This window comes from Lactuca saligna, chromosome 7 (assembly GCF_052625555.1).
Source record: "Lactuca saligna cultivar CGN05327 chromosome 7, ASM5262555v1, whole genome shotgun sequence".
NCBI classification, from domain to species: domain Eukaryota; kingdom Viridiplantae; phylum Streptophyta; class Magnoliopsida; order Asterales; family Asteraceae; genus Lactuca; species Lactuca saligna.
In genome coordinates this window covers 35,587,242-35,659,330 of record NC_136423.1, presented here as the reverse complement: position 1 = coordinate 35,659,330, position 72,089 = coordinate 35,587,242, and the positions used below count along the sequence as shown (strand labels likewise).

General features: G+C 38.5%; 2 long non-coding RNA genes across 2 annotated transcripts; both read left to right on the top strand.

The window, feature by feature from the left end:
* Positions 1 to 34,565: 34,565 nt before the first annotated feature.
* LOC145006013 (uncharacterized) lies at positions 34,566 to 35,691 on the top strand. Its single transcript, XR_013662751.1, has 2 exons — positions 34,566 to 35,050; positions 35,184 to 35,691. It is a non-coding gene; the product is annotated as an uncharacterized LOC145006013 (long non-coding RNA).
* Positions 35,692 to 55,877: 20,186 nt separating this feature from the next.
* Positions 55,878 to 56,566, top strand: LOC145006113 (uncharacterized). Its single transcript, XR_013662796.1, has 2 exons — positions 55,878 to 56,052; positions 56,232 to 56,566. It is a non-coding gene; the product is annotated as an uncharacterized LOC145006113 (long non-coding RNA).
* Positions 56,567 to 72,089: the final 15,523 nt, after the last annotated feature.

Sequence of the window (72,089 nt, the reverse complement as noted above, 5' to 3'; positions counted from 1 at the left end):
GTGGACAGTTATGTCCCTTATTTTCAACTTTTAGACCACCACAGCATGCTTCTGCTACACCTTCAGTTGAGAATGAAACATATTTCACACCACCATCAGCCTTGGATCCACAGATTGTTAAGAAGTTCATATAGTTCTTAGCTACCAATCCAACTGCCATGTCAGCTTCCATGTCTCATTCAGGTCTATCTTCATCCAATACATCAAGGATTCCTTCATCCTTGTGGATATTGTATTCTGGTGCATCTCATCACATGTCACCACATTTTTCATCTTTTGCTTCATTATCTTCTCGTACACCTGTCTCTGTTATGTCTGCTAGTGCTACACCCATGTCAGTAGAGGATGTTAGTTCTATTTCTACTCCTTATATATCTTTAATAGATGTGTATTATATTCCTACACTTACTTTGAATCTTGCATCGGTCAGTCAGTTGTGTAAATCTGATTGTTGGGTCTTCTTTTCTGATTCATTATGCTGTGTACAGGATATTCGGTCTCGGAGGGTGATTGGGATAGGCCGTAAACTTGGGGAGCTTTATGTCTTGGAGCAGCTACATGTTGCTGATGTTGCTGCATCTAGTGTTGATTTGTTGTCTTTTCATTTAAACCCTTCATTGTCTCCTTTTTATCTTTGGCATTCTCGTTAGGGACATGTGTCAGAATATCGTTTATAATTTTTGGTTTCCACTGGTGTGTTAGGCTCTTTGAAATTTGATGATATTTCTGATTGTTGTGGTTGTAAACTGGGAAAAATTTCTACTTACCATTTAATAAAAGTGTCACTCGTTCTCTTCCTCCCTTTGATATTGTGCATTCTAATTGTAGGATCCCTCTCCGATCACCTCTAAATCAGGATCTAGCTATTATGTTTCATTCATTGATGATTACACTCATTATACGTGGGTTTATTTTATGAAGGGCAGGTCTGACTTTTTCACCATATATAGTGAATTCATAGCTCTTGTCAAGACTCAACACTCTGCTGTATAAAAGAGGCATCTAATGGCACTATACATCAATCATCTTGTATAGACACTCCTCTTACACATTGGATTTTGCCTCTTTTATTGCTAATATACATCGTCTCTCTGAGCCAACATCCTACAAAGAGGTCGTTTTTGATCCCCTTTGGCAGACCGCTATGGCTGAGGAACTTGTAGCTCTTTATCAGACTCGTACATGGGATCTGGTTCCGCTTACACCCGGAAAACACACGATTGGTTTTCGTTGGGTTTATAAAATCAAAACAAATTCTGATGGATCCGTTGAGCATTATAAAGCCAGACTTGTTGTGAAAGGGTACGCACAAAAGTATGGTATGGATTATGAGGAAATGTTTTCTCATGTTGCAAAAATGACGATTGTTCGCACCTTAACTGCAGTTTCTTCCATTCGCCAATGGAAGATTTATCAGATGGATGTCAATAATGCTTTCTTGAATGGTGATCTTCATGAGGAAGTATACATGTCTCCTCCCCCTGGTATTGGTCACCAACCAGGTGAAGTTTGTCGACTTCGGAAGGCTCTATATGGCCTCAAACAAGCCCCTCGTGCTTGGTTTGAGAAATTTTCTACGGTGATTACTTCTTTTTGTTTTCAACCAAGTAACCATGACTCGACTCTATTTATTCGATGTACGAATGCAGGTCATATTATTCTTTCCTTATACGTCGATGACATGATTATTACTGGTGATGATCATGATGGTATAGAGTCTTTAAAGCGTGATTTGGCTCACCGTTTTTTCTATGAAAGACTTGGGATTGCTTTGTTATTTCTTGAGGATTGAATTTGCTCAATCTACAAAGGGTTATCTTTTATCTCAAATGAAGTATATTTAAGATTTGTTTGAACGTGCACAACTCACAGATAATCGAATAGTTGATACGCCTATAGAAAGTAATGCAAAGTACTATCCAACTGATGGTGTCCCATTATTAGGTCCAAGCCTTTATCGTACCATTGTTGGGAGTTTGGTTTACCTGACTTTCAGTAGACTGGATATTGCTCATGCAGTTCATGTGGTTAGCCAGTTTGTCACTGCTCCTACTACTGTTCATTGGGGAGTTGTTCTTCGTATTTTGAGACATGTATGTGGTACTCAGTTCCGCACTCTTATGTTTCCATCTTCATCATCTCTTGAGTTGCGTGCCTATAGTGATGCAAATTAGGATAGTGATATTTCTGATCTTAAGTCCACAACTGGGTATTGTGTTTTTCTTGGAGATTCATTGATATCATGGAAAAGCAAGAAACAAGATGTTGTTTCTCGATCTTCTACAGAATCTGAGTATCGAGCCATGGCTATCGCCACTTGTGAGATTGTTTGGTTGAGATGGATTCTTGCAGATATGGGCATTCACATCTCTCAGCCTACCCCTTTGTATTGTGATAACGAGAGTGCGATAATGATTACCAATAATTCAATGTTTCATGAGTGCACAAATCCCATTGAGATTGGCTTTCATTTAACACGTCATCATCTCCAAAAGGGCACTATCTCTCTTCCTTATGTTTCCTCCTATTTGCATGTTGCTGATATTCTTACGAAGCTATTGACTGCTCCTCGATTCCATTTTCTGTTTGACAAACTCTCAAAACTTATTGTTGTTGCATTGTGAGTTTGAGGGGGGATGTTAGCCTAATAAGATTTTGGGCTTTATTTTGTATTGGGTTTTATGATTGGGCCTTTTGCTAGGAAACCCTAATTAGCTTGTCTATATATTATGTCTTTCCCTTTCATTGTATTTGTACTTATCTTTGATAATAATACGAAACCCTAGCCATTATAGGTCGTTCACTTGTTAGTTTACAAATAGAATAGTTAAATACATGTGTGTTCTTTGTACATTTTGCATGACACCAAAAATGTATAATCTAAATATAAGACGAGTCTTGAACATGATCCGTCTTCTCAAAACCTGCTAGTGTACCTGTCTACTGGTTTCCTGAGAATACAAGTTATTTTGAAAGAGAGTATCAACATTTAAGTTGGTGAGTTCATAAGTATTTTAGTGTCAAGTGTTTGCATTTGTATCAGAAAATGTTTGTATATAAATCATAAAGTTCTTTGTATTTTTCTAGTAAAAATGTGTGTGTACTTCCCAGAAAATCCTATATTTTATGCTTTAAATGAAATGTAGTCTTCTTCCTAAGACCAAATTGTTTGTATCTTGTGTTCTCTTTGAAAATAGTGTAAAATGTATGTTTGTAATTGAAATAGTATAAACTGTACTGTTTTCCATAATTATAAACTATCTTTACTAGAAAAATAGTATGTATTACTCATATGAATGAATGTAATGGAAAATGAAGATGTATAGGAGTTTTGTATAAAATACACTACTAGTGCATTAACTACCCTTAAAACCAAACTGGTTAATTAAGGTTAAAATGTGATAAGGTTGTAACCATACTTGATAGACTAGTATAAGACACGACGTTCTTCAGACGCCGAAAATGATATGACATTTGTCACCCGTAGACCCGCAGGTCCTACTATAGTTAGCAGCAAGGTGTGGGATGGTCAATCCCGTATAGATCTATACACAAACTCATAATCTCCCTCCAGGAGACTTTGGTTACAAAACATGACATAGCAAGTATATTGCTATGCCATAAAATAGTATCTCACATTTTAGTTATCTTGTTCTTGTTATATTGTGTACTTTCTTGTTCTTTGTTATAGTATGTAAGTTCCTTCTCGTTCTTGTAGATGAATAGTATACTTTGTATTGAATAGTAATAGTAGGTATGTATTGACTCATGTACGTTTCTCTGTTCTAGAAAATAGTATGTATTGATCCTCTAAACTATACCTATTATAGTTTACTAGTATGTTTGTTTGAACTGTTATCGAAAAGACTCAATTGTCTAATGTGTACTGAGTTTAGTATTTCCTTTGAAACTGAGATTTAATTATTCAAGTATATATTTAGCAAGTATAACTATGATTTAGCTGATAGTCGGACTAGTGATCCTACCCTAAGCCCACAACCAAACAAGGAACAGGAGTTATGGTATTTAGAAATAGTCTTAAATCCGTTAAAGCATACTTATACATAAATATCTAAATGCATACGATTTTGATATAAACATAATCTAAAATAGTTTTAAAGAGTTTTCTAAAATGATTTTGAATGTATTTAAAGATGGGAATCCTTTTGTTTTTCACATGTAGATATTAACACAATAACATGATGTTCAACTTGTATTCCCCCCTAAAAGCATTAGAACATTTAAAATGTTGATTGTAGGGGTATGAACTCATCTTATGTTGGTGATTTAAATTGAGGGTTTGATATAGGATGGTTTTTTCCACTAGTTAGCTCCCGAGACAAAATAAGTCCTAAATAGCAATTTAAGCAACATAATGGCATAAAATTAGTTAGTATAACCTCTAAGGTATCAAGGAAACAACCTAGGATGCAATAATTACTTACAAGAGAAGTGTTATAAGCCAAGATAGGAGGCTCCAAGGAGTTTACGGCCAGAAGAAGGGTTCACCGCCCAAGAACACTTGATGTTCTTGACTTCACGGCCCAACTGGGTGTTCACGGCCCGAATCTTGATAAAATGTTCAACACTTTGATGATCCTAGCAATGTTCTAAGAAGATTCAAAGGTTTGAAGGATGATAGTTGAGAGAGAAAGGTGTTTGCAGTTGAAGATCCTTGAGAGAAAAAGAGAGTGTTTTCGGCCAGAAGTGAAGAAGTGAAGTAAAAATCAGTCAAACTCCTATATATATAGGGAGGAGTTTACGGCTTGAAGATGTTCACTGCCAAAGATGGTTCACGACTCCGATTGGTTTGTAGCTGCGAAGGTTTTTTCGGTCCATGCGAAGGTTTGCGGCCCGAAGGAAAGGAAGAAGAAAAGATGCGAGGGTTCTGACTTCTCATGAATTCCTCCTTAAACACCCAACACCTTTGAATACAAGGTCTAAACACCTAAAACTCATAGATCTTACTATGATAAAATAAGTGTAAGGAATAAGTTTGACCTTTATTTGACAGGTTTGACTTTTACAAGAAATAGAAATTTCGGGTTGTCACAATAATAGTGTGTAAGAAAAGAATTGTGTAAATAATTGTGTTTGTGTAGCTGGCAATTTATTTTAGTCATTTGACTATTACCCATGTTTTTTTCATTATTATTATTATTATTATTATTATTATTATTATTATTATTATTATTAGTAGTAGTAGTAGTAGTAGTAGTAGTAGTAGTAGTTTACCAAAGTATAATATTCCATTAAGCTTTAAAAATAGATCTTGTTTCACGTGTGTAATTCTCAACGTCGGAATTATTTTTCTGATAGTGCCTATCGGTAGTTTTTAATTCTAAGATTCTAAAATCCTGAACGGATAAATTTTTCGAGTTGTAGAACTCCGGGAATTTGTGTTTAAAGTTCCGCGATTAATAAATCAGAAAATGTCTGATTTTTCGACTTCTATAAAGATTTTTACAAAAATATTTTAAATATGAAATTAAATATTAAGCTATAGCATGAGTCCAAAAATGTTTTCAGAATCTCCATTTGAGGTGTGCAAGTCCCTTAACAGATAGAAACGGATTTAGCGATTTTAAGAATCAGTAGTATTATACTGGTCTTGGATTCTTAAAACGGACGTATCTTTTGCATACGAACTCCGTTTTGGACATTCTTTATATTTTCAAAATTAGGGAAACACGTAATATGAGACTACAGTGTTTTTTTTTCTCACAACGGCTTAATATGAAATTTCAGTTTTCAGATGCATTCCTAAGGTTGTCGTTTGACGTGTTTGTTCCGTTTGTAAATTCATTTGAAAGTAAGGCACCATATGGTATCTTATAATAGTTGAAATAACTAATTTATTTTACATTCAATGCTCTAAAACTCTATGAATAAAATTACAAATAGATTTACTGTGAACTTGACCGTTCATAGTCTTTGACCTAAATTTTGGGATGTCACATTACCTACTCGTTACGGGAATTTCGTCCCGAGATTATTATGTTCTAGAATACTTTGTTCCACTATCATTTCATTCCATTATCGTTTCGTTCCATTAGTGTAGGGAGCATCACTGAAAAATTGCAAATACTTTTGTTTCGTTTGATCATCATGTTTCCAAGTAAACTCCGATTCTTTACGAGAGTTCCATCGGGCATTTACTATAGTTATTCGGCTTTGTTAAGGCTTTTGATTTCTTGATCCATGATCTCCACCAGCTCCTTCACGAAGTGAATTTTACTGTTGACCTGGATCTCATCAAGTGGAAAGACAAGGTTCTTATTAGAGATACGCTTTTGAAATTATATATGTAACGCCCGGGTTTTCAGGGCTAAGCATTTTTGTCAATGTAATAGTCTAGGTCAACTATTGTAACTCTTTTTGAAGTAATAAATATGAAATATTTGAGTATTATGTGAATTATGTGTGTTTATGTGTTTATTATTTAATTATAAATGTATAATTAATAAAGAATAAAAATGAGCGTCAAAATTAAAGTGTGAGATAATCCCGATATCTCTACATAAAGTTGTAGAATATGTCTCAAGGTTTCCGTGCATATAAAGAATGCCGAAATCCGAGCTATAAAGAAGAAGTTATGGCCCGCCGAAGTTTTACGACAAAACCGGCACGACACCGGGAAACGTAAATAGTGAATTTACGATAGAAGACTTTTTAGCCTTAGCAATCTAAACAAAAGTCGTAGAATATGTTAAACTAAGAACATCGATAAAAAGAACGCCCAAATCTGACTTCGTATGAAGAAGTTATGATTTTTCTAAGATTCGGCTTAGCAGTGCACGGCCTGAAACTCGAATTTTAGTTCGAGCGGTTTTTGGCTTACGCAACATAAATGAGAGTTGAAGATCTCATTAATAGGAAATCAACGGTAAAAAGACAGACAAAAACAGAGTCCGTATGTAGAAGTTATTAATTTTACGCAGACGTTTAACAGTATAATCTCCTTGTACTGTTAAATTTAAGATCGGTCGAGAATTAGCTGACGGTGTCAAAATGAAAGTTGTAGATCTTATTATTACCTACGCGTGGATATAAAGAACGTCAAAAACGGAGGTCGTATGTGAAAGTTACGGATTTTAGAAGTCGGAAGTGTGCTGTGCGAAAATGGGTGATGTGGCACAATCTTGGCCATTGCTTTCTCCCCAAGGCTTGCCACCAGATGGTGACATGTGGCACCAAGTTCAGCCACATTTCACCCTATAAATACCACCTCTCCCACCCTCATTTTCTTCACACCTTTCCCATTCTTTCTTCTCTTTACTCTCTCTCTCTCTCTAGAACCTCTCTCTAGCCCCGAAATCCCCCGAAAAGCCTAGGGAACCTCCCTAGCACGAGGCGGAAGCCCCGGAGTGCTCGAAGGCTCTGAGAAGAAGAGCTTTTCGGCTCGGGAACGCTGCTCCAAGCAAAGCCCGGTTTTCTATAAAACCCGCTGTAAGTGAGCTACGCCTACGCTATTTTTAATATAACTTTTATTTAATTATAGTAACGTTATTAGGAACTTATAATAAATACTTGGGCTATTATTATGGGTTATATAAGTATTTTTTTTGACGCTTATATAATAATAATAATAGCTAGACTATTAATTAGTCTCGACGAATAATAAACTAAACTCTAGTGGTAATAATACTAGGTTTCGTCGAAGAAAAATTCTTTTTAAGAAGCGAAGCGCTGTCTGAGTTCGGAATCACCACCTTTTCCGGTGAGTGCATAGTTACCTTCAACTTACACATAGATATGAAGTATTTTATATAAATTACGTGCTATGTGTGCATATTATCTGAATACTTGCTATCTATGCTAGATGAACGTTGTTATACATGTTTTCAATGATTTAAACTGTATATGTATTTTATATCTACGAAAATGTTGGGGTAAAACATGGGTAGATGTAATAGGTGATGTGTGATAAAATGATGAGAGGCCTCGATGTTGTTGTTGTTGATCCAGTCATCTAGCGGAGTATAGATGACGACCACGGACTCTTCTAGACAGTCCAGTGGAACACTAGCAGGCTCGCAACCTGTAGGTGTTGTGAACGATGTGTTCACCGGTGTACTCCATCCCCCACATGGTTGCCTATTAGGACATTTATTGCTGAGGAATCCCCTTAGCAGTAGTGTCCGTCCCGATGATGATCCTTAGGCTAGGTCCCTTATGATAGGTGTTTAGGGACGTAAAGTGAGGATAACGGGAACGGGTAATCGGGTTATTGTTGATTGATGAAATTAATAAACTTATTGTGGGTTGAAAACCCTATGTGCTCACCAGGCTCCCAAGCCTGACCCACTCAGTTTTATGCATTACAGGTAGTGGCGCATGAGCATAGGTGTGATGTTTTGGACGAGGGATTACGGATATAGGCCTGTAGATATGAAATAATGTAGTAAGGCTTATATTGTACTGTTTATACTTTTGATCTGTACGAACATGACATCCCGAGTCTTTTAATGAAATACATTTCTATGGAAATGCTTTTGATAAATCTTTATCATATTATTGTTTTGGGACAAATTCCGCAAACCTTTTATTAAAAGATAACTCTGATTTTGAAATAAAGTATAAACAAAACCGGTCTTTTCTGGCCGTGATTTTGGGGATGTCACAGTTGGTATCAGAGCATTAGTTTAAGCGAACTAGGAATTTGTAGGATTTCTAGACTTAAACTTAGAATGCTAAGCGATGATTGTGAGGTGTGAGCACTAGCTTATTTTAGGAATTGTGCCTAAAATGCTTTTATGTGCTAAATGTTTTATGCATGATATGCTGTTATTTTGTTCGGGATCTATGGTCTTTTGCCGACCGGATCTGGAACCTTATGTGTTTAGGATTCTAAACGTACGACTACGATATTAGAACTAGCATGTAAACGTTTCGGAGTGATAAGGACGATTTAAAACGTCTCTCCTAAATAAAGATCTAAATCCACCTTATTCGGTATATAGATCAAGATGGTAAGGACCCGTAGCGGAAACGTAAACGCAAATGGGAACGGACACCAACCCCCCGTGATCGAGCAAATACCAGTTGTGGAAGCCGCCGCCGGACCAATAACGATGGCCGGAGTGCAAGCGATGATCCAGGCAATGTTGGATTGTCAAATGGAGGAAACCAGGCGTTTGCTCCAGCAAAATCGAGAGGAAGCGACTATTCAGCTCGAACAGCCCGAGTTGAACGAAGGGAAGACTGAAGAAGGAAACTACAGTGGGACTATTGGTCAAGCCAACCCACCGATAGTTAGGCAAAACCACCAGGATGGAGGAAATGATGGACGTGGATGCAAATACAAGGATTTCATGGCATCCAAGCCACCGAGTCTATCCGGAAGCCCGACGCCGGTGGAAGTCATGAACTGGATCTCTGAGATGGAGACAATGTTTGAGAGTTGCGAGTGTAGCAATAGGCAGAAGACTGCTCTTGCAGTTCCTCTATTGAAATCTGGAGTACTAAGCTGGTGGAAGCTATTAGCTGATTCAATGCCCAAAGGTGAAGCAAGCAAAATGTCGTGGGAGGATTTTCTGGTACAGTTGAAGATACAATACTGCTCTGAGCAGGATCTTCTGGAGATCAGCAACGAATTCCAGAATCTGAAGAAGGGAAGAATGAGCGTTACTGAATACGCTGCAAGCTTTACTGAGAAAATGAAGCTTGTTCCTCACCTCGTCCCAACTGAACTCTCCAAGGTTAACAAATTTGCCCTCGGATTACCAGCGGACTTCGGCCCAATGGTCAAGCAAACTACCACTTTGAAAGCTGCCATCTGGGCTGCTAAGAATGTGGAGACCCAGATACGAGAAAAGGGTCTGGAGAGAGCGGAAGTGGGACAGAAACGGAAATTTGACGGATCCTCGAGGTCCGGTAAGAAAGGTAGATTCTCGAAGTCTAGTTCGAGAGGAGGAGGATCAGAAGCAAAGTGGTGTGACAAGTGCAAGAAGAAGCACTCTGGGAAGTGTGATGGAGGGGTCACTTGTTACAAATGCGGAAAGCCTGGGCACTATGCCAACGAATGCACTCTTAACCAGAAGGCCTGTTATGGGTGTAATGAAGAAGGGCACATTTTGAAGGACTGCCCGAAGAAGAAGGAGGCAGGAAGACCCAACATACCACCAAAGCCGAAGGCGAGAGCCTTCCAGATGACGCTCGAGGCTGCAAAGGAGGCAGCAGATGTCGCTTCAGGTACCTTTCTTGTAAATGGTTTGCCTGCAAATATACTGTTTGATTCCGGAGCCAACTACTCCTTTGTGTCGCATAAATTTAGTGCGAAATTAGCATTACCTGTAGAAAAACTTGATAACGCCCTAATTGTAGAAGTTGCCAGTGGCAAATTCGTACCTGTTAGTAATCGTATTAGGAACATCGTCATTGACCTAAACGGAAACGAATTCCAGGAGGAACTATTACCCATAGAGTTAAACGGTTTCGACATCGTTTTGGGTATGGATTGGCTTAGCGCCAACGATGCCGAGATATTATGCCGAAAGAAGATAGTTAGGATAAACCCACCCGAAAAGGAATCATTTATGGTGTACGGGGACAAACGCAGAGTGAGTTCTGGAATCATATCCTTGATGAAAGCTAGGAAATGTTTGTCCAAGGGATGTGCATCGTACTTGGCATTCGTAATCGATGCTAAGAAAGAAAAGAAAGAGGTGCAGAATATACCGGTTGTGTGCGATTATCCGGAAGTCTTTCCCGAAGATCTTCCTGGATTACCACCTGATAGGCAAGTAGAATTTCGTATAGACTTATTACCAGGAACAACACCGATAGCAAAGGCACCTTACCGATTAGCACCGACGGAGATGAAGGAGCTCATGATGCAACTTCAGGAGCTGTTGGATAGCGGTTTCATTCGACCTAGTTCATCACCCTGGGGAGCTCCGGTGTTATTCGTGAAGAAGAAGGACGGAAGCATGAGGATGTGCATAGACTACCGAGAGTTGAATAAGGCAACGGTGAAGAACAAGTATCCATTACCGAGGATTGATGATCTATTCGATCAGCTGCAAGGTTCGAGCTACTTCTCAAAGATCGATCTTAGGTCAGGATATCATCAGCTGAAGGTGAGAGAGCAGGATATTGAGAAGACTGCATTCAGAACAAGATATGGACACTACGAGTTCTTGGTTATGTCGTTCGGACTAACCAATGCTCCCGCAGCATTCATGGATTTGATGAATAGGGTTTGTAAACCATTCCTCGATAAATCTGTGATAGTGTTCATCGACGACATTCTCATTTACTCGAAAAGCCAGGAGGAGCATGGCAAGCATCTACGAGAAGTGTTGGAGGTGTTAAAGAAGGAGAAGCTTTTTGCAAAGTTCTCCAAATGCGACTTTTGGATACGGGAAGTCCAATTCTTGGGTCATGTTGTTAACCAAGAAGGAATAATGGTTGACCCTGCCAAGATCGAAGCTGTAATGAAGTGGGAACGTCCGAAGAATCCCACGGAGATTCGAAGCTTTCTAGGATTAGCTGGATATTACCGACGATTTATCCAAGGCTTTTCTTTGATAGCTGCTCCATTAACAGCTTTGACCCATAAAGGAGCTACGTATACATGGAGTGAGAAACATGATGAGGCGTTCGAGAAGCTAAAGAAGAAGTTATGTGAAGCGCCGATACTTTCTCTACCCGATGGAGTCGAAGATTTCGCAGTTTATAGTGATGCATCTGGAGTCGGGTTAGGTTGTGTTCTGACCCAAAGAGAAAAGGTGATAGCATACGCATCTCGACAATTGAAAGAGCACGAAAAGAACTACCCCACTCATGATCTGGAGTTGGCAGCGGTAGTATTCGCCTTAAAGATATGGAGGCATTACCTCTACGGCACGAAGTGCAAGCTCTTCACTGATCATAAGAGTCTCCAGTATCTCTTTAATCAGAAGGAGTTGAACATGAGGCAACGACGCTGGTTAGAACTTCTCAAGGACTACGACTGTGAGATACTTTACCACCCAGGTAAAGCAAATATTGTTGCTGATGCTCTCAGTCGGAAAGTCAATCTTGAAAGAAGAAGGCCAAGAGCGTTAAGAATTGAAGTCGTCTCGATGATTGTGGAAAGTATCAGGAAAGCTCAAGAAGAAGCCTTAGAAAAGAATGACCGAAAGGAAGAACGTTTGGGAAAAACGTTAGTGTTCGGTACGAACAGTCGAGGACTGAATGTATTCCAAGATCGAATTTGGGTACTTAAGACGGGAGGAATAAGAGATCTTCTAATGGAAGAAGCACACAAGACCATGTACTCGATTCATCCCGGTAGCACTAAAATGTATAAGGACCTAAAACCCTACTACTGGTGGCCGACGATGAAGCTCGATGTTGCGAAGTATGTGGCTGAGTGCATAACATGTGCGAGGGTTAAGGCACAACATCAAAAACCGTATGGGAGTTTAGAACCCTTACCTGTACCCATGGGTAAATGGGAAGACATCACCATGGATTTTGTGACTAAACTGCCCAGAACGAAGAATGGACACGACATGATTTGGGTAGTCGTGGATCGTTTCACCAAGAGTGCACACTTCATAGCCGCCAACGAGAAGTGGTCTATGGATAAGCTCGCAAATGCTTACGTGAAGGAAATTGTAAGACTTCACGGTGTCCCTCTTACGATTGTGTCAGATCGTGATAGTCGTTTCACGTCAAGGTTTTGGAGGAGTCTACAAGAGGAGTTGGGTACAAAGTTGTGTTTGAGTACTGCTTACCATCCGCAAATTGATGGTTAGAGTGAAAGAACGATTCAGATGTTGGAAGATATGCTGAGAGCATGTACCCTCGAATTCCAAGGGAATTGGGACGAGCACTTACCTCTGGTAGAATTTTCCTACAACAATAGTTTTCACTCGAGCATCAAGATGGCTCCTTATCAAGCCTTGTATGGGCAGAAGTGTCGTACGCCGTCTTGTTGGCTTGAAGCCAGAGAGAAGCAGTTTATGGGCCCCGAGATAGTCCATGAGACTGCTGAGAAATTGAAGGTGATTAGGGAAAGAATGTTAGCAGCTCAGGATCGTCAGAAGAGCTATGCCGACAAGAAAAGACGACCGATAACCTTCGAAGTTGGGGATTCCGTTTTACTTAAAGTCTCACCGTGGAAGGGACTTATACGATTTGGGAAACGAGGAAAGTTGAGTCCAAGGTTTATTGGACCATTCAAAGTTCTTCAGAGGATTGGGAACCAAGCTTACAAGCTGGAATTGCGCGAAGAACTCAATGGTATTCATAACACCTTCCATGTGTGTTATTTGAGGAAATTCATGGGAGATGTTCCTGACATAATTCCAATCTCGGAATTAAGGATGGATGAGAATAAAAGGCTGATCGAAGAGCCTGAGGCAATTATTGACCGTAAGACTAAGAAGTTACGACGCAAGATGGTCGACTTGGTGCTAGTCCGATGGAAACATTCGAATGGGCCGAATCTCACTTGGGAAACAGAGGATGACATGATGAGTCGCTATCCACATCTGTTTGCTGATGCATGATTCCGGGACGGAATCATCCTAAGGGGGTGAGAATTGTAACGCCCGGGTTTTCAGGGCTAAGCATTTTTGTCAATGTAATAGTCTAGGTCAACTATTGTAACTCTTTTTGAAGTAATAAATATGAAATATTTGAGTATTATGTGAATTATGTGTGTTTATGTGTTTATTATTTAATTATAAATGTATAATTAATAAAGAATAAAAATGAGCGTCAAAATTAAAGTGTGAGATAATCCCGATATCTCTACATAAAGTTGTAGAATATGTCTCAAGGTTTCCGTGCATATAAAGAATGCCGAAATCCGAGCTATAAAGAAGAAGTTATGGCCCGCCGAAGTTTTACGACAAAACCGGCACGACACCGGGAAACGTAAATAGTGAATTTACGATAGAAGACTTTTTAGCCTTAGCAATCTAAACAAAAGTCGTAGAATATGTTAAACTAAGAACATCGATAAAAAGAACGCCCAAATCTGACTTCGTATGAAGAAGTTATGATTTTTCTAAGATTCGGCTTAGCAGTGCACGGCCTGAAACTCGAATTTTAGTTCGAGCGGTTTTTGGCTTACGCAACATAAATGAGAGTTGAAGATCTCATTAATAGGAAATCAACGGTAAAAAGACAGACAAAAACAGAGTCCGTATGTAGAAGTTATTAATTTTACGCAGACGTTTAACAGTATAATCTCCTTGTACTGTTAAATTTAAGATCGGTCGAGAATTAGCTGACGGTGTCAAAATGAAAGTTGTAGATCTTATTATTACCTACGCGTGGATATAAAGAACGTCAAAAACGGAGGTCGTATGTGAAAGTTACGGATTTTAGAAGTCGGAAGTGTGCTGTGCGAAAATGGGTGATGTGGCACAATCTTGGCCATTGCTTTCTCCCCAAGGCTTGCCACCAGATGGTGACATGTGGCACCAAGTTCAGCCACATTTCACCCTATAAATACCACCTCTCCCACCCTCATTTTCTTCACACCTTTCCCATTCTTTCTTCTCTTTACTCTCTCTCTCTCTCTAGAACCTCTCTCTAGCCCCGAAATCCCCCGAAAAGCCTAGGGAACCTCCCTAGCACGAGGCGGAAGCCCCGGAGTGCTCGAAGGCTCTGAGAAGAAGAGCTTTTCGGCTCGGGAACGCTGCTCCAAGCAAAGCCCGGTTTTCTATAAAACCCGCTGTAAGTGAGCTACGCCTACGCTATTTTTAATATAACTTTTATTTAATTATAGTAACGTTATTAGGAACTTATAATAAATACTTGGGCTATTATTATGGGTTATATAAGTATTTTTTTTGACGCTTATATAATAATAATAATAGCTAGACTATTAATTAGTCTCGACGAATAATAAACTAAACTCTAGTGGTAATAATACTAGGTTTCGTCGAAGAAAAATTCTTTTTAAGAAGCGAAGCGCTGTCTGAGTTCGGAATCACCACCTTTTCCGGTGAGTGCATAGTTACCTTCAACTTACACATAGATATGAAGTATTTTATATAAATTACGTGCTATGTGTGCATATTATCTGAATACTTGCTATCTATGCTAGATGAACGTTGTTATACATGTTTTCAATGATTTAAACTGTATATGTATTTTATATCTACGAAAATGTTGGGGTAAAACATGGGTAGATGTAATAGGTGATGTGTGATAAAATGATGAGAGGCCTCGATGTTGTTGTTGTTGATCCAGTCATCTAGCGGAGTATAGATGACGACCACGGACTCTTCTAGACAGTCCAGTGGAACACTAGCAGGCTCGCAACCTGTAGGTGTTGTGAACGATGTGTTCACCGGTGTACTCCATCCCCCACATGGTTGCCTATTAGGACATTTATTGCTGAGGAATCCCCTTAGCAGTAGTGTCCGTCCCGATGATGATCCTTAGGCTAGGTCCCTTATGATAGGTGTTTAGGGACGTAAAGTGAGGATAACGGGAACGGGTAATCGGGTTATTGTTGATTGATGAAATTAATAAACTTATTGTGGGTTGAAAACCCTATGTGCTCACCAGGCTCCCAAGCCTGACCCACTCAGTTTTATGCATTACAGGTAGTGGCGCATGAGCATAGGTGTGATGTTTTGGACGAGGGATTACGGATATAGGCCTGTAGATATGAAATAATGTAGTAAGGCTTATATTGTACTGTTTATACTTTTGATCTGTACGAACATGACATCCCGAGTCTTTTAATGAAATACATTTCTATGGAAATGCTTTTGATAAATCTTTATCATATTATTGTTTTGGGACAAATTCCGCAACCCTTTTATTAAAAGATAACTCTGATTTTGAAATAAAGTATAAACAAAACCGGTCTTTTCTGGCCGTGATTTTGGGGATGTCACAATATATGTGGGAGGTGTTGTGAACTTTGTTGAGTTCTTCAGGTAGATTAAGTTTATAAGCCATCAGACCAACCTTTTCCAGCATTTCAATAGGTCCTATCTAACGGGCTTTTAGGTTACCTTGTTTTCGAACTCTAATGACACATTTCTATATTGCGACCTTTAGTAGGACACGGTTTCTTACTTTGATTTCTATGTGTTTGCGTCTCGTGTCGGCATAGCTTTTCTGACGATTATGCAAAGCCTTTAATTATTCTTTTACCAAAACAATATTATTCGTTGTTTCATGAATGATATCAGTACCAGTGATTAGAATATATGTAGCATGCTTTTTAGCTAGTTGTGTATCTCCAACTTTTGTCCAGCCTATCGGAGAACGATATATATGTCCGTACAAGGCCTCGAATGGAGCGTCCTTTATGCTAATGTGATAAATATTGGTATGTGTAAATTCAACTAGTGGTGAGTAAAAATCCCCTGAATTACTGAATTCTATCTCCTAAGCACGGAGCATGTCTTCTAAAGTTTGTGTGGTTCCTTCATTGTGCACATGTTAAGTTTGGTTCCTAAGAACCTTTGCCATGATTGTCGAAATATGGAAGTGAATTTTCTATCTCAATCCTAGATTATAGTTATTGGCACATAATGCAGCCTGACTATTTCCTTAAGATAGGTCCTGGTAAGTTTATTCAACTTAGCGGTTTCTTTGATGATTAAGAAATGGATGGACTTAATCAAACGGTCAACCACTACCCAGATGTTGTCATAACCGCTTGAAGTTCTTAGTGACTTCATTATGAATTCCATGGTTATTTGTTCTTGTTTCCATTCCAGGACTGGCGGTTGTTGTAGTAGACCAGACGGCTCTTGGTACTCTGCTTTGACTTTGGAGCAAGTCAAGCACTTACAGTTGTGGGTGGCAATCTCAGCCTTCATGGTGGGTCACCAATAAAGATTCTTGAGATCAAGATACCTCTTATCTGATCTAGGTTGTATCGATTATCTAGACTTATGAGCTTTATTTAAAACTAGACTCTAGACTTCACCAAACTTTAGGGTCCAATTTCGGTTCAAGAAATATCGTGTTCCCTTTTCCTTGAGTTCGGGCTGATTATCCATACCTCACAAGTTCTCTTCTGCGATATTCTTGGGTTTGAGTGCTTCTAGCTGAGTATCACGAATTTGGGTGTTGAGGTTCGAGTGGATGGTTAGGGTTAGAGCCTTTACACGAAGAGCCTTTTGCTCACTCTTTCCATCTTAAAGCATCTGCCATGAAATTTTCTTTTCCAGGATGATAACAAATTTCACAGTCGTAATCATTTAGCAATTTGACACACTTTCGTTGTCTCACATTGTGCTTCATTTAGTCGAAGATGTGTTAAAGGATTTTGTGGTCGGTGAACACGACATACTTTGTTCCGTAGAGGTAGTGTCTCCAAAATTTTAAGGCAAACACTATAGCTCCTAACTCTATGTCATGGGTAATGTAGTTGTTCTTGTTTGGATTAGGTTGTCTGGATACGTATGCAATGCCTTTATTCTTTCTGTATTAGCACACATTCTAACCCTTGGTGAGAGGTGTCATAGAATACTATAAGGTCTTTTTTTCCTTCTAGGAGAGATAAAATTGGTGCACTGCACAAAAACTACTTCAATTTCTAGAAGGCATACTCTTTATTGTCTCCCCAATCGAACTTTTAGTCTTTCTTGGTTAGTGCAATGAGAGGCTTGGCTATTTTAGAGAAGTTCTTGGAGAATCTTTGATCATAGTCTGCAAGCCTTAGGAATTGTCATACTTCTTTTAGTATGATTGGTTAGTCCGAATACCATAACCAGAAACTTTTAACGACCATACCGAGTCTTGAATGTCGTCTTTGGAATGTCTACTTCTTGAACTCTTAGTTGATGGTCTCTGGATCTTAGATCGATATTTAAGTAGTAACAGGATCCTTGTAGTTAGTCAAACATGTCATCAATCTTTGGGAGTGGATATTGTATCTTGTTGGCGAGTTTGTTCTACTCTCGATAGTCAATGCATATCCTGAACGATCTGTCCTTCTAGTTGAGAACGATATCAGAGCTCCTAATGGAGAGAAGCTTGGCCATATAAAGTCATTGTCAAGAAGTTCCTGAAGTTGACTGGATAGTTCTTGCATTTCCGATGGAGCTAGATGATAAGGAGATCCTTACACTGGTGTTGCACCAGGGATTAAGTCGATTTGGAATTTGACCTGTTTGACTGTAGGTACTCCAGGTATATCCTCTAGAGATACATCCGGGTAATCACACACTTGCGGTATGTCTTTGATTTCCTTACCCTTGTCTTGTATATCCACCACGTGGGCTAAGAAACCGAAGCATCTTTTTCGCAAAAACCTTCTTGCCTTCATGCAGGAGATGATTCTTGGATTCGTTCCTAATTTATCTCCATAAATCATGAGTTTTTCACTGTTGGTTAAATGTAGTCTGACGGATTTTTCGTAACATAAGATCTCTTGAAATCTTGAAAAAAAATTGTTGAGAATAATCCTATTCTAGGTCAACTCGATGAGTTGGAGTGACCAACTCGTCGCGTTGAAGATGGATGGATCGTGAGGGTTTAATGAACCAACTCGATGAGTTGGGGAGCCTCAACTCGACGAGTTGGCAACTGGGAAGGAAACCCTAATTTTTACGATCTTTCACCCAATTTAAACTCCTTATGTCCTTTTTCTGGCCTCCTTATCAGTCCCCATTGTTGTCCAAACCCTAAATTGAGTTGAAGCCTCCATTATCAAGTTTTTGGAGCCTTAGAAGTAATTTTGGTGTTCATTTGTGCATTGTGAAGGAATTAGAAGATCTTGAAGTTTCTAGCTTGGAGAAGGAAGCCTTGGATCCAGAAAAACTCAATTTCTTGCAGACACTTTAAGGTATCAAGTTCATACCTTGACTTATGGATGATTAGATCTCCTTATTTTGGGTTATGTTCTTTTTTGGCCTCTTTTGGGGATGATGATGGAGTAAAGTCATTTTAGAGGTTGTTTCTTCATATCTGAGTTGGTTTTGGTACCATTAAGCTTAAAGGTGCAAACTTTATGAGGATTTTGGTGTCAAGCATGCATTAAGTCAATTATTAAGTCCATTCCAAGCTTAAGAGCTTCATTTAGACATCCATGAATGTAAAGTTGGCAGGTTTACATGGTTTTCCATCTCAAGGAAGTTAGATCTATGTTTTAGAGTCATGTCCTCTTGGATTAAGTGCTTAATGTGTTAAGAGGTGGGTTTTTGGGAAACTTGACGTGTTGGCTCGGTTTTCCCCAACATTTTTAGATTGATACAGGAACTCGGCGAGTTAGTGGGTCAACTTGATGAGTTGACCTGGTTTTTCCTGATCTATGCAGGTTGATGGAAACTCGACGAGTTGAATGATAACTCGGCGAGTTGGGTCAACTTGGACCGTTGACTTTGACTTTCGATTTATGTCTTTGACCAAGTTTGTCCCAAGGGGTGCTTGAAGTAATCTGAATCGTAATAAGGAAAATTATGGGTTGGGGTAAGGCCCATATGGGGTTGGGCCCAATTTGGAAAATTGGGCCATTAGTCGGCCTTTGTGGATCTTTTGGTTTTGGGCCTCAGTTTTGGTTCATTATGGGTCAAGGATAAAATGATCATTTTACCCCAAGTATGGATTATCTTAGGGGTGAGCATTTGTACCGGCCCGGACCGAACCGGACCGGACCGGCTCTTGGACCGGACCGGTTATGGAGAATTTTGTGGACCATGGACCGGACCGGATGAGTCGTGTCCGTGTCCGGGTCCAGGTCCAGGTTTTCCGGTTTTTGGACCCGTTTGGACTGGTACAACTTTAATTGCTTAGAGTATAATAAGTAATCTACATTGATGTCATAAATTATAACTTGCAAAATTAATATGTTTCCGTTTCACGCCTAACTAATCTACATTGATGTATAATATTATAACTTGCAATTTGCAAAAATTAATTTTCCAAATAAAAGCAACTAACATATAAATCAAGTTCACCAACAAAAGTTAAACAATTTTAAGACAAACATACAAAAGTATTACCGTAACAACAAAAATCATAGTTTAAACTTTAAAATCAATCAAACTAACAAATTTCATAAACCCATAATCTAATCTTCCATTGGCCTCTTCCCCGTATCATTGTGATCCGTATGTAACATATTTAAAGCTTGTGCAATCTCTACATAAACACAAATGAAAATGTTGTTAGTATTTAATAAAAAAGAATAATTGTATAAAAAAAGAATAAAGATTGTACTTTTTTTTACCCAAAGCTATATCATCATCGTTCAAGATGTCATCAACGTTGTCAACTATCAGATTTGTAAACATTATCACCCTATCTTGGGTACATAACAAAGCTTCAACTATCAATGTCAATAAACTAGTTTGATACTCACTTACAACTCTACCACAAGTGCTAAACGCGGACTCGGAATTATAGTATAAAATAATACTAAAAAGCTGAAATATTTCAGCTTTGATAGCTCTACATTGAAGGATTGTAACTCAATGAATATAATACCAAAATAAACAAAATTATATTCCAAATTCATCTACAAATTGTAAACTAAATGTTGGAAAAACCGTAGGTCAATCCGACTTAAAACGAATGAGTTATGGGTGTTTAAAAAATGTCACAGATAATAAAATCTTGCTAAAAAACTGAATTTTTTTCAACTTTGGTAGCTCTACTTTGAAGGATTGTAACTCAGTGAATATAATACCAAAATAAACAAAATTATAATCTAAACTCGTCTACAAATTGTAAACTAAATGTTGGAAAAAATCGGAGGTCAATCCGACTTAAAACGAATGAGTTATGGGTGTTTAAAAAACATCACAACTTACAAAATGTTGCTGAAAAGCTGAATTTTTTCAGCTTTGATAGCTCTACTTTGAAGGATTGTAACACGGTAAATATAATACCAAAATAAACAAAATTATAGTCTAAATTCATCTAGAAACTGTAAACTACATGTTGGAAAAAACCGCAGGTCAATCCGACTTAAAACGAATGAGTTATGTGTGTTTAAAAAACGTCACAAAAATCTTAATCATGTCCAACCGGTTCTAAACCCGGTAAAAACCGGACCGGACTGGGAAAAAAACCGGACCGGATCGGCGAGAAATCTTAGAACCGAGAATCGGCCCAGGGGTCCAAAAAAACGGTCCGGTCCGGTCCGGTCCACCGGTCCAAATGCTCACCCCTAGATTATGTATTATAGCATGGAACCCAATTTCTAATTGGGTGTGTTGGTATTGGTAGCTCAGGAAGTCGGCAGGGTAGCAGTTAAGGATTTTCTTTCGGGGAGCTTTTACATTCATGGTGAGTTGTCCTCACTGTACTTGAGGTTCGAAGGCACCAATGCCAGCCCATGGGATTGATATCCTCTTATGCATGTTTTGTACTATTGAGATTTGTTAGATCGATATTCTGGTAGATAGGATGATGTTATGCTATAGTGATCTATTAAACCAGTATGTTGGTAGATAGGATGATGTTATGCCTAGTGATGTGTTAGATCTGTTTAGTTTTTTGATAATTGGTTAATGGTATGCTTATCTGAATTACATGCACATGTTTGGTCGGTCGATGAGGCTTCACGGCTTTGTGTGTGAGCCAACATGCTAGGGCATTCCAACCCGATGGTTGAGGGCTTAATCAAACATGCTAGGGCCTAGTGATGTGTTAGATAGGAGCACTTAAGTTACCCTTCGTGATCCTTACTAGTCTAATTAGTGTGCCGGTTAACCACACACGCTCCACTAACGACTTGGTAAGGTACAAAGTGTGAATTCCATGGATTAGCACCATGTTCACATTTTCCTAAAATAACTAAGATTGGGAATTAAAAGAGTTTAGTTATTTTATAATATTCATTATACTTTTAATGAGGATTTAAAGTCATTGTTCTACCCGTTCGGCTAACGACCCTCCACCGATCAAGCAAGCGGTGGGTGAGAGTATACACCCATTAAGTCACCATTTTATAGGCAACAACCTTATACCCACCTTATAGACCGGCTTCGTGAATGAGGCCTACTAACGGTAAAACGACTTATTCTTATACATATATATAATAATTAACCATTAATGTTATAAATAGTATAAGGGTTGAATTTTAACTATTAAAACTCTAAGGTTTGGAATTAAAGTTTATTAAAGTGTGTGAAACTTTACAAATTCCAAAACTTGAGGGCAAGTTTTGTAACTTTGCAAAACTCTTCATTTCATAACTTATGAATTAAAGGTTCATAAAAATGAAGACTCTTCATTTTCATGTAACTTATGTGTTTTAAGTGTGTGTTAAATGAAAGTGACCTTTGGTAATCCATAACTTGAGGACAAATTATGGACTCCATTAAAACACATAAATGATTAAGAATTAATTCTAAACAATTCAGCAAATAATTCCTATCATTTTCTAAATTCATAAGAACATGAACATGATCATCAAAAATTCAAGAATTATATGAACACATAAAATCATGGAATTTTGATATATGCTATTGTAAATGGATTAGAACAACCATTACACCAACTAAAATAAGTTTTATAACACCAAAACAGTTTAGGGTAATGTTTCTAGTCCATTTCCAGCAGCAAAAGTCGAGATTCTGCATTCTTTCGATCCTACTCGCCGAGTGCACGAACGGACTCGCCGAGTAGGTTGAAGTTTGCCTTGGACTCGGCGAGTCCCCCCAATGGACTCGGCGAGTCGACCATGCAGACAGCAACGATTTCGACTTTTTTCAATATTTTGCATCAAGTATCAAACAAGCAAGCCTAGGCTCTGATACCACTGTTGGGTTTTGAGCAATCTAACACTTCCTAAGTGTGCATGCAACCCTAATAAACCTTGGATCTATGTTTGTCTAAATACATGCAAAATAATAATTTTCCAAGGTTTATAACCTATCTAACATGGCATGGGGAACATTTCAACATAAAAAGAGTTAGAAGAGATTACATACCTCTTGTTGTGTTGGGTTCTTAGGAGTTTGAGGGCCAAGCACCAATAGTGTGAATGCCTCAAATGGAATCACAAACACCACAAACTCTTGGAAAACTTTGATGAGAGTATATACACCTTGTATAATTCGGCCACACACATGCACACACACACTAGAACACTAGCTTTCTCTTAGGCTATCTTAGGCTCTTTTTCATGCTCCATAAGCATGCTTATATAGTATGCATGGTTAGGGTGAAACCCTAATAACCCATGTCTTTTCCTTTTCCAAGGATCCATGGGTTAAAAGCTCCATGGATCATCCATGGACTTCCACATAAGCCTAGCCCATTAACAAATGAGTATTAGCCCACACTATATAAAACAAATAGCCCATAATTTAATTAGTATTCCTTTTAATCTCTAAATTAATCCATAATTAATTTAAGACTAAAACTAATTAAATAACGTAACTTCATATTAATATATTATAACTCATAATATATTAATAAACATATGTGTATAACTCTCATAAAATTATCCATAATAGTTTGGATAAGATGCAACCCAAATGGACCATGCCGGTCGGGTCAAGTATATACCAAATAAGTTATGGACTTAGACACCTTATCCAACAGACTCCCACTTGGATAAGTCTAATAACTATATTTGCCTATAACTTCAGGAACCAACCAACAATCGTAGCTCTCGAAAACTCCCTCGAACAATGAAGACTCTGTCGAACTATGAAGCGCCATTTTAGATAAGTGATCACATAATCCTCTGTTCTCATGATATCAGCCGGACAAACACATGGAACTATGTCTTGCTTATTGTCTAGCAGTTGTTTCTCGATTTTCCGATTTGTTTGACGAAGAACTTCACTGAACACATCGGTTTAGTTCTGACCAGGCCTGGTACATGGGTCAACACAAAATCATCGAGGGGCCCAGATATCGCTTCTATTTCTAGAAGGAACAGATAAACTTCGACTGATATGCTTGTTCTACTACTTATTGAATTGTACACAAAGGCACGTTTTATAACATCAAGTTACTGATGCGTTTACGTGCAATCAATGCACAACCAACTCATAGGTAACAACTCATATCTCTAGGTTTAAAGATTTATATGATGTTATCGTCTCACGATCACTCGAGATAAATTCCATGAAGTGATACAAGTGAGTGTGGGTTTATACCAATACTCATAACTTATGAGTACTCATGAATGTTGCAGCAACCATTGCCATGCCTAAACACCTTTAAGGCATCTACAAACCCAATTCATGACAATCTTGATTCATACCTACTTCCGACGTATGATCGATTGTGGAGGTTTGAATAAATTAATTATTCTGGAAGTCAAAACATGCAAAACTGAAACAATAGTAAATAATTGACAATGATAGTAACACTTTACTCATAAATAAATCACAAATTTTATTCATCATCAAACGTCGATTACATTTTACAAGTTTCAGAAAAATTATCTAATCTGTAAAACTAATATCGTCCCTCAGCCCGATGCGTCTCGCATGCTGAAAATGCTTAACCCTTGCCAGTCCCTTAGTAAGGGGATCTGCAGGATTCTCATCTGACGATATCCTCCTTGTCACAAGGAGTCCTTCTTCAATCTTGTGTCTTAAGAAGTGATATTTTCTGTCAATGTGTCGGGATCTGCCATGATCTCTCGGTTCCTTGGCTAAGATAACCGCAGCATTGTTGTCACAGAAAATCTCTATAGGTTCCTTAATAGCTGGTACAACTCCAAGGTCTCCGATGAAGTTCTTTAGCCATATCGCCTCCTTCGCTGCTTCACTCGCTGCTATATACTCTGATTCACAAGTCGAATCAGCCACCGTCTCCTGCTTGGAACTCTTCCAAGAAATTGCCCCTCCATTTAAGGTAAAGATCCAGCCCGACTGAGAGCGGAAATTATCCCTATCAGTCTGAAAACCAGCATCACTATACCCTAATATTCTCAAGTCATCACTGCCACCAAGGGTAAGGACCCAATCCTTAGTCCTCCGCAGGTACTTGAGAATGTTCTTTACCGCGGTCCAATGAGCCTTGCCAGGGTTCCCCTGAAACCTGCTGACCATGCTCAAAGCAAATGCCACATCAGGATGGGTACAAGTCATAGCATACATGATCGAGCCAACTGCGGAAGCATATGGTAATTGGCTCATCTCAGCTATCTCAGCCTCTGTACTCGGACTCTGAGTCTTACTCAGTTTGGTATTGCTTTGGATCGGTAAATCTCCTTTCTTGGAATTCTCCATGTTGAACCTTTTCAACACCTTATCCAAGTAGATACTCTGACTAAGTCCAATTAGTCTTCTACTCCTTTCTCTTAATATCCTTATCCCTAGGATATAGGTAGCCTCCCCTAGGTCCTTCATAGCAAAGCACTTCCCAAGCCAGGACTTAACCTCCTGCAAGGTTGGGATGTCATTTCCTATGAGTAGTATGTCATCCACATACAGTACCAAGAAGCTAACTATACTCCCACTAGCTCTGACATACACGCAAGACTCATCTTCGCTTCTTAAGAAGCCAAACTCTTTTACCTTCTCATCAAAACAAAGATTCCAGCTACGAGATGCTTGTTTTAATCCATAAATGGATTTCTCAAGCTTGCATACTCTATTAGGGTATTCTGCATTGACAAAACCCTCTGGCTGATTCATGTACACATCCTCAGCCAACTTTCCATTAAGGAAAGCGGTTTTGACATCCATTTGCCATATTTCATAATCATGAAATGCTGCAATGGCTAACATAACCCTAATAGACTTAATCTTTGCTACCGGCGAGAAGGTTTCATCATAATCAATACCTTGAGTTTGAGTAAAACCCTTCGCAACCAGTCGAGCCTTATAAGTATGCACTTTTCCTTCCATGTCGGTCTTCTTTTTGAAGATCCATTTGCACCCGACTGTTTTACGGCCCGGTACATTGTCAACCAAGTTCCAAACTTGATTGTCATACATGGACTGTATCTCGCTGTCCATAGCCTCCTTCCATTTAGCAGACTCCGGGCCTGCCATGGCTTCCTTAACACTGCTAGGTTCATCCAAATTTACTAGTGTACTATCACTAATAAACGTATCACCTTCCGTAGTAATATGAAAACCATAATAAAACGAAGGTGTGTTCCTAACCCGTGTTGAACGTCTCGGAGGTACAGACTCGTCAGCTGGATCAACAGGAGTTTCTTCCTCAGGTTGATTGCTAGTGTCTGAGGTTCCTTCACCAATTGGTTCTTGAATTTCTTCAAGATCAATCTGCCTCCCACTGTCTCCTTGGCTTATAAATTCTTTCTCGCGAAAGATCCCTCTTTGTGCTACAAAGACCACATTCTCACTGGGTCTGTAGAAAAGGTAACCGAAGGATTTCTGTGGGTAGCCGATGAAAATACACCTTTCACTTCGGGGTTCAAGCTTATCATGAGCTTCGCGCCTCACGAAAGCTTCGCAACCCCAAACTTTGATGTGGTCCAAATTGGGAACCTTCCCAGTCCACATCTCATGAGGTGTTTTGGTAACCTTCTTTGTAGGGACTAGATTAAGGATATGGGCGGCAGTCTCTAAGGCATACCCCCAAAAAGAGATTGGTAACGAAACTCGACTCATCATAGAGCGAACCATGTCCAACAAGGTACGATTACGCCTCTCAGCTACACCATTCAGCTGTGGTGTCCTGGGAGGAGTCAATTGTGAGACAATCCCACACTCCTTAAGATAGTCAAGGAACTCGGTACTAAGATACTCACCACCTCGATCGGATCGAAGCATCTTAATGTTCCTACCCAATTGATTTTCTACTTCCTGCTTGAATTCCTTAAACCTTTCAAAGGTTTCGGACTTATGTTTGATTAAGTAGACATACCCATATCTACTAAAATCATCAATAAAAGTCACATAATACCGATTAGCGTCCCTTGTGGCGGTTTTGAATGGCCCACATACATCAGTATGTATTAGGTCCAACAAACCTTCACCCCTCTCACAAGTTCCAGTGAAGGGTGATTTTGTCATTTTTCCAAGTATACAAGATTCACAACTATCATCTGATTTAAGGTCAAATGATTCCAAGACTCCACTCTTTTGGAGTTGGCCTATGCGTTTCTTGTTTACATGTCCAAGACGACAATGCCACAATGATGCTTTATCTAGGCTAGTAGAAGAATCAATATACAACACATTATTTCCTAAGTTGTCTACAATCGACACAGTTTCATACACACCATCACAAGGTAATGCTTTAAAATAAAACACATTATTAAAGAAAGCATTAATACCACCACATTCATTATCAAACGAAAAGGTAAAACCTTGTTTGTACAAAGCATGAAAAGAAATAATATTCCTCGCCATTTCAGACGAGTATACACATTTATTCAAATCTAATTTTAACCCATTATTAAGCACCAAAGTATAAACTCCAATCTTGGAAACAGGTGAAGCCTTCCTATTCCCCATGATTAAGTTTATCTTCCCGTGCTCCACATCCTCACTTCTTCTTAGGCCCTGCAAATTAGAACATATGTGAATACCACATCCTGTATCAAGCACCCAAGAGTTAGAATATGTTGAGTAATTAGACAATATAGTGTAAATACCTGCATAGGTGGGTTTCACTTTCCCATCCTTTAGATCCTGCAAGTACTTAGGGCAGTTTCGCTTCCAGTGTGCCTTTTCATGGCAATAAAAGCATTCAGCATCCTTGGGAATGGCAGAAGGAGTGACAGAACCGTTCTTAGTCTTTGATGAGGAGCCTTCAAGAGACTTTCCCTTGGTACCCTTCGAAGGGTGCTTCCTCTTTTTCCCTTTGCCTTGCCCAATAGCTAAAACATGCGTAGAAGTTGGAGTAGGAGTAGTAGAGGTAACAACCGCTTTACCCTTAAGACCGGTTTCCACGGTCTTCAAGAGTCCTTGAAGCTTGCTGAGGGTAACTTCCTCCTTGTTCATATGATATGTCATTCGAAAATGATCATAACAAGAAGGTAAGGAGTGCAAAATGATGTCAATTGCTAACTCCTCGGGGATGTTAACATTCAGCTTCAGCAAACGGTCCACATACCTTTGCATCTTTTGCATGTGGCTCGTGACGGATTCACCGTCCTTCATGCGGGTAGTTATTATGGAGGAGATTATTTCATACCGCTCCTGACGAGCACTCTGATGGTACCTTTCCATCAGGTCTTGGTGCATCTCAAAAGGGTAGAAATCTTCATACGACTTTTGGAGCTCGGCTGTCATCGTGGCCATCATGATACATGCCACCTTAGTAGCATCTCTCTCATGAGTCCTGAATTCAGCGATCTCCTCAGGAGTAGCAGTAGAATCATCAAGTTCTTTTAACTCCTTATCGAGGACATATTCCTTGTCCTCGTAACGAGTAACCATCCTGATGTTCCTAATCCAATCCATGAAGTTGGAACCATCAAAGATGACCCTCCCACAAAGATTCATGAGAGAGAAAGAATCAGTTGGGTTAGAGCCTGAAGCATTAGTGTTGGAAGACATCTGAAAGAAGAAAGAAAGTTTAGATTAGATATTTAGGATCCTTAATAAGACACCCAAATGTAATATTAAGGCTAGGATCCAATCACAATATATTACACTTAGAAGAGGGATGCCGTAATCTAAGTAATAATATATTTGAAAGGTAGGCGAATGACGATTCACCAATTTCCACCATGAAAACGAAATGATTTATTAGGTTTAATTGGATTTGAAATTCCTAGATTCTTTTGAGATTCATTGAACTTTTCAATGGCATGTTTCAATCTCGATTGTGCCCTTCAAGTTTTGTGACTGGGATGTCGAGGATCACAAAACAAGGTGTGAATAACCATGCTAACTCACTTGGTACTCCTAATATTATCACCTAATCAATGTGCCGGTTAACCACACACGCTCCATTGATCTATGACAACATTAAGTTACCCTTCGTGATCCTTACTAGTCTAATTAGTGTGCCGGTTAACCACACACGCTCCACTAACGACTTGGTAAGGTACAAAGTGTGAATTCCATGGATTAGCACCATGTTCACATTTTCCTAAAATAACTAAGATTGGGAATTAAAAGAGTTTAGTTATTTTATAATATTCATTATACTTTTAATGAGGATTTAAAGTCATTGTTCTACCCGTTCGGCTAACGACCCTCCACCGATCAAGCAAGCGGTGGGTGAGAGTATACACCCATTAAGTCACCATTTTATAGGCAACAACCTTATACCCACCTTATAGACCGGCTTCGTGAATGAGGCCTACTAACGGTAAAACGACTTATTCTTATACATATATATAATAATTAACCATTAATGTTATAAATAGTATAAGGGTTGAATTTTAACTATTAAAACTCTAAGGTTTGGAATTAAAGTTTATTAAAGTGTGTGAAACTTTACAAATTCCAAAACTTGAGGGCAAGTTTTGTAACTTTGCAAAACTCTTCATTTCATAACTTATGAATTAAAGGTTCATAAAAATGAAGACTCTTCATTTTCATGTAACTTATGTGTTTTAAGTGTGTGTTAAATGAAAGTGACCTTTGGTAATCCATAACTTGAGGACAAATTATGGACTCCATTAAAACACATAAATGATTAAGAATTAATTCTAAACAATTCAGCAAATAATTCCTATCATTTTCTAAATTCATAAGAACATGAACATGATCATCAAAAATTCAAGAATTATATGAACACATAAAATCATGGAATTTTGATATATGCTATTGTAAATGGATTAGAACAACCATTACACCAACTAAAATAAGTTTTATAACACCAAAACAGTTTAGGGTAATGTTTCTAGTCCATTTCCAGCAGCAAAAGTCGAGATTCTGCATTCTTTCGATCCTACTCGCCGAGTGCACGAACGGACTCGCCGAGTAGGTTGAAGTTTGCCTTGGACTCGGCGAGTCCCCCCAATGGACTCGGCGAGTCGACCATGCAGACAGCAACGATTTCGACTTTTTTCAATATTTTGCATCAAGTATCAAACAAGCAAGCCTAGGCTCTGATACCACTGTTGGGTTTTGAGCAATCTAACACTTCCTAAGTGTGCATGCAACCCTAATAAACCTTGGATCTATGTTTGTCTAAATACATGCAAAATAATAATTTTCCAAGGTTTATAACCTATCTAACATGGCATGGGGAACATTTCAACATAAAAAGAGTTAGAAGAGATTACATACCTTTTGTTGTGTTGGGTTCTTAGGAGTTTGAGGGCCAAGCACCAATAGTGTGAATGCCTCAAATGGAATCACAAACACCACAAACTCTTGGAAAACTTTGATGAGAGTATATACACCTTGTATAATTCGGCCACACACATGCACACACACACTAGAACACTAGCTTTCTCTTAGGCTATCTTAGGCTCTTTTTCATGCTCCATAAGCATGCTTATATAGTATGCATGGTTAGGGTGAAACCCTAATAACCCATGTCTTTTCCTTTTCCAAGGATCCATGGGTTAAAAGCTCCATGGATCATCCATGGACTTCCACATAAGCCTAGCCCATTAACAAATGAGTATTAGCCCACACTATATAAAACAAATAGCCCATAATTTAATTAGTATTCCTTTTAATCTCTAAATTAATCCATAATTAATTTAAGACTAAAACTAATTAAATAACGTAACTTCATATTAATATATTATAACTCATAATATATTAATAAACATATGTGTATAACTCTCATAAAATTATCCATAATAGTTTGGATGAGATGCAACCCAAATGGACCATGCCGGTCGGGTCAAGTATATACCAAATAAGTTATGGACTTAGACACCTTATCCAACAGGCCTGGGGTATTCCAACCCGGTGGTTGAATGGGCCCATAGTATGTTGGCATTCCGACCTGATGGTTGAGGGCCTGGGGTATTCCAACTTGATGATTGACTGTACCCATAGTATGTTGGCATTCTAACCCGATGGTTGAGGTCTTGGGGTATTCCAACCCGATGGTTGACTGGACCCATAGCATGTTGGCATTCCAACCCGATGGTTGAGGGCATGGGGTATTCCAACCCAATAGGTGATTGGACCCATAGTATGTTGTTATTTATATATGTTATATGTATGTGTGTTGGTACTTTAGGGGAACTCACTAAGCTTCGTACGTACAATGTTGGTTTATGTTTTCAGGTACTTCAGTGCACCATGTCAAGGTGAATGCATGACCGTACACATCCTCGTGTATTCTACTTATGATTTCTAGGAAACTCTGATAATGTGAATGTTTCAAAAACTATGTTGAGATAGAATATGATTTTTAAATAATGTTTTGGAAACATTAGTTTTTGTAAACACTTCTGTAGAAAAAGGGTTGTTTTGAAAAGTTTAAAATTTATGAAATTTTGTGTTTATTACATCTCTGCTCGATGAAGTGATAACCAATCCATTCTGAAGATCACATTGAAACTTCCAATGGTCATAATTAGGGGTGAGAAGGCAATCAGTGAGCATTTCTAAGGTGCTTTCTACCTGTTCGTTTGCTACTTTTGTTATGAAAGCTTTGGTAAGTTTTCACGATTTATGGTAAATCTTGATTCTAAACAATAACCATGGTTTGTTCCTGGGGAGCATATATAGCAACTTGCATAAATTCTCTTCCTTTTCCTCCTTGGTTCTTCAGTTTTGGGCAGTCCTTCTTGAATGCCCTGGTTGATTGCACTCGAAGCAAATATGGCTTCCTCCTATAGCAGTGGTTGAGGTTGTGTTGTTTGGGGCCTTTTTTTTATAAAACTTAGAGGTGTGACCTCTCAAGTTACAGATGCTGCAGGCCATGCAATTTCCGACATGGTGGAAATTACACTTGGTAGAATGGGGTAAATTCCTAGAGTAGGGCTATGATTGAGTGGGAGTGTTTTTGATTACAGCATACACATCTATAGGTTTTGTATTGGGTTTGCAATGTTTGAATTTCCCCTTTAACTTGTCATGGAACTTCCCTTTCGTACTCCCAACCTGGTTCTTCTCAGTTTGTGGGGTTATGGTACCCTGATGAATACACTGCTTAGTCAATTGATTTTCCAATTGCTTAACACTATCAAAGGCAGTGGGTCTGGATGCAGTAACCAGACCTTGAACTGGTGAAGCTAGTCCCCAGATGTACCTTTTGGTATTTTTGTATTTTGGGTTCACCATTCCCGGGTAAAGGTTTGTGAGGTTGTTAAATCCAGAGGTGTAAGTAGTCAACTTCGATCCTTTTATGGTAAGGTTCCAAATTATAGAGAGAAAATTAAAATCCTACCAATTTCAAACGGTAAAGAGAAGTTTGGAGACTACCGAATGATCGATTGGGAACTATGGGTTTCTATCCTATGACGGTAGCGGAGCTATTGGTTCTTTTGTTCTTCTTTGGGTTTAGGTAAACTAGGAAAATTTGAATGTTATCCAAGATTTTTAAGTATTTTTAAAATGTATATGTTGTTTTAGGGTTGATATAAGGTTTCTAAGGTACTAGTTTTTTTGTAGTGAATCTTGTGAACATCCTTTAAACTCTAAAACTTTAAACATTTGTAGTCTGTCAAACTCATTGCTCAAGGTTTGTTGTTCACCGACCCGAACATAATTAACATACAGGTACGTTCCAAGTTTATTTATGGTATGCCTTATGTATGGTACTAACCTTAATTTAGGTGTTTGACCTAAAGGTTTGAGTTGGTAGTATTAGTTGGAGGCATGTTAGAATTTTATTAAGTGTTCTCATCGCGGGTCAGAGTATATATAACTCATATATATTATCATTGTTGGGGTTTGTAGTATTATTATATTTTGTTTTTTACTCCAAGACTACCAAGCACAAACGAGGGCCAGGCAGGAAACAAAGGAGGGCAGTACCATTTTAGCAATTAAGTCATTTTGAAATCCAACAGCCCAAGCGAAATTTCAAACCAAATTCATGGTACCGTAAGTAGCCAAGAAGTAGTGTAATTAATATTAATAATACTTTTATTAGAAGCTAGTTGCTATAGTTGTATTCCCCTTTCGAGGATACGGGTTCTCTATAGCTAATTTAACTCTGATACCAATCTATCACACCCCCAACCGAGGTGGCGGAACACGTCGGGCTGTGCGACTAAGTTCATGGATCACATAGCACAAGTACAACAATAAACAAAAGAGCATTTACATTCCATCTTGATATTTGAATACAAGTTTTTCACAAATTAATAGTAATACATGAATTGCCTTAACTGATAGGCATATAATACAAAAACAAGTAAACTAGCTCACCTGTAATCCAATTCGTCTTGAATGTATATTTAAAGATTTCTTAAGAATACATGTAGTTTTGAGGTTCAACACTAGGTTGGTGAGTATTACAGGTTTTCTGCAAAAAACATTAATACTTTTAATAAGTCTAAAAAGTATTATCTTTGTACATATAACAATAGTTAAAACAGTTTTTGCAATGAGTCTTTAAAAGCCCAAAATATATTTCAGTATAAACAATTTGTAATAAATCCTTGAAAAGCGGAAAAAAAATTTGTATTAATAAATCCATACTTTAAACTATGTTCATAATAAACCTTTGAATATCCTTAAAAACCAAACTGTTATGTTACATAAATAATTCCATACTTAAAAATAATTTTGAAAGCAATCAAGCCCATGGTGGTCAATGTGATATATATATATATATATATATATATATATATATATATATATATATATATATATATATATATATATATATATATATATATTCTAGTTAATGTTTATAGTGAATCCTATAATTTAGCTATATGACTTGAGTGTACCCCTCCCCCTACAACGCTTCATTGGACATTGTAGTAAAAATGTAGACACCTATCACCCGCTTCAATTGATCGGTCGATGGTTGTAGCTACAATCGCAGGTGGGGATCTCAACCCTGTATAGATCTACACATTTGTATCTCGCTCCGAAGATTAACGATTACAGTAGACTCAACTAATGAATAATGTCTCAGTAAAAAGCCCTTAACTAAAAATTTTGTGAATAACTCTCAGCCCTAACTTAATTGTCATTAAGTTACTAGGCATAATGAATATTGTTATATAAGGTTTATAAAAGTCGAGTATGTTCGATATGTATCTAAAAGTGTAATGGGCTCGCTTTTATAAAATAAAGAAATATTTCAAATTAATGAATATATGTACATGTATAAACGTTATTTACATAAAAATATAAATGAACATGCATGGTAATAGCTTGAATCCTTGAAATACTACAAAATTTTATAACATATGTGTTATAATATACAATATCATATAAAAATCATATATTTTATGTCACTTAGTATTTGTTGTGTGAACTAGTTATTTCACGATAAAATAATCATAATACGTATACGAAAAATGTATACTAGTTTATTCTGAGAAGCTTGACGTGAGAAACCGCAAGGTCATGATTCTTGAACTTCGAAATATTTCCGGGACCGTTTTATAACGAGATTAAAATGTTTGGGTTGTTTGGTAAAAGAAAAATGCCAAACGAGGGATTGTTTTAAATAAATGGGTTCAATCTTTGAAGGTTTTGGACTTATTTTTAATGAAGGATTTAATAGGGAGGGTAGTTTGGTCATTTTCAAGAGGGTTTAATAAATTCGGGTTTTTTTTGTGAAAAGGATTTCATGGAGGGACTAATTGCGTTTAAGGGTCTAAACTAAGGGAAAATTAAGGTTTTTAATTGCCCTTGACTTCAACGAATCGGGAAAGCGGAGGAACAACAAAAGCATCAGCTGGGAAAGGAAAACGAACGTAGAGAGAAAATAACAACGGCTTGATGACTGGCTGGTTCGTTGAGCAAGGAAGAGGGCACGAAAGCAAAAAACGAAGGAAGACGAAGGTTCGCAGGCACGCTTCGTCGGTTGATTCGCGAGAGGGAGGAGTCTCTGGGTCGAAGAGACCGAAGGAAAGCAAGAAAATGGGAGGTTTCGGGGCTGCTGGGTCGTGGGTGAGAAGGGGAAACACCCTCGTTGTTTGAGTGAACGGAAGAAGGGAAGAAGAACGGGGCAGTGAGGCTCGACAGGAAGAAGAAGTGAAGTGCGAGAGGGAAGGGTCTCCGTTCTTTGATCGGCCGTGTAGAAGAACTAGGGTAGAAGTCAAAATGGGTCTTCGAAATCTTGACTGATTGAAGGGAAGAAGATGAACGGAAGCAGCCATATCAAGAGATCGATTGATGGTGGCAAACAGGTAACCTTCTTGTTTCGTTTTTTTTTTTTTTTTTTTTTTTTTTTTTTTTTTGTGATTTGCAATCCACACAATTGATGATGAAACAGTCAGAAATTTTGACCAAAGGGTGTTTTTGGTTTGTTTCATATTACAGGGAAGGAAGATGAAGCAAAAATGTGCTGAAATTAGTGGAAAAGAAGAATGATCGAAAGAGGACTGTTGTTCTATTGGTTTCAGCTTCCATTAAGAAAAAAATTACAAACACGTTTTCTTTTGTATTTAAACTCTTTTGCTCTTGTTTTGACAAAAGATTGTTTCGTTTGGTGTTTGATTTTTAAGAGGGGAAAGAACGAGGGTGAGGAGGGATGTACAGTCGCTTGTTCTTTTTCTTCTTTGGCTGAAGATCCATAGACCGGAAGGAAAGTTATCATCTTTTTGAATAGATTTCGATGTACTTTTATTTGAGTTTGAAGATCAAAGAAGATCTGATCGTATCAATTTTATTTTACATGATTTTGATTGTACAGAATTTGGCTGTGAAAGGAAAGAGTGTTTGTGTGTAAAATTGGGTGAGAAAGAGTGTAAGAAACTTTTGAGTGTGATTTTTGTAAAAGATGAAGTGTGGAAGCAATTATTAATTTAGCTGTTTTTTTTTTTTTTTTCATAATTGTGTGTAAGCAAAGATTTGTGTAAAGAATTGTGTTTGTGTGGCTGGCAATTCTTGACGTCGGAAAAATTTTCTGACTGGCATTTTTCTTATAGTGCCAATCGGTAGATTTTAGTTCTAAGATTCTAAAAACTCGAACGGATAAACTTTTTGAGTTGTAGAACTCCAGAAATTTGTGTTTAAAGTTTCGCGATTAATAAATCTGAAAACGTCTGATTTTTCTACTTTTATAAATATTTTTAGAAATATATTTCGAATATGAAATTACATGCTAGGCTATATCTTAGTCCAAAAATGTTTTCGGAATTTTTATTTTATGTGTGCAAATCCCTTAATAGATAGAAACAGATTTAACGATTTTAAAAAATCAGAATTATATTGGTTTTCGTTTCTTAAAACGGTCGTATTTTTAGCATACGAACTCCGTTCTGGATGTTCTTTATATTTTCGAAAATAGGGAAACACGTACTACGAGACTAGAGTGTTTATTTTTCTCACAACGGCTTAATACAAAATTTCAATTTTTCAGATGCATTCCTTAGGTTGTTGTTTGAGCTATTTGTTTCGTTTGTAAATTTACACATTCGAAATTAAGACACCATCTGGTATCTTAAAATAGTTAAAATAACTCATTTATTTTACATTCGATGCTCTAAAACTCGATGAATAAAATTACAAATAGATTAACTATGAACTTGACCGTTCACAGTCTTTGACCTAAATTATGGGATGTCACATTACTTACTCGTTACGGGAATTTCGTCCTTAAATTATTATGGTTAAAATATTTTGTACCACTATCATTTCGTTCCATTATCGTTTCGTTCCATTAGTGGAGGGAGCATCGCTGAAAAATTGTAAAAACTTTTGTTTCATTTGATCATCACGTTTCCAAGTAAACTCCGACTCTTTATGAGAGTTCCATCGGACATTTACTATAGTTATTCGGCTTTATTTGAGCCTTTTGATTTCTTGATTCATGATCTCCAACAGTTCTCTCACAAAGTGAAGTTTAATGTTGGCTTGGATCTCATCGCGTGGAAAGTTAAGGTTTTTATTAGAGAGATGCTTTTGAAATTATATACGTGGGAGGTGTCGTGAACTTTTTTGAGTTCTTGAGGTAGATTAAGTTTCTAAGCCACCGGAACAACCCTTGCCAGGATTTCAATAGGTCCGATGTAACGGGGGTTTAGTTTACCTTGTTTTCCAACTCTAATGACACCTTTGTATATTGCAAACTTTAGTAGGACACGGTTTCTTACTTTGAATTCTATGGGTTTGTGTCTCGTGTCGGCGTAGCTTTTATGACGATTATGTGCAGCCTTTAATTGTTCCTTCACCTGAACAATCTTATCCGTTGTTTCATGAATGATATCAGTACCATTGAGTAGAATATCTGTAGCATGCTTTTTAGCTCGTTGGGTATCTCCAACTTCTGTTCAGCCTATCGAAGAACGGTATTTGGGTCCATACAATGCCTCGAATGGACCGGCCTTTATGCTAATGTGATAACTATTGTTGTATGGAAATTCAACCAGTGGTGAGTAAGTATCCCCTAAATTACGTAAGTTTATCTCCCAAGCACAGAGCATGTCTTCCAAAGTTTATATGGTTCCTTCACTTTGTCCATCCGTTTGAGGATTATACGCAGTACTCATGTCGAGTTTGGTTCCTACGAACCTTTGCAATGATTGTAAAAATATGTAAGTGAATCTGCTATCTCGGTCCGAGAAAATAGTCATTGGCTCATAATGGAGCCTGACTATCTCCTTGAGATAGTTCCTGGTAAGTTTCTCCATCTTATCGGTTTATTTGATGGCTAGGAAATGGATGGACTTAATCGAATGGTCAACCACTTCGCAGTTGGTCTCAAAACATTTTGAAGTTCTTGGCAACTTCATTATGAAGTCCATGGTCATTTTTTCCTATTTCCATTATGGGGCTGATGATTGTTGTAGTAGACCAGACGGCTCTTGGTACTCTTCTTTGACTTTAGAGAAAGTCAAGCACTTACTGTTATAGTTGGCAATCTCTGCCTTTATTTGGGTCACCGATAAAGATTTTTGAGATCAAGATACATCTTATCTGATCCAGGTTGTATCGATTATCTCGAATTATGAGCTTTATTCAAAACTAGACTCCAGACTTCACCAAATATTAGGGTCCAAATTCGATTCAAGAAATATCGTGTTCTGTCTTCCTTGAGGTTGAACTGATTATCCATACCGCATAGGTTCCCTTTTATCATATTCTCAGCTTTGAGTGCTTCTTGCTGAGTATCATGGATGGTTAGGGTTAGAGATTTTACAAGAACAGTCTTTTGCTCACTCTTTCCTGCTTAAAGCATCTGCCACGACATTTGCTTTTCCATGATGATAACGAATTTCACACTCATAATCATTTAGCAATTCGACACACTTTCTTTGTCTCATGTTGAGCTTCATCTGGTCGAAGATGTGTTACAATCTTTTGTGGTCGGTGAACACGACACACTTTGTTCCGTAGAGATAGTGTCTCCAAAATTTTAAGGCAAACATTATAGCTCCTAACTCTATGTCATGGGTAATGTAGTTGGTCTTGTTTGGATTAAGTTATCTAGGTACGTATGTAATGACTTTATTCTTTCTGTATCAGCACGCATCCTAACCTTTGGTGTGAGGCATCGCAGAATACTACAAGGTCTTTTGTTCCTTCTGGAAGAGACAAAATTGGTGCACTGCACAAAAACTACTTCAATTTCCGGAAGGCAAACTCTTGATTTTCTCCCCAATCAAACTTGTTGTCTTTCTAGGTTAGTGCGGTGAGAGGCTTGGCTATTTAAGAGAAGTTCTTGGACAATCTCCAATCATAGTCTGCAATCCCTAGGAATTGGTATACTTCGTTTAGTGTCATTGGTCAATCCGAATACCTTAACCAGAAACTTGTAGCGACCGTACCGAGTCCTGAATGTCGTCTTTGGAATGTCTACTTCTTGAACTCTGATTTGATGGTTTCCGAATCTTAGATCGATGTTTAAGTAGTAACAGGATCGATGTATTAGTGGAACATGTCATCGATCCTCGGGAGTAGATATTGGTTCTTGTTGACGAGTTTGTTATACTCTCGATAGTTAATGCATATCCTAAATGATCTATCCTTATATTTGACAACAATATCAGAGCTCCTCATGGATAGAAGCTTGGCCAGATAAATTCTTTGTCAATAAGTTCTTAAAGTTGACTGAATAGTTCTTGCACTTCCTTTTTGTACTCCCAACCTAGTTCTTTTCAGTTTGTGGGGTCATGGTACCCTGATGAATACATTGCTCAGTCAATAGATTTGCCAATTGCTTAACACTATCAAAGGTAGTGGGTCTGGATGTAGTAACCAGACCTTGAACTGCTGAAGCTAGTCCCCAGATGTACCTTTTGGTATTTTTTTTATTTTGGGTTCACCATTCCCGGGTAAAGGATTGTGAGGTTTTTAAATCGAGAGATGTAAGCAGTCACCTTCGATCCTTTTATGGTAAGGTTCCAAATTATAGAGAGAGAATTAAAATCCTACCAATTCCAAACGGTAGAGAGAAGTTTGGAGACTACCGAATGATCGATTGGGAACTATGGGTTTCTCTGCTATGACAGTAGCGGAGCTATTGGTTCTTTTGTTCTTCTTTGGGATTAGGTAAACTAGGAAAATTTGAACGTTATCCAAGATTTTTAAGTATTTTTAAAATGTATATGTTGTTTTAGTGTTGATATAAGGTTTCTAAGGTACTAGGTTTCTGCATCGAATCTTGAGAACATCCTTCAAACTCTAAAACTTTCAACATTTGTAGTTTGTCAAACTCCTTGCTCAAGGTTTGTTGTTCACCAACATGACCATAAATAACATAGGCATATGTTTCAAGTTTATTATTAGTATGACTTTGTTGGATAAGGTGTCTAAGTCCATAACTATTTCTGGTATGTACTTGACCCGACCCGGCATGGTCCATTTGGGTTGCATGGCACCATGCAATTGGATAGACTAAATGAGAGAAATAACGCTTGGAGATTATTAATATATTATAAGTTCTAATATATTAATAATATTATTTGATTAGTTTGATCAAGAATTAATTTAGAATTAATTAAGTGATCAAAAGATAACTAATTAAATATATGGGTTGATTAAGTAAATCATCCATATCTTGTATAGTGGGCTAAAAGGCTCCATGGACTATCAAGTTGGGTTCCACCCATAGGATGCTCCATGGGAGTTACAAACCCATGGGTCATGGAAATGAAGAGTCATGACACATTAGGGTTTAACCCTAAGTGTGTCAACACTATATAAGTAATATGATCTCCTCCCAAATCGGTTGCAACAAAGAAATAGAGGGCTTGGCCGATTTGAAGAAGTGAGTATACTCTCATAAGTTCTTCCAAGAGCATTTGGTGTTGTGTGAAGCATTTGAGGCATCACCACTTGAGGTGCTAGGCTCACAAGGTTTCAAGGAACACAAGCAACAACAAGGTAAGTTATTCTATCTATACTTTATGTTAAAATTGTTCCCCATGTATGCTAGATAGGAATATAACCTTGGAAATCAACTTTGCATGACAAATTAGACAAACATAGATCCAAGGTTATTAGGGTTGCATGTACACTTAGGAAGTGTTAGAATGCTCAAAACCCATCAGTGGTATCAGAGCCAGGTTTGTTTGTTCTTATTTGTGCTTAAAAGTTGAAAAACAGAATCGAAAATTTGTTGTCTGCGATCGGACTCGTCGAGTCTATTGGGGGGACTCGTCGAGTCCATGTGTATCTTCAACCAACTCGGCGAGTCATGTTCTTGCACTCGACGAGTAGGGTCGAATGAGTGCAGAATTTCGATTCAGTTGCTGGAAAATGAATTAGAAACATTACCCTAAACTGTTTTAGTAATTGTAAACTTGTTTTTTGGTGGTGTAATGTTTTGCTAATTCATTTACAACAACTAGTTATCAAAATTACAAAGTTTTATGTAATTTTTTATTATGTTCATATTCATTTTCTTGTTCTTATGATGTTTTAGATGATCATAGGAATTATTTGTAACCTATTTGGTAGTTTAATTCTTGATCATAATGTGTTTTAATGGAGTTCATAACTTATCCTTAAGTTATGGAAAACCAAGAGTCACACTTGAGTTAAAACCATTAAGAAAACACAAGAGTTATAAAAAATGAAGAGTCTTCATTTTATGACTCTATTAAACTCATAAGTTACAAGAAATGAAAAGTTTTGAAAGTTACAAAACTTGCCCTCAAGTTTTGGAACAAGTAAAGTTAAGTTAAAACTTTAGTTCCAACCCCTAGAATTTTAAAAGTTAAAATTCAACCCTTATACTTATATTATGATGATTTAACAATTATATATATATGTATAAGAACAAGTCGTCTTACCGCTAGTACGCCTCATTCACGAAGCCGGTCTATAAGGTGGGTATAAGGTTGTTGCCTATAAAATGGTGACTTAATGGGTGTATATTCTCACCCACCGCTTGCTTGACTGGTGGAGGGTCGTTAGCCGAACGGGTAAGACAAGGACTTATAAATTCTCATTCAAAGTATGATGAATATATAAAGTAACTAAATGTTTATTAAATTCCCAATCTTAGTTACTTTAGGAAAAATGTGAATAAGGTGCTAATCCATGAAATTACACTTTACACTTTGTCTGAGTCGTTGGTGGAGCGTGTGTGGTTAACCGGCACACTAACTTGGACTTAACAAGGTAGGTAAAGGGTGACTTAAGGTTTATTATAGTATCGGTGGAGCGTGTGTGGTTTACCGGCACATCGATTGAGTGATAAACTTTAAGGGTACCAAGTGATTTGCATGGTTACTTCACACCTCGTTTTGTGATCCTCGGCATCCCAGTCACAAAACCTGGAGGGCACTCCCGAGATTGAAACATGCCTTTGAAAAGTTCATTGGATCTCAAAGAATCTAGGAATTTCTAAAACCAATAAAAACTAAATATTTATTATTTCGGTTTTCGTGGTGGAAATTGGTGAATCGTCATTCACCTACCTTTCAAATATGGTATAGCTTAGATTACGGCATACCTCTTCTAAGTTATATTATATTGTGATTGGATCCTAGCCTTAATATTACATTTGGGTGTTTTATTAAGGACTCTCTTAAATCTAAACTAAACTTGTTCTTCTTTTTCAGATGTCTTCAAATAATGCTTCTGGCTCGAATCCTAATGGCTCCTTTACTCTTATGAGTCTATGTGGGAAAGTCACCTTTGATGGATCCAACTTCAATAGGTGGATCAGAAACATCAGGATGATTACCCGCTACGAGGACAAAGAATATGTCCTTGACAAGGAGCTTAAGGAAATTGACGAGTCCACTGCAACTCCCCAGGAGATCGCTGACTTTCATACTCATGAAAGAGATGCAACCAAGGTGGCTTGCATCATGTTAGCCACCATGACAGCTGAACTCCAAAAGTCTTATGAAGACTTCTACCCTTATGAAATGCACCAAGATTTGATGGAAAGATACCATCAAAGTGCACGACAAGAGAGGTACGAAGTCATCTGCTCCATGATAACAACCATGATGAAGGACGGAGAGTCCGTCACGAGCCACATGCAGAAAATGCAAAGGTATGTGGATCGGTTGCTGAAGCTCAATGTGAACTTCCCTGAGGAGCTTGCAATAGATATCATTTTGCACTCCTTACCATCGTGCTATGATCAATTCCGCATGACATATCACATGAACAAGGAAGAGGTCACCCTCAGCAAACTTCAGGGACTTCTCAAGACCGCAGAAACAGGTCTTAAGGGGAAGTCGGTTGCTATCACTCCTACTCCAGAAACAACTCCGGTCTTGGCAATCGGGCAAAGTCGAGGGAGGAAGAGAAAGAGATCTTCAAAGGGTACCAAGGCTCGGACCCTTGATGGCTCTTCTTCAAGTGGAACCAAGAAAGGTTTCATTACTCCTTCTTCTAACCCAAAAGAGGCTGAATGCTTCTATTGCCACGAAAAAGCTCATTGGAAGCGGAACTGCCCAAAGTACCAGCAAGATGTAAAGGATGGGAAAGTCAAACCCAACCATGCAGGTATTTACACTATCATTTTTAATAACTCACCCCATTCGAAATCTTGGGTCCTTGATACAGGTTGCGGAATTCATATTTGTTGTGACTTGCAGGGACTAGGAAGAAGTGAGAATGTGGAGCAAGGAAGAATAAACTTAATCATGGGGAATAGGAAAGTTACACCTGTCACCAAGATTGGAGTTTATACTTTATCGCTAAGTAGTGGGTTAAATTTAGATTTGAATAAATGTTGTTATTCGCCAGAAATGGCAAGAAATATTATTTCCTTTCATGCATTGTACAAACAAGGTTTCACCTTTTCGTTTGATAATGAAGTTGGTTCGATTAATGCTTTCTTTAATAATGTACTTTATTTTAAAGCATTACCTTGTGATGGTGTGTATGAAGCTGTATCTATTGTAGATAACTTAGGAAATAATGTTTTGTGTATTGATTCTACTAATAATAATAACTTGGATAAAGCATCATTATGGCATTGTCGTCTTGGACATATAAGCAAGAAACGCATAGGCCAACTCCAAAAAGATGGAGTCTTGGAGTTGTTTGACCTAAAGTCAAATGATAGTTGCGAATCATGCTTACTTGGAAAAATGACAAAGTCACCCTTCACAGGCTCATGTGAAAGGGGTGAAGGTTTGTTGGACCTTATACACACGGATGTGTGTGGACCATTCAAACATCCCACAAGAGATGCTAATCGTTATTATTTGACTTTTACCGATGATTACAGTAGATATGGATATGTCTACTTAATCAAGCATAAGTCAGAGACTTTCGAGAAGTTTAAGGAATTTAAACAGGAAGTCGAGAATCAATTAGGCAGGAACATTAAGATGCTTCGATCCGATCGAGGTGGTGAGTATCTTAGTTCAGAGTTCCTCGACTATCTAAAGGAATGTGGGATTGTCTCACAATTGACACCTCCCAGGACACCGCAGTTGAATGGTGTGGCTGAGAGGCGTAATCGAACCTTGTTGGACATGGTTCGTTCCATGATGAGTCGAGCTTCGCTACCAATCTCATTCTGGGGGTATGCCTTAGAGACTGCCGCCCATATCCTTAATCTAGTCCCTACAAAGAAAGTTGCCAAAACTCCTCACGAGATGTGGACTGGTAAAGTACCTAAACTAGACCACATCAGGATTTGGGGATGCGAGGCTTTCGTGAGACGCGAGACTCATGATAAGCTCGAACCCCGAAGCGAGAGGTGTATTTTCATCGGCTACCCACAACAATCCTTTGGTTACCTCTTCTACAGACCTAGTGACAATGTGGTCTTTGTAGCAAGAAGAGGAGTCTTTCGAGAAAGAGAGTTTATAAGCCAAGGAGACAGTGGGAGGCAAGTTGATCTTGAAGAAATTCAAGAGTCAAGTGGTGAAGGAACTTCAAACTCTAGCCCTCAACTTGAGGAGGAAACTCCTGTTGAGCCAATTGACGAATCTGTACCTCTGAGGCGTTCCACGAGAGTTAGGAGTGCACCTGAGCATTACTATGGATTCCATATTACTGCAGAAGGTGAGACACTTATTAGTGATGAGACACTAGTAAGTCATGATGACCCTAACAGCTACGAGGAAGCCATGGCGGGCCCCGAGTCTGCTAAATGGAAAGAGGCTATGGATAGCGAGATACAATCCATGTATGACAATCAAGTTTGGAACTTGGTTGAGAATGTACCAGGTCGAAAGACTGTAGGGTGGAAATGGGTCTTCAAGAAGAAGACCGACATGGATGGTAAAGTACACACTTATAAGGCTAGACTGGTTGCAAAGGGCTTCTCTCAAATTCCTGGAGTGGACTATGATGAGACCTTTTCTCCGGTAGCCAAGATTAAGTCTATTCGGGTTCTGTTAGCCATAGCCGCATTTCATGACTATGAAATTTGGCAAATGGATGTCAAAACCGCTTTCCTTAATGGAAAGTTGGCTGAAGATGTTTACATGAGTCAGCCAGAGGGTTTTGTCAGTAACGAGTACCCTAATAGAGTGTGTAAGCTTGAGAAATCCATTTATGGATTAAAGCAAGCACCTCGCATATGGAATCTTTGCTTTGATGAAAAGGTCAAGGAATTTGGCTTTTCTAGGAGTGAAGATGAATCTTGTGTATATGTCAAGGCTAGTGGGAGTATAGTTAGCTTTTTGGTATTGTATGTGGATGACATACTACTCATAGGAAACGACATTCCAACCCTGCAGGAAGTAAAGTCCTGGCTTGGAAAGTGTTTCGCTATGAAGGACCTTGGTGAAGCTGCCTATATTTTGGGGATAAGGATCTTGAGAGATCGGAGTAAAAGACTAATTGGACTTAGTCAAAGTACCTACTTGGAGAAGATTCTGAAGAGATTCAGAATGCAAGACTCCAAGAAAGGAGAGTTACCCATCCAGAGTAGCGCCAAGCTGAGTAAGACACAAAGCCCTAGCACTGAGGCTGAGATAGCAGAAATGAGTCGAATACCTTATGCTTCGGCTATAGGTTCGATCATGTATGCTATGACGTGTACTCGACCTGATGTAGCCTTTGCCTTGAGCATGGTTAGCAGGTTTCAGGGGAACCCTGGCAAGGCACACTGGATTGCGGTAAAGAATATTCTCAAGTACCTACGAAGGACTAAGGACTGGGTACTTACCCTCGGTGGGAGTGATGACTTGAGAGTTATAGGGTATAGTGATGCTAGCTTCCAGACTGATAGGGATAACTTCCGCTCTCAGTCGGGCTGGGTCTTTACCCTAAATGGAGGAGCAATTTCTTGGAAGAGTTCCAAGCAAGAGACAGTGGCAGATTCTACTTGTGAATCAGAGTATATTGCAGCTAGCGAAGCGGCAAAGGAGGCGTTATGGCTGAGGAACTTCATTGGAGACCTTGGAGTTGTACCAGCTATTAAAGAGCCGATGGAAATTTTCTGTGATAGTGAAAGTGCTGTTGCCTTAGCCAAGGAACCAAGGGATCACGGGAGATCCAGACACATCGACAGAAAATACCATTTCATCAGACATCGGATCGAAGAAGGACTCCTCGTGGCAAAGAGGGTATCATCGGATGAGAACCCGGCAGATCCCCTCACGAAGGGACTGACTCGGATTAAGCATCTCCAGCATGCTCGGAGCATAGGGCTGAAGGATGATATTAGATTTAGTAGTTAGATAATATCGAAATTTGTAAAGTGTAATTGACATTTGATGATGAATAAAAGTGTTTTATTTATAAGTAAAGTGTTGCTATCTCTTGTCGATCGTTTACTATATTTCTTTTGCATGTTTTGACTTCCAGAATAATTTTGTTTGGTATAACATATTATTCAAACCTCCACAGTCGGTCATATGTTGGAAGTAGGAATGAATCAAGACTGTCATGTTTGGTTGTAGAGGTCTGGGACAAGGCTACAACAATCATGAGTGCTCATAAGTTCTGAGCATTGGACTCAACCCACGCTCACTGGAATCACTTCATGGGATTCTATCTCGAGTGATCGTGAGACGGTAATATCATATAAGTCTTTAAACCTAGAGATATGATTTGTTACTTACAAGTTGGTTAGGCATTGATTGTACGAAAAACGCATTGGTAACTCGATGTTATAAAATCGTGCTCTTATGTGTAATTCAATGAGTAGTAGAACAAACATATGAGTCGAAGTTTATCTGTTCCTTCTTGGATTAGAAGCTGATATCTGGGCCCCTCGATGATTTTGTTTTGACCTATGTACCGGGCCCGGTCAGAACTAAATTGATGTGTTCAATAAAGTTATTTGTCAAACAAATCGGAAATCGGGAAACAAATGTTGGACAATAAGTAAGACATTGTTCCATGTGTTTGTCCAACTGATATCTAGAACAGAGGATTATATGATCACTTATCTTAAATGGCGTACGATCATCTTTTCAAGTTTCGAGAAACCTTGTAAAGAGCTACGATTGCCGATCGGTTCCTGAAGTCATACTTGCAGTAATAGTTACTAGACTTATCCAAGTGGGAGACTGTTGGATAAGGTGTCTAAGTCCATAACTATTTCTGGTATGTACTTGACCCGACCCGGCATGGTCCATTTGGGTTGCATGGCACCATGCAATTGGATAGACTAAATGAGAGAAATAACGCTTGGAGATTATTAATATATTATAAGTTCTAATATATTAATAATATTATTTGATTAGTTTGATCAAGAATTAATTTAGAATTAATTAAGTGATCAAAAGATAACTAATTAAATATATGGGTTGATTAAGTAAATCATCCATATCTTGTATAGTGGGCTAAAAGGCTCCATGGACTATCAAGTTGGGTTCCACCCATAGGATGCTCCATGGATGCTCCATGGGAGTTACAAACCCATGGGTCATGGAAATGAAGAGTCATGACACATTAGGGATTAACCCTAAGTGTGTCAACACTATATAAGTAATATGATCTCCTCCCAAATCGGTTGCAACAAAGAAATAGAGGGCTTGGCCGATTTGAAGAAGTGAGTATACTCTCATAAGTTCTTCCAAGAGCATTTGGTGTTGTGTGAAGCATTTGAGGCATCACCACTTGAGGTGCTAGGCTCACAAGGTTTCAAGGAACACAAGCAACAACAAGGTAAGTTATTCTATCTATACTTTATGTTAAAATTGTTCCCCATGTATGCTAGATAGGAATATAACCTTGGAAATCAACTTTGCATGACAAATTAGACAAACATAGATCCAAGGTTATTAGGGTTTCATGTACACTTAGGAAGTGTTAGAATGCTCAAAACCCATCAGACTTATCTACGGTACTAACCCTAACTGAGGTGTTTGATCTAAAGTGTTTAGTTGGTAGTTTTAGTTGGAGGCATGTTAGAATTTTATTAAGTGTTCTCATCATGGGTCAGAGTATATATAACTCTTATATATTATTGTTGGTGGGGTTTGTAGCATTATTATATTTTTTTTTTGTACTCCAAGACTACCAAGCACAAATAAGAGTCAGACAGGAAACACCGGAGGGCAGGACCATTTTAGAAATTAAGTCGTTCTTAAATCCAACAGCCCAATTGACATCTCAAACCAGATTCCTCGTACCGTAAGTTTCCAAGAATTAGTGTAATTAATATTAATAATACTTTTATTAGAAGCTAGTTGCTAGAGTTGTATTCCCCTTTCGAGGATACGAGTTCTCTATAGCCAATTTAGCTCTGATACCAATCTGTTACACCCCCGGCCGAGGCGGCAGAAATATTGTAAACACCTATCACCCGCTTCGATTGATCAGTCGAGGGTTGTAGCTAGCAACCGCAGGTGGGGATGTCAACCCTGTATAGATCTATACATATGTATCTCACTCCGAAGATTAACGGTTACATTAATATGGGTATTCTTAGTATTTAAACTCAGCTAATGAATAACGTCTCACTAAAAAGTGCTTAACGAAAAAGTTTGTAAATAACTCTCATCCCTAACTTAATTGTGATTAAGTCACTAGGTATAATGAATATCGTTGTATAAGGTTTATAAAAGTCAAGTATGTCTGACATGTATGTAAGAGTGTAATGCACTGGCTTTTATAAAATAAATCAATGTTTCAAATTAATGAATATATATACATGTATAAACATTGTGTGCTTAAACATATAAATGAATGTAACGCCTGATTCCTGGTATGCATTTAAATAATATTTCATTCATTTTTATAAAGCACCTCGACGAGTTGGTAGCCCCAAACTTATCGATTAGAGATCAGAAGGGATGCGGGTTTTTAAGCAACCTACTCGGTGAGTTGAGAGCCCCCAACTCGACGAGTAGGACTTCCAGGATGAAACCCTAATTTCAGGGTTTCGCACCCTATTTAAGCATCTTAATCCCCACTTACTGGCCTCATTTCCAGCTTCCAAGTCCTAAACCCTAGATCCAGAAACCCTAATGCAATTGTGAGCTTGTGAGGTATTTGTGAGTGAAACTTTGTTTGTGTTTGAAGCTTGTGAAGGAAGGAGGAGCTTAAGGATTCAAGAAGAAGATAGTAGATCTAGAGACTTCGTTTCTTCCTCATCATTTTCTGGTAAGCATGTCTCAAACTTTCCTAGTAGCTTCATAGATCTCTTTATCATCATTTTATGGGGTTTTGGTCCAAGAATCTTGATCTTTGGGACATGGACGTCCCAAGTGAGTATACCATCAGATCTGGAATCATGGAGGGTTTTCATGGCATAAAGGTTCAAACTTTATGACCATTAAAGCCCCATGCAAGCCATAGGATGTCATTTTGGCCTTTTAAGCTCCAAAAGGACATGCATGCAGTGAAAGGTGGAAACTTTACGTGTTCATGTAGTATTTATGGTCTAGATCTCTATTTGTAAGCATTAGTTTGGTGTATGGGTGGCTTGTGGACCAAGATCTTGGTCCTAAAGGGTTAGGGTTTGAGCTAAACCCATGAAATAGAGGTATTAATGGGTAAAGGTGGAAACTTTACCCTTAAAAGGACATTTTCAGTGCATATGAGAAATATGAAGCTTAGATCTGAAGAGTAGGGGCTTAATTCGTTAAGATGGACCAAACAGACTAAGGAACTCGTCGAGTCCATAGGGGAACTCGACGAGTTGAGTCGATTTGTCCCGATTCTGTACCAGGTAGAACTCGACGAGTCCAAGGATGGACTCGACGAGTTGACTCGCTTTATCTTGACTACGAGTAGCAAGGGAACTCGGCGAGTCAGGGGGATGACTCGATGAGTTGGATCGCGATTTTAGGATTTCTAATTTATAGAACTTGGCGAGTTTATGGGTAAACTCGTCGAGTTGAGTCAACCCAGAATGTTGACTTTGACTAGAATGTTGACTTTGACCAAGGGTAAAGTAGTCATTTTACCCTAAGAAAGATTTTGGATCTTGATTAAGTGTTATTGTGATGATGTTAGCTGGGGAGTCGTGGAAGCAGCCGATAGAGATTTCCATACCGAGAGATTCAGCAGCCAGCTTGTGAGGTGAGTTTTCCTCCTGTATAAACGGGTCGAAGGCACCAATATTGACCCCGTTTATGTATTATAGCATGTGCTGGACTAGGTCCGATGTCGGGGTTAGCCCGATGTAAATTATATGTTTCCGGACTTCGGTCTGATGTCGGGGCTAGCCCGAGGAATGTTTGTATGCTTGATGTCTTCGCGATTCTTGCATGTGTATGTTTATATGTTCCGGACTTTGGTCCGATGTCGGGGCAAGCCCGAGGAATATTTAGCTTATATGTTCTGTGTTATATGTTCCGGACTTCGGTCCGATGCTAGTGCAAGCCCGAGGAATGTTTATATGTTTATGTTATGCGTTTATGTTACATGCTTGTTGATATGTTATATGTATACCGGACTTCGGTCCGATGCCGGGTGGGGCCCGATGGCGGATTTGTCCGATGCCAGGTGGGGCCCGATGTAGCGGGCAAGGCCCAATGTGTGTTATTATGCGATTATGTGTATGGTATGTGGTAGTTTGGGGAGACTCACTAAGCTTTGTGCTTACAGTTTTCAGTTTTGGTTTCAGGTACTTCCGTTAGGAAAGGGAAGAGCTCGGGATGACTGCATGACACACACCACAACTTTTAGCCTGGGATGATTCACTCTGATTTTTTGACATATGATTTTGATATATTGGCAGTTGTTATAACATTTTTGAGATACACAATTTATGATTTTATATGATGAATGATACTTACGATTTTTATTTATGATTTAAAATGAAATTTTTTTGGAGCATATTTTTGTGATGTTTAAATGAACATGCATGGTAATAGCTTGAATCTTTGAAATACTACTAAATTTTATAACATGCATGTTATAATATACAATATCACATAAAAATCATATAATGTATATCACGTAGTATTTGTTGTGTAAACTGGTAATTTCACGATAAAATAACTCTAATTCGTATACACAAAATTTATTACTAGTTTATTCATAATAATATGGTAAATTGTTAAATAATAATAATTTTATAAGCTAGATTTATTGTATTCTCGCATAAAAAGGAAAATTTATTTGTATAAACAAAATATTTAGACACATATATTCCCCCCAAAATAATTAAAATATTAAAAAGGCGTCGTAAGCACTCACCCTCGAAGCGTGAGTTCGATTTGTATGAAATTGGTTTATTTTGAGAAGTTTGACGTGAGAAACCGCAAGGTCATTATTCTTGAACTTCGAAATATTTTTGGGACCGTTTCGTAACGCGTTTAAAATGTTGGGGTTGTTCAGTAAAAAATACCAAATGAGGGGTTGTTTTAAATAAATGGGTTCAATGTTTGAAGGTATGTGACTTATTTTTAATAAAGGGTCTAATAAGGAGGGTAGTTTGGTCATTTTTAAGAGGGTTTAATAAATTAGGGCTTTTTTTTTGTGAAAAGGTTTCACATGGAGCGACAAATTGCGTTTAAGGGTCTAAACTAAGGGAAAATTAGGGCTTTTAATTGCCCTTGACTTCAACGAATCGGGAATGTGGAGGAACAACAAAAGTCATCGGCTAGGAAAGGAAAACGAACGTAGAGAGGAAATAACAACGGCTTGATGACTGGTTGGTTCGTTGAGCAACGAAGAGGGCACGAAAGCAAAGAACGAAGGAAGACGAAAGCTCGCAGGCGCGCTTCGTTGGTTGATTCGCGAGAGGGAGGAGTCTCTGGGTCGAAGAGACCGAAGGAAAGCAAGAAAATGGGAGGTTTCGGGGCTGCTGGGTCGTGTGTGAGAAGAGGAAACACCCTCGTTGTTTGAGTGAACGGAAGAAGGGAAGAATAACGGGGCAGTGAGGCTCGACAGGAAGAAGAAGTGAAGTGCGAGAGGGAAGGGTCTCCGTTCTTTGATCGGCCGTGTAGAAGAACTAGGGTAGAAGTCAAAATGGGTCTTCGAAATCTTGACTGATTGAAGGGAAGAAAATGAACGGAAGCAGCCATATCAAGAGATCGATCGATAGTGGCTAACTGGTAACCTTCTTGCTTTGTGTTGTTTTTTTATTTTTTTATTTTTATTTTTTTATTTTTTTTTGCAATCCGCACAAATGATGATGAAACAGACAGAAATTTCGATCAAAAGGTGTTTTTGGTTTGTTTCATTCTACAGGGAAGGAAGATGAAGCAAAAATGTGCTGAAATTAATGGGAAAGAAGAATGATCGAAAGAGGACTGTTGTTCTCTTGGTTTCAGCTTCCATTAAGAAAAAAAAATTACAAACATGTTTTCTTTTGTGTGTAAACTCTTTTGTTCTTGTTTTGACAGAAATCAATGGAGGGTGAAAGGACTGTTTCGTTTGGTGTTTGATTTTTGAGAGGGGAGAGAACGAGGGGGAGGAGGAGGGATGTACAGTCGCTTCTTCTTCTTCTTTGGCTGAAGCTCCATAGACGGGAAGGAAAGATATCATCTTTTTGAATAGATTTCAATGTACTTTTATTTGAGTTTGAAGATCAAAGAAGCTCTGATCGTATCAATTTTATATTACATGATTTTGATTGTACAGAATTTGGCTGTGAAGGGAAAGAGTGTTTGTGTGTAAAATTGGGTGAGAAAGAGTCTAAAAACTCTTTGGTGTGATTTTTGTAAAAGATGAAATGTGGAAGCAATTATTAACTTAGCTGTTATTTATTTATTTTATTTTCATAATTGTGTGTAAGCAAAGATTTGTGTAAAGAATTGTGTTTGTGTAGCTGGCAATTTATTTTATTCAGACTATTACCCATGTTTTTTTTTTCATTATTATTATTATTATTATTATTTTACCAAAGTATAATATTCCATTTAGCTTTAAAAACAAATCTCGTTTCGCATGTCCAATTCTTTACGTCTGAAATTTTTTTAATAGTGCTGTTTGGTAATTCTAAGATTCAAAAAACCCGAACGGATAGATGTTTCAATTTGTAGAACCTCGGGAATTTGCATTTAAAGTTTCGCGATTAATAAATCTAAAAATGTTTGATTTTTTCGACTTTTATAAATATTTTTATAAAAATATTTCAAATATAAAATTAAATATTAAGCTATAACCTGAGTCCACAAATATTTTCGGAATTTCGGTTTGAGGTGTGCAAGTCCCTTAACAGATAGAAACAAATTTAGCGATTTTAAGAAATCAGTATTATACTGGTTTTGGATTCTTAAAACGGTCGTGTTTTTTCCGTACGAACTACGTTTTGGATGTTCTTTTTATTTTCGGAAACAGGTAAACACGTACTACGAGACTAGAGTGTTTGTTTATATCACAACGACTTAATACGAAATTTCAGTTTTTCAAATACATTCCTAATGTTGTCGTTTGAGCTGTTTGTTTCGTTTGTAAATTTTCACATTCGGAAGTAAGATACCATCTGGTATCTTATAATAGTTGAAATAACTAGTTTATTTGACATTTGATGCTCTAAAACTCAATGAATAAAATTACAAATAGATTTACTGTGAACTTGACCGTTCGCAGTCTTTGACCTAAATTCCGGGATGTCACGGTACTAGCATTCAAGTCTACAAGCTCATACAACAGGCATACAAGACATTTGTTTGAGCATTCTATCATGCAAATACTTAGAATATCCTTTGCCCTAACTAGCATGTGATTCACAGATTCACAATTTAAATCATATCAGATAACATGTATGGGTATCTGGGGAAAACTTACTTTAATTCGGTCGATTACATGCACCACACCCTTTCTTGTATTAAAAAACTTGTTTTTCTCTTTAAAACATTTATGTTTGAAATTTTTTACCAAATCCTCAGTTTGAGTTCAAACACACCCGAGTATATCTCGGAATCCCTCAAACCAATGATCTGATACCAACTTGTAATGTCCCAAAACAAGACTCAAAAGGTTCATATTTAAATTAAAAACCAATATCCCAAAAATATCTTCATAAAAATACTGATAAAACAAATGTATCAATCATCATATCATATCAGAGTAACTAACAAAACACGAAATGGGGGTGGTAAGTGTTTTGCAATCATCCCGGGCTCATCCCTTTAGAACTAGAAGTACCTGAAACATAAATTGAAAACATAAGCACAAAGCTTAGTGAGTTCACCAACATACCAAATACCATACATAAACAAACATATAACAGTCCCCGCCCAATGAGTGTATCGGGCCCCGCCCAAAGTCGCTTAACTGGCCCCGCCCACTGAGTATAACAGGCACCACCTAGACTTACATATAGGGCCTCGCCCACTAAGTATAACGGGCCTTGCCCAAACTTGCATAACGGACCCCGCCCAAAATACAAATCATATAAGCATATACACATACAAGAGTCACACAGACATCTAGTATCCTAGTATAACTGATCATGGGCCGGCATTGGTGTCTTAGACCCACTAAACATGGTGAGGAAACTCACCTCGCACTGTTGAATCTCACAGAAAGATCTTTGGCTGTTGGCCCGCTAAAATCCCCATGCTATCACAAAATAACATCCAATTAATAATTGGATCCGACTCACACTAAGAGTCCAAACTAGGGTAAAAGACCTTTTTACCCTACCCCTAACTTGGCCCAAGGCCAAGGCCCAATCCAAATGTCAAAAAATCCCAAATTCTAAAATAATCATCCAATGCCCAAATATGGCCCAATTTTCCAAATTGGGCCTAGACCCTCTTAATGGGCCTTCATCCAAGATGCAATAAAGCATCTTTAGTCCAAAATAGCATTCTGATGGCCCAACAAGGCCCTAATCATCCATAGTCCAATGATGGCCCAACACCATGAGCCCAAACCTTCCAAAGCCCAAATTTTGAGTACGCGGGGTGTACTCAGCTCGTACGCTAAGCGTACTCGCATGGAGGCTTATATGTGTAGCGTACCAGCTTGTACGCCCAACGTACTCCTCAGCTTTTCCAACCTTCTTTATTCAGCACTTATTCGGTTAAGTCTTCGACCCAAAACCAAGATTTGACTTCCCTAAGGTGGTTTATCATGTAAAATTGCCAACTTTATGTGCATACATGGCCTAATGGGGCTTTAGAGCTCAAAAGAGCTTAATAAATGACTTAACACATGCATGAGACCAAAACCACCATAAAGTTTGCACCATTATGCTAAAGAATCCCTTAATATGCATAGATCAACAAGGATAAGCTCCAAAGACGAACTTAGCTCACAAACCAACCAAAAAGGAATAAAAAAAAGCCAAAAACAAGCCAAGGAAATAGATCTATGAAATGAGATGACAAGCTTTGAACTTTATACCTCAAAGCCACGAAATGAAGGTGCTAAAGTTGGATCTCTAAGCTTCCCTCCAAAGAATGAGTCTTCAAGCTTCTTCATTTACTACTTCAAGATGCACAAGACCCTCAAATGATCAAAACAAGAGCACAAGGGCACAACGCAATGCAAATAGACGAATTAGGGTTTTCAAAGGGTGGATGTTGGTCTAAAATGTCCAGGAGGTGAGTTAATGAGGCTTAAAAGGGGCACAAACCCAAAAAATTAGGGTTTTCCCCTAACCAGCTTACGCTCCGTGTAACCCTCGTACGCCCAGCATATGAGGCTCGAACCTGCGATCACACTTTAGCTAGTACGCTAAGCGTCACTATGGTATGCCCGCGTACTAGCCACAAGGACCAAAATTGCAATGTTTTAATTACGAATGGCTAAAAGGAAACATACCCATTTCAAGTGTTACACCTTCAATATTTTAGCAACATCAGACAGATTAGAGAAGCATCATGTTTTTATTTCTTTCTTCATAAATCTTCATAAAGCATTGAAATTACACCAACACCGGAAGCCTTAAATGGTCAGTGGGAGGTGTTAATTAAAATTTGTGTCTTAGGAAGGGACGAAATCAAAAGCTATGATACATTTTTTAAAATCTATAAGATACATATATGATGTGGTTTAGAAGTTTTTCATGAATTCATATTTTTTATAAGAAGAAATAAAGATTTGAAACACTAAAGGTATTCTTATAAATCTCACCTCAAATTTTCAATAATTCCATTTTTTCTTTTCCTTCATTGTGATTCCTAATAATTTTCTTGATGTCATAAGCATATGGGTTGGCCTATCAACTTGGGCAAGTTGGGCGACCACGCTAGGCCCAAATGCCAAAGGGCCCCCATTTTTTATTTCTTATATTAGTTATACAGTATTAGCCCATTCGATTTAAGCATGTTGGACCGATTATTCAAAACCCAATACGCTTATCAGCTTAAAGCAAAGCTTCAACCCAGAAAGTGAAGTAGGAGGAGCGCTGCGTGAGATGAGTGATTCCGATTTTTAGGGCACAATAGATCATCAACAATCGATTTCTATGGAGTATGGAAAATCCAAACGTTTTCTCCATATCCCATAAACAACGGTTAGTTGTATTTCTTCTATTTCTTATTCAAATTTCAACCGAATCGATTTCTATTCCTTCTGATTTTATGATTTTGTCCACAACAACTTACAACCATCTGCCATCGTATATGGTACTAAAATCGATAATGAATTAGGTAATGAATCGAGAGCTTACTAATATTTACTTCTCCATTTCAGTTTTCACGATTCCTGAAACTCGATTATTGCCTATCTATATTCGATTTCCATTTTTTTCAAGAATAGTGTCGGACCACCAACGCATAAGAATCAACGATCACAGACTTCTATTGTCTTGAAATTGAGACGAAATTACCAGTAGAATATGAGTATCCCACCTTTTGATTGTGATTTGTGAATCACTGTTACTCTGTAAAATCAACTTTCTAGCCTTGAAATTTCGTATTCTTCTGTGATATTCTTTTTTATGAATCTTCCCTGATCTTCAGAATTTTATGTTGTGTAATTGTATAGAGTATGGTTCTTGTTGATATTCTAGGTTTCAAATTTTTTGATTCTTGCTGAGTTGGTTGAAGTTTCAAAAATTAGAAGGTTAATTACTATATTTCTTATTCTGAATTATTTTTATTAGAAGCAAACGAAACTTTCTCTCTATTGAGTGTAATATGACATTCTAATTATGATTTTTCCCTTTATGATTCATATTTTTATTTTTTTAGGTTTTTAGAAGATAGAGGTATAAAACCTTTACTGCTTGAGTTTCAAAATTCATTAACCTTCTGGTCGACAAAGTTATTTATCAGGATGTTGTAACAGCCCAAAAATCATGACAAAAAATATCATATTTAATTATCAAATAAACCATAGTCATAAAATCATTTTGTCCAAAAATATAAGTCATCGTATCTAATTAGAGTATCAGATCAAAACACATGTCAGTATATCAGAGTAAAACATCTCAAGCTAAACAAATGGTGTGTGCACTGCCGTCATCCCAAGCTCTTTATCTTTGCTACCGGAAGTACCTGAAACCAAAATTGAAAACTGTAAGCCAGAAGCTTAGTGAGTCTCCCCAAACTATCAGTACCAAAATTACATTTAGTCAAGACCCAATAATCCTTCTTAAGGTAAAATTACCATTTTAACCCTGATCTAATTTGATCCATGCCTAAGGCCAAAAACCATAACATGAAAGGCCCAATACTAGGTAGACTTCCCAAGCTCACTAATGGCCCACCAATGGCCCAATTTTCTAAATTGGGCCCAACCCAATATGGGTCTTACTAAAAAGCCCCATGATTCCTGGTCCAATAATAACAATTCTCTAATGGCTCAAAGGACCAAGCCTATTGGGCTCATTAAAGCCCAACTACAAACTGGGCCCTCTAAGTCCCAAATTCCAAACTAGGCCCACAAAGGCCCAACCCCAACTCTTTAGGCCCAACTGGGAAATTCAATCAGATTAGTTTACTCATGGCCCAAACCAGAAAGCCCAAACCCCAAACCTAGTTCAAGACCAAAAGCCTAAAAGTCCTCTGGTGACACGAACGCTGGGCGTTCCCTTATGGAACGTTGGGCGTTCATCACCGGACCATCCGTCGGGACACAAGGCTGGAACACATGGCATTCCCCATCCTAACGCACGACGTTCCTGGCTAAAAACCAAAAACACACAATGACTTAATACTTTAAGTACAAAGATCAAATCTTCAAAATAGCTTCCTATCGGAGTCTTAATCCATAAAGTCCTTGACTTGGCACCTTTGCATGGCCCAAAAAGGACCCAAACATCAATTAAGGCTTCCAATCCATAAACCAAGACCCAAAACCTTTGCATGGTTGGTCCTCAACCATCAAGTTACCATTTGTATGAATCTAACAACTTAGAAACGTGAGTATCTTCAATCCTAGGTTCTTGGAGTATCTCAAACTCCCAAAGAGCATCCATATGATCATAAGAAGCCCAAACCAAGCCCTAATCTAGATCTTAAGCTGTAAGATAGCAAGATAGAAACTTTATACCTTCTGAGGCTTGAAAATGAGCTATAGAACTTGATCTAAAAGCTCTTCCTTGATCAATAAGACTCCAAGGTGGTCATTATTCTTCAAGAACTCCAATATACACTCAACGATGGTCTTCCAATCTCACACACTCATAATTAGGATTAGGGTTTCGAAAAGAGGTTTAAGGTACAGTGGAGGCTAAGAGAATGAAGAACCTTGGGTCTTAAGTTGTTTAAATAGTGCACACTTAGAGTTTTGAGTGCAGACGGAGAACGCTCTACGTTCCTCCCTGGAACGCCCCGCGTTCGTCTTGGCCTCCGCGTCCAACTTCATTCACTAAACGTTGATCGTTCAAGATATGAACTCCCCGTATTCGAGCCTTGCCCCCAACACCAACCTAGCGATTAAAGTCCTAGGCTCGAAAAACTTCCATACTTAATTGATTCAAGCTTATGCATGCCATATGAATCTTATAATTCCGGAGGTGTTACAAGTCTCCCACACTTAAACTAGACTTCATCCTCGAAGTCTGCCACCGCAAATCCCTTTGGATATCGCTCGCATGCCGCTTCTGTAGGCCTCACTACCTTATATCAGATGTCACCCCTACAAGGTGAATCCTTAGGAGCACTATCACCTTGATAAAAACTTGAGTACATAACTCTCACCAACAACCGACAATTCTAATAAGAATAACCTTCCCGAGATAACCGAACCCAAACCAAAATTCCAACCCGAAGAAAACAAGCCTTGAACCCCCATAAAACCGCCTTTGCCTATCCGAAATCTGAAATCTATAGCAGTCTGTCTCCCTGACAAACTGCCCACGCATAACCATCTACAGGACAGTTATACTTGATACAAGGCTCAGATAATCCTTCGAGTAGAAGATTCATCCCTGTAATGGTTAGACTCAGACGAGAGCTACACAACAGGGTCAAATTAATTACTTTGAGATTATTTAATCCAACTGTAAGTGTCTTCGCTCTTTCGATCTGCAAGCTACCCCACACACAAGAATCCTCACATCACTACTTCTTCCTGAACATCCTGCTGCCTCTTATCTACTTTCCGAAGGAACTGAGACCTCCCAGGTCCCAACTTATCTGTCAACTATCTGGAATACTGGATTCCCACATGGTTGCTGAACCACCGAATACCCTCTTAGTCTCTCCCTGCGAATTTTGAAGAAAACTTCGGCTACTGAGACTTCCCTATCCGTATTGCCACTCTTGGCTCTATAAATCCTGGGATCCGTGACACCCATTCCTTGACCCAATGGTCACTGTCAGGTCCCACATGCACTGCTATATGCACACGGACCTCGCCCACGGGTCCTACCCTAACTGTATCACAAAGCGGCCTTGCCCATAGGTCCCACCTATCTAGGGCTACACAGGCCCAGCTCCATCTCAAATTCCCACTACCTATCCTTTCCTGATTCTGATCCTATTGTGGCTTTTCCACGATCTTGCGAACTGACCCACCCGGACCTAGCTTATCTGACTGAACCTGTAAATGCTACGACTTATCCTGTAGTCTAACAACACTTCCTCACACTATATGCCTGCATGAAGAATGCAACGACTACCCTGCAGTCGTACAACACTTCCATGCTATGTGGCTGCTAGTGAATGTTACGGCTATCCCGCATTCTTACAACACTTCCCACGCTAACTCAACCGCTGACCATGGTCTTACTGATGATTACCAATCTGAACATGTCCAAAGTCGAGCACTCACGCAGTCTAGCATCCTGACTGAGCTTGTGTCTTGACGGGAATTCCCAACCTGATTACCCAACACCAACTATCAAACACTAAGAATACGTGAACCCAATGTTGGGGATGTTTCCCAAACTCCCAACGCACACACTCCTTGACCCAAACATCCACTTAGGCCGTCTTCCTCCCCAATGGAAATTCAAACTCATCCTATTTTCACATCTACTTCTGTTCCTGGTGTCACACCCCCAAACCGGAACAACGGAAACGTTTGGGGGTGGAGAACGTCATGTGTAGTATCACAACAATTGCATCATAGTAATAAAAGTAAACACAATCGTTACATTAAGATATGAATATATACATTCTGTTTGAAACATAGTTTATATACATCAAAAGTAACAAAAATATAAAGACGAGACTCTGTATGCTCCGTCTTCTCAAAAGTCAGCGAGAGTACCTGTTTACTGATGTCTTGAGAATACAAGCGATTTTGAAAACATATCAGCATAAAGCTGATGAGTTCATAAGAATGTTTTTGTAGTGAAAACCTGTAAAATGTGTGTATGTTTACCAAGAAAATCCAATATTGTCTAACATATATGCTCGTTACTGTATTCTGTTTCAAAAACCCTGGTTACCACCAGTATGTTTCGTTTGAAAACCCTGGCTACCACCATTATGTATAGTATATTTCGTTTGAAAACTCTGGCTACCACCAGTATATATAGTATGTATCATTAGAAAACCCTGGCTACCATGTATAGTATGTTTCGTTAGAAAACCCTGGCTACCACCAGTATGTATAGTATGTTCCATTTGAAAATCCTGGCTACCACCAATATTTATAGTAGTTTTATTACTTCAAATAAAACCATGTATCATATCCCTGGAATACCCTCCAGTGTAATGTGTAGTAGTTCTATTATTTAAAATAAAACTAGTGAAGAATGAAATCCCGTAAACAAAGGTTAGTTTATACTATTGTGAGTTCGTATAACCATGCTAATTATGACTGATGACCTGAGCGGCGTTTCCTCAGGCATCGTATGGTATGATGTTTGTCACCCCAAGCATGCCTTCCTAACTGTAGCTAGCAGTTTAGGTGTGAGATTGTCAGTCCCGAATAGATCTACCCATAAATCTCAAGCTCTCCCTCCAGGAGACTCTGGCTATACTGAATGTTGAGGATTTTACCAATACCCCGAAGGGTACAAACGAAGAGATGTCTCACAATCCTGTATTAACTAGTTTACGTGTTGTTCTGTATCATGTTCTCATCATCAAAATCGTTTGTATACTTGGTAGAGTATGAATAATTATACTTAAAATAATTATTTAGTGTTATACTCTTGTTATCTGAATGTAATAAAGAATATCATAAACTATATCTGTCATAGTTTATATGATTGACCAAGTAATTAGTTTGCATCGTTAAAACTGGTAATGAATTCCCCAAGCAATACCTATTATAGTTTGACTGAAATGTTATGTTCATGAATTGTTCTGAAAACTATGCAGTTATGTTTAGAAAACGTCCCTTATGCTCCACATTATACAAAAGGGATAAAATATCTATATATTTTATGAAACTCGTTGGACTGTATTAATTGCATAAGTTTTGTTGAAATCCTTTTTGTTTCAGTTTACAATATCATTTATGTTTGCCTTGTATTCCCCCCCCCCCCCCCCCCCCCCCCCCGGTGAAAACGTTTAAAAACCATAAAAGCATAGGGGTATAAACTCACTGTTTGTTGTGTGCAAGCGTTTAACTGGAAACAAAGACCCTCGAGTTGTTGTACGTGGCACTTAATGGAATCCTAATATCAAATAAATACATATATGTATCCAAATTAGCGATTTCGCTAGATAAAGTGCTAGAAAAACACTTGCTTTTGGTTAAGGAATGTTACCGGGACTTGATCGGATCGAGGAAACGGGTTTTTCACCACTTAAGAGGTGTGCACGGCCATGAACAGGGGTTTACGGCCGTGAAGGGTGGTTTACGGCCATACAGGTAGTTTACGGCCGTGAACTCCTCTTTGAAGGGTTTATGGCTTCTATAGATTTGAAGTGTGTACGGCCGTATACTCAAGAACAAGGATGTTTGATTTCGAAGAAAACATGTTCCACATGCTCCAAATCGGCACCAAGTGATGATTTTTGGAAGATTGAGGGTGTTTTTGAGAGTTTACAGTCAAGAGTCTAGAGAGAGAAAGAGAGAGTTTTCGGACAAGAAGGTTCAAATGAAGGTAGGGGTCCCGTATATATAGGCTGGGGGTATGGTCGGTGGAGGGGTCCACCTGGCACAAACCGCAAACGGGTTTACGGTCGTACACGAGTTTACGGTCGTAAATTCGTTCTGGCCGCGAACATGATGTTTTATGAGAAAAGTTCGAGTTTTCGTGTGATTTCTGGTTTCCGACTCGTATAAAATATTATTTACATAAAACGTAAAAAATTTCCAAACCAAGGAATTTGACGGAAATCCAATAAAATTCAAATTTATTAACGGAAATCGGTTAAAGATAACGGAAAAAGTTTCGGGATGTCACACCTGGCTACCTGAACGATTCTCCCCCACTTTAATTCAACTAACATCTTATAGCACACACGACTGGAAGGATTCCCAATCCTTCTTACCATTCAATGATCTATCTACTAGAGACCAATGCTTACTAATATTGGTGTTCCCAAAACTAACCAACACTAAGTAGTATGACTTTTGAAGACTAACGGAACACCTCCCAAGTTCTAATTACACTTGCTAGAGCTACCGCATCCTGAGAACCCACTATATAAGGAGACGACCTCATACAAGTCACACTACTACTCTAAGACTCATGGTATGCAGATGGCATATAACCTGAACATAATCAGGAAGTATAACTCCAAGACAAAATTACTCATATAGATGCAATACAATAGCAATAAAATCATAAATAAAAACTAATAGGAAAGAAAAACATATGCACCTGCAACATCGGAAGCTGCTCGTGCCTCTTCTGTAGTCAACTGGAAAGCCCTGCTCCTCGCTGCAGGCGCCTCTGCGCAGCCCTGACGCCTGTCAGTAACCCTCAATTTCGTAGGGGTAGGTGCCATCACTTGTCTCACTGCAGACGAACTCGGACATTGGGCCTTCTTGTGGCCCCGCTGACTGCAATGAAAGCGGATTAGGTCTGATCCCTAGGTGGTAGTAGCAGTACAATCCCTGCTATAATGACTAATCCGGCTGTACTTGAAATAGATAGAATCACCACCACTACTACTCCTACATGCACCCTCATGTGTCCTGTCGCACTTGCCACAGTGTCTATGATCCTCATGACCCCTCAATATAGGATCTGATACCTTGGGCCTCTTACCTGACCCCGTAGATGTCTAAACCTCGTCTGGCTTCCTCTTCTTCTCCGCCTCTAAGTCGATCTCCTTCTCCCTGGCTCAAGCGATCATATCCTCCATCATCTTGCAGCTGGACCGACTCACAAACTACCTGATGTCGCTCTTCAGCATCTCGTGATATCGGGCCTTCTTCATCTCCTCGTCCGCTATATACTATAGAACAAGAAGGTCCCTCTCCCTCAACTTGGTGGTGATCTCCGCCACCATCTCTGTAGTCTGTCGGAGGTCCTGGAACTCCCATGCTAGCTGTTACACCTCAATCACTGGTGCAAACTCAGCACTGAACCTGGATGAGAAGTCACTCCATGTCATTACATCAATAATGGCATTGTCTCCAATAACATGTCCAACTTCCTCCCACTAATCACTTGCTCTATCCTTCAGAAGATAGGAGGCAAGTCGAACCTTGTCCCCCTCGGGACACCGGCTAGTACGAAAATCGTTAGCGACATCTTCCAACCACTGACTGCTAGCAATAAGGTCCTTAGCCCCATGATAGTTTAGAGCTCCACAAGCTCTGAACTCCTAGAATGTCATCGTGCATGCCCCCATCATGGCCTCCATCTCAGTGCAAAACGCACTCAATCTCTCATCAAGAATCTCCAAGATACCCTCATTAACCGTACCGAAGATCACAGGAGTCTGGTCAATGATACTACATGTAATCTCAGCTGAAATAAACTCTCTCATCTGATCATCAAGCTGCCCAGCTCCAAAGCCCGAGCCTGGTCCCTCGCCGACACCAAAACTGCCGACTGGTCTAGTATGCACTGTCACCATGTTATAACATATCATAAAAACCATCAGAATACTCATCACTATCAAGGGATCACACAAACTACAAGTTTCCTGGTTTTATCTCAGCCATCTTTGACTCGAGTACCGATCCTCTGCTTTCATTAGTACGGGTCATATTGTTGGATTAGTGTCTAAGTCTGTAACTATATTTGGTAAGTACTTGACCCAGTTGTGCATGCTCCCTTTAGGTTGCCTTCACCAAAGCAACTTGACAGGTTGATTTATGAATAGAGAGGTTAATATGGTTTATTAATATATTATATGATAATATATTAAAGGAGAAATCATATAGTTTAATTAATATTAGACAAGAATTAATTAAGAATTAATTTTGTGGCTAAAAGACATTAATTAAATATCGGGGACTTAAACTGTCAAAAGTGTAATAGTTGAATATTGGGCTGAGGAGCCTCATGGATTAGGCATGGACAAAATTAAGGATGTGTGCATCCTAATTTCGGCCATAAGGGCCCTATTCCAGAAGTTTTCTTGGATTTCTTAAGGCTTAAGTTGTCCATTAGGGTTTTGACTGAAACCCTAGCAGCAGCAGTATAAATAAGACCCCAGAGCATCTAATTTTCGGCCACTTGAAGCCTAAGAGCATCCATAGCTAAAATTGTGCATCTCCCCTCTCTCCAATATCATCATCTTGCTTGTGTGGTGTTTGTAAGCCATTATAGGAGTGACATTTGTGACTCTAAGCTCCAAGACAAGAAGATTCAAGCCATTGTTGAAGAGGTAATCATCTAGATCTGTTTTCTTATGTCAATTTTGAAATATGTATGCTAGATCTGGGGTTTGTAAGTCTTGGATGAACTGCATGTACAATAGACAAACCTAGATCCAAGCTTTAAGGTTTGCATGAGCACATAGGATGTTCTTTTGTATAAAACCCATCAGTGGTACAAGAGCCTTGATTGGTTTCTTTTGTATTGATGCCTTGTATGTTCATCTTGCTAAAAAAAAATCATTTTGGCCTCTGCCCGACCTGACTCGGCGAGTCACTAGCTGGACTCGACGAGTCGGCCAGACTCGGCGAGTCCAGTTAGTTACTCGGAAAGTCGGGGAGTCAGGCAGAAGATTTTTGGGATTTCTTGTTGTTTTGCTGAAGGATAATTACCAAAATCGTTTTTTACAGATAAAATCCGAATTTTATTGTTGTTATATGATTATCCCTACCAAAACAAAAGATAATTACCAATTAATTGAATAATAAATTCCTTATATGATAATAATTGATTATTTAAATTATTTGATGAATTATCTTGTGAATAAAATGGAATAGGTCAAATTTAGATAATCATTAAATTAAATGTTTAATTTTAAATTATTTTCTATTTGATCCTATGTGTTTTGAAAAGTTCAAAACTTGCCCTCAAGTTTTGAAAATTAAAATTTTTGATTAAAAGTTTAATTTGAATTAATTTAAATTTCAAACCCTAGAATTTTACAAGTTTAAAATTCAACTTTATACTTTATTTATTATAAGATCAATATATATATATATATATATATATATATATATATATATATATATATATATATATATATATATATATATATGTATGTATGTATGTATGTATGTATAACTTAAACTGCTAGTCTTAACATTAGTAGGCCTCATTCACGAAGCCGATCTATAAGATGGGTATATGATTATAGCCTATAAAATAGCCGTTTAATGGGTGTCCACTCTCACCCACAGCTTCCTTGATTGGTGGAGGGTCGTTAGCCGAACGGGTAGGATAGAGAAACCCTTTCCTCATTAAAAGTATGATGAATTTATAAAAGTAACTAAATGTTTTACAAAATTCCTAATCTTAGTTACTTTAGGCAAAAGTGAAATTGATGCAATTCCATGAAATTACACTTTGTACCCTTGCTAAGACGTTAGTGGAGCATGTGTGGTTAACTGGCACACTAATTGGGCTCTAAGCAAAGGTGGAAAATGGTGACTCAATGTTTCTAATAGTTCGATGGAGCGTGTGTGGTTAACCGGCACATCGAATAGATGATTGTAACAATGAGGGCACCATGTACATTTGCATAGTTATTCACACCCGCTTTGTGATCCTCAGCATCCCAGTCACAAACTTGAGGGGCATGTCGAGATTTAAACATGCCATTTAAAATTTCAATGAATCTCAAAAGATCTAGGAGTTTTCATTACATTTAAAACTTAATCTCTTTTTTGTTTTTCATGGTGGAAAATTAGTGAATCGTCATTCAATTACCTTCCAATTATTTGCATGTTAGATTACGGCATCCCTATTCTAATTTGTAAATAATGTTGTTGGATCCTAGCCCTAATTTCTCATTTGGGAGTTTAATTGGGGATTCATTTCTAATCAAACTTGTCTCATTTCTATTTCAGATGTCGAACGTGAACAACAATGCTTCCGGTTCAAATTCCTTCGTTGTCACTCATGAACTTGTATGGGAGAGTGGTCTTTAACGGGTCCAATTTTAATGATTGGATCCGCAACATCCGAATGGTTACTTATTATGAAGACAAAGAGTATGCCGTCGATGAAAAGCTAAAGGAAATCAACCTCAACACTACCACTGCCGATGATCTCGCTGCCTTTGAGGCCCATGAGTGATGCCACAAAAGTTCATTGCATCATGCTAGTGACTATGACTGCAGAACTCCAGAAGTCCTATGAGGACATGTACCCCTATGAGATGCATCAAGATCTGCTGGACCGGTACCACCAAAGCGCTAGGCAAGAAAGGTGCGAGATCATCACTTCGATGATCACTGCCAAAATGGGTAATGGAGAGTCCCTTACCGCTCATCTGCAAAAGATGCAGAGATATGTTGATCGCCTGCTAAAGTTAAATGTTAACTTTTATGAAGAGCTGGAAATCAACATCATCCTTCACCCATTGCCTCCTTGCTACAAGCAGTTCCGTATGAACTATCACACGAATAAGGAAGAGGTCACTTTGAGCAAGCTTCAAGCCTTGCTAAGGATTGATGAGAGAAATCTCAAAGATAAATCTATTGCATCGACTCCTACTCCTGCTGCTACCCCAGTCTCGGCAAGGAAAAGGTAAGAAGAGGAAGGCTCCCTCGATGAGCAACCACAAAGGAAAGTCCCAAGATGGTACCTATTCTAGTGGAACCAGGGTTGGTTCTGCTAAACCCAACTACAACCCTAAGGAGGCAGAGTGCCACCACTGCCACAAGATAAGGCATTGGAAACAAAGCTGCTCAGAGTATCTGCAAGCAATCAAGGATGGAAAGATCAAGCCTTCCTTCGCAGGTATTTACACTATTAAATCTAATGATTCATTGCATGCTATTTCTTGGGTTCTTGATATAGGATGTGGTTTTCACATTTGTTCTGATTTGCAGGCGCTAAGAAGAAATAGGGATGTGGAGCATGGGAAGATAAACTTGATCATGGGGAATAGAAGATCGTCACCTGTCACCACGATTGGAGTTTACTCTTTGATGCTTAGTAATGGATTAGGATTAGATTTAAATAATTGTTGCTATTCGCCAAATATGGCAAGAAACATCATTTCTTTTCATGGTTTACATAGATAAGGATTTAGATATTAATTTGATAATGAAAAGGGTTCTATTTATGCTTATTTTAATGGTGTTTTCTATTTTGAAGCATTGCCTTGTAATGGAATATATGAAACTGTGATGATTATAGATAATTTAGGAAATGATGTGTTGTGTATCGATTCTTCCAATAGTTTGGATAAAGCATGCTTGTGGAATTGTCGTCTTGGAAATGTCAACAAGAAACGCATAGCCCAACTCCAAAAGGATGGAATGTTGGAGTCATTCGACCTTAGGAATAATGACGTGTGTGAGTCTTGTTTACTTGGAAAGATGAACAAGTCACCCTTCACTAGAACTTGTGAAAGGGTGAGGGTTTATTGGATCTCATACACACCGATGTGTGTGGTCCCTTTAGATCCACCATAAACGATGCGAACCGCTTCTCTGTGACGTTCACCGATGATTATAGCAGATATGGGTATATCTACTTAATCAAGAACAAGTCAGAAACTTTTGAAAAGTACAAAGAGTTTAAACAAGAAGTGGAGAATCAGTTGGGCAGAAAAAATCAAGATGCTTCGATCCGATCGAGGTGGAGAGTACCTAAGTCTTGAATTCCAAGACTACCTCAAGGAATGCAGAATCGTTTCACAATTGATGCCACCTAGGTCACTACAGTTGAATGTTGTGGCTGTGAGGCGTAATCGAACCTTGCTAGACATGGTTTGTTCCATGATGAGTCGTGCTTCGCTACCTATCTCATTTTGGGGGTATGCCATAAAGACTGCTGCCCATATCCTTAACTTAGTCCCTACCAAGAAGGTTTCCAAAACACCTCATGAGATGTGGACAGGGAAAGCTCCCTCGTTGGCACATATCATGGTTTGGGGTTGTGAGGCTTTCATAAGACGAGAAACTCATGAAAAGCTTGAACCACGTAGTTAGAAATGTATTTTCATCGGCTACCCGCAGAAGTCTTTTGGTTATGTCTTTTATAGACCGAGTGACAATGTTGTATTCATCGCAAGGAGAGGGGTTTTCTGAGACTGAGAACTCATAAGCCAAGAGGACAGTGGGAAGCAAAATTTTTTTGATGAGATTCAAGAGTTGAGTGATGAAGGAACCTTTAACGCTAGCACTCAACCCGAGGAGGAAGCTCCGGTTAAACCAATTGACAAGTCCTTACCTCTTGGTCGTTCTGAAAGAGTTAGGGTTCAAACCCAGTTTTAAGCTTTTCATATTACTACAGAAGGGGATACGTTCATTAGTGATAGTACACTAGTGAATTTGGATGAACGTAACAGCTATAAGGAAGCCATGGCAGGCTCGGAGTCTATGAAGTGGAAAAAGGCGATGGACAACGAGATTCAGCCATGTACGGTAACCAAGTTTGGAGCTTGGTTGTTCATGTGCTAGGTTGTATGACGGTCGAGTGCAAGTGGATCTTCAAAAAGAAGACCGACATGGATGGGAATGTGTACACTTATAAGTTGTGAATGGCTTTACTCAAACTCCCAGAGTTGACTATGATGAGACCTTTTCACCATTTGCAAAGATAAAGTCTATTAGGTTGATGTTAGCCATTGGTGCGTTTCATGACTATGAGATATGGCAGATGGATGTCAAAACCGCTTTCCTTAACGAAAAGGTGGTTGAGATGTTTACATGAATCATCCAGAGGTTTTTGTCAATACGAAGCATCCAAATAGAGTGTGTAAGCTTGAGAAGTCCATTTATTGACTGAAACAAGCATCTCACAGGTGGAATCTTTGTTTCGGAAATTCAAAGAGTTTGGTTTTCTACGAAATGAGGATGAATCATGTGTATATGTCAAAGCCAGTGGGAGTATAGTAAGCTTCCTCGTATTTTATGTCGATGACATACTACTCATAGGAAATGACGTCCCGACACTGCAGGAAGTCAAGTCCTGGCTTGGGATGTGTTTCACTATGAAGGACCTCAGAGAGGCTGCCTATATTTTAGGAATAAGGATAGTGAGAAATAGAAGTAAAAGACTAATAGGACTTAGTTAGAATACTTACCTGGATAAGGTACTAAAACATTTTAGTATGGAGAATTCTAAGAAAAGGGAGTTACCAATCCAAAGTAATGCTAAGTTGAGTAAGACTCAAAGTACGAGTACCGAAGGGGAGATAGCAGAGATGAGCCGAGTACCATACACTTCCACAGTTGGCTCGATTATGTATGTTATGACTTGTACTCACCCTGATGTGGCCTTCTCTTTGAGCATGGTCAGCAGATATCAAGGGAACCCTGGCAAAGCACATCGGACTGCAATCAAGAATATTCTTAAGTACCTTTGGAGGACCAAGGAATGGTTTCTAGTCCTTGGTGTGAATGATAACATAAAGGTGAGAGGGTACAGTGACGCCAATTTTCATACCAACAGGGACAACTACTATTCGCAGTCAGGTTGGGTCTTTACCCTTAATGGAGGAGAAGTGACTTGGAAAGTAGGAGAATGTAGCTGATTCAACGTGCGAATCAGAGTACATTGCAGCGAGTGAAGCGTCAAAAGAGGCAATATGTTTGGAGAACTTCATTGGACACCTTGGAGTTATGCCAACTATACAGGAGCCTATGGAAATTTTCTGTGATAATCAAGGAGTGGTTGCCATGACCAAGGAACCAAGGGATCATGGTAGATCTCGACATATCGATAGAAAATATCATCTTATTCGACATCGGGTAGAAGAAGGACTCCTCGTAGTGAAGAGGGTATCATCGGAGGATAAACCAACAGATCCGCTTACGCAGGGACTAAGTAGGGTTAAGCACTTGCAGCACGCTAGGAGCATTAGGTTGAAGGACGATATTAGTTTAGATTAGATAGTTTGAAACGTGTAATAGATAAATGTAATTAACATTTGATGATTAAATAAAGGAGTGTTATTTATAAGTAAGGTTATTGTCTTATGTTAATTGTTTACCTATTGTTTCATTTTGCATGTTTTGACTTCTTGAATAATTAAATTATTCGAACGGTCCACAGTCGTTCATATGTTGGAAGTAGGTATGAAAGAAGATTGTCATGAATTGGTGTGTAGATTGTCTAAAGTGTATTAGAAATAGCAAAGGTTTGTTGCAACGTTCATGAGTGCTTATGAATAAGATTTGAGCATTGGAATAAACTCACGCTTACTGGAATCACTTCATGGAATTTATCACAAGTGATCGTAAGACGATAATATCATATGGTCTTAAAACCTAGATATATGGTTTATTGTTTGCTAATTGGTTGTGCATTGATAATGCGTAAACACATCAGTAATGTATTATTTGATTAGTGAATAGTAAATACATATAAGTCGAAGTTTATCTATTCCTTTTATCCTAAGAGGGTAAAAGCAATATCAAGGCCCCTCGATGATTTGGTTTGACTTATGTGTCGGGCCCGATCAGGACTGAATTGATGTGTTCAATTAATTTCTATGTCAGAAGAATCAGAGATCGAGAAACAAACTGCTGGACAATAAGTATGACTATGTTCCATGTGATTGTATGCACGATATCTAGAACAGAGGACTATACGATCCCTTATTTGAAGGACAAGTTATTGATAAGATCAGAATTCGATAGCGTCTTTGAGAGATACGATTGCTAATCGGATTGTATTTACATTTGTAGTTACTAGACTTATCCAAGTGGGAGACTGTTGGATTAGTGTCTAAGCCCGTAACTATATTTGGTAAGTACTTGACCCGGTTGTGCACGGTCCTTTTGGGTTGCCTTCACCAAAGCAACTTGACAGGGTGATTTATGAATAGAGATGTTAATATGGTTTATTAATATATTATATGAATAATATATTAAAGGAGAAATCATATAGTTTAATTAATATTAGACTAGAATTAATTAAGAATTAATTCCATGGCTAAAAGACATTAATTAAATATCGGAGACTTAAACTGTCAAAAGTGTAATAGTTGAATATTGAGCTGAGGAGCCTCATGGATTAGGCATGGACGAAATTAGGGATGTGTGCATCCTAATTTCGGCCATAAGGGCCTTATTCTAGAAGCTTCCTTGGATTGCTTAAGGCCTAAGCTGTCCATTAGGGTTTTGACTGAAACTATAGCAGCACCAGTATAAATAAGACCCTAGGGCATCCAATTTTCGGCCACTTGAAGCCTAAGAGCCTGCATAGCTGAAATTGTGCCTCTCCCCTCTCTCCAATATCATCCTCTTGCTTGTGTGGTGTTTGTAAGCCATTAGAAGAGTGACATTTGTGACTCTAAGCTCCAAGACAAGAAGATTCAAGCCATTGTTGAAGAGGTAATCATCTAGATCTGTTTTCTTATGTCAATATTGAAATATGTATGCTAGATTTAGGGTTTGTAAGTCTTGGATGAATTGCATGTATAATAGAGAAACCTAGATCCAAGCTTTAGGGTTTACATGAGCATATAGGATGTTCTTTTATGTAAAACCCATCACATACTACCTTCCACATCTATCCGTACTTTCCTCAAGAATTTCCTTGACTCCACCAAGTCCCTTTCACTACTACTGCTCCCAGCACTAATCTCATCCTAGGCTTGACCTAGGGTAATCTCTGACCCATCCAGTCCTCAGCTTCTGAAGGATTTCCCATTAATGTCAACT